Genomic DNA, 72,089 nt, shown 5'->3' on the forward strand with positions numbered 1-72,089 from the left:
AATAAAGCAAGGGCTAGTGTTAAGCAATCAATGAGACTGAAAAATTATATACTGCTCATTTTATGAAATTGTAGAATCACAAAACCAGAAGATAATCTTAGAGATCATCTAATGTAACTACCCTCATTTTTCTAGAAGAAAAACATAATAAAAAAGTAAGGTTCAGAGGAAATAAGTGATTTGCTTATGACCACATGGCTAGTAAATGGATACCAGATTGCTTTGTTCCTGAGATATTTTTACTCTACAAGCTCCCTAATGGAATAAAGATTAAAACAGGAAATCACAAAATAGATGGATAGATAATGGATGGTAGATAGAGAAATAGATAATAGATAGATAAATGGGTATCTAGGACAAACTAAATCAGGAAAGTGTGAAATAAAGGAAAAGTGTCTTAAAATAGCTGGTTTGGTCAGAGTCCCAACAGGAAAGAGATGACACATTCAAACTGGTATAGTTGTGTAATATATAAAGTATTTACCAAGGTGTGGGCAGAGTATAAAGAAATCTTAAAAGATAGGGCCAGAGTCCAGGCTAGAAAATCTGAGCTATTACTATTCCTAGACCAAAACTTAGGAAGGGCGTGTGGTTTGGGTAAGTCAAAACAAGGGTCCTCTATGAAGGACAGGAGCTCTGACCTGTCTGTGGTCAAGGGGCAGAGCCAATGGGAAGTGATTCTGCAGGGGAAAGCAGAGAACCGAACTCACTGACCTCTCTTCCCACCCTCTGATCTGAAGAAATGATGGGCAGATAAAGAACTAAAGAAAACAAAAGATCAATTTTAAAATTAGGAGCAAAAAGGATTTACTCAAGCAAGGACAGAATAATGCAGAATAGGAAAGTTGTACTGGATAATTAATAGATGGTAAATTTGGGTTTCTGGAGAGAGGAAAGGAAGAGTAAATGGAGAGAAAGAGTGAAAGTTGAAAGCTTTCTCTCTTTTCTCAAGAGAGAAAAGGTTGAGGGTGCAATGGGTATAAAAATACTAAAATTTAAAGAACAAAAATCCTTTTTTTCATGTAAACCTGTTCCAATTGGGCCTGGGCTAGAGAGGTTTCTATCGGACTGCTCTGCTGTAACATTTATGCAGTATTAAATATGCAAGCTGCACATGAACACTGAGAATTTCCAAGTTGCCTCAGTCTATGAAATATGTTCAATCTATCCAAAATCCTTTTCCTCTCCTTGCCTGCATAAGACTCCTGCAGCATGTCACTTACCATGAACTTAGCTAACTTTTTTTTTTTTAAGATTTTATTTACTTGAGAGAGAGAAAGTGCCCACACACATACACACATGTGGGCGGTAGGGTAGGAGCAAAAAAGAAGGGGAGGAGGAATCTCAAGCAGACTCTGCGCTGAGCAGAGTCAGACTGGGGACACCTTCTCACAACCCTGAGATCATGACCTGAGCTGAAACCAAGAATCAGATGCTTAACCGACTGAGGCAGCCAGGCTTATCTAACTTTCTGAGCCTTCCCCTGTATGACTATGCTGCCTCCATGCACTACCAGCCCCACACCCTTCCTGAATAGTCATCCATGTGCATTTCCCCAGACTACCCTTTACAGATGCCACGCATGTACTAAACCTATCCCTGGTCCACCATTTTCCTTCTGATATTTAGGACTTGATTTCTTCCACAGGAACCCTCAAGTTATATAGAAAACAAGAAAAATACACTCACTATGTGGGACTTACATGCCAATATTATCAGGAAAGAACAGAACTTATTTCCCTTTACTGGAAGTTTCTGTGTGTTTCTTGGCCCCTACCACATATCCATAGCTCTTCTTTTCCTGTCACCAGCAAATATCATTTCCCACTTTTTTCCATATTTCTTTGCCAATTAAGGATAGACTTTCTTTGCTGAGACATTTACCAAATGTAGAATGAAATATTTTCAGCATACAATTTAATTTAGGTTTATGCTGTCAGTGATGTAGAGTTTTTATGTTCTTTTGAGATTTCATGGGCCCCTGTAAACCTTAGTTCCTGCATCTATAAAGGTAAATAATAATAGCTTCTTCCTCATAAGTTGTTAAGATGATATGAGATAATCCATGTAAAGTGCTGATTAGAGCACTGAAAATAATAAAAGCTCCTTAAATGTTAACTATTATTATTATTGCTCTCTAAATGGCTGTCCATAATGGGCCAATGATTTATTGTGAAGAATGGTAATGAAGCAAGCTAAGGGGTCAACTGCTCTCCCAAGAATGAAGAGGAAAGAGCAAAGCTGCCCCCATTAGAATCCCTTGGTATCAATGATTAAGATCATCTCTAATGACAAACTAGTCTTTTCTCTCAGAAATGGCACATATTTATCTCCATCAATCAGATTAGCCAGTCCAGAATAAAGTTACATATTTTTTTTTCATGGTGACCTTATTTTTCCAGAGCTTGTGTTTAATGAATCATATTTGGGCCATTCAGTTTAATCTTGAAAAAAACTAGTAAAAATATTGCTCAGTACAATTCTAGAGATATTCTGAAAATCTTTGAGAAAGAACTTTGTAAATGGATCATCAAATGCATGATAGTACTAGAGAGACCTTGTGCCATCAGAACACAATCTAAGGAAGAATACAAGCCAGCTGCCTGAAATGAAAAATAGGATGATCTGAGACTGAAATAGAATTAATGGAACCACACAAAGCAACTCAAATTAAAACCACTACCAGATTATTCATGAGATGATGAATATATATGGTGAAATAAAATATGATCCTTTATTTTTCAATTGGTTTATACTTGAAAATGCAGAAAAGTACAAAAAGATAACAAATACCTTGTACCCACTCTCAGATTAAACAAACATGCTTTCACATTTCTTTGAGTAACTGTAGAAAGACATAAATTAGTAAAGGTTTGATCATTCTTTTTTTGTATCCTAATTCGATCTATTCCATGCCATCCCCACTGAATCCTAGACAAATTGAAATGTATCCTTTCCATCCAAGTTTTCATACTTTTTACATACAAATATGATATGTTGTGTCTACATACAATATATATTATTCTTATGTGTTTCAAATTTTAAAATAACAGGCATCGTATTGTAGGAGTTCTTAAGAGTTTGACTTTTTCTCTCAAGATTTCTCTGCTTATTTTCTTTATTTATTTTGACTGCTGAATATAAAATTATCCACTTCTAATAATGGATATTTAGGGGTTTTTCTAGGTTTTTTTTTTCCTATAAACAACAATGTCGCATTGAATACCCTTATGCATATTTTCTTGTGCACATATGCAGCAGTTTTTCTGAAGTAAATACAGCACTTAGAAGTGGAACACTGGATCCTGATCAACTTAACAAGATACTGCCAAATCATTCTCAAAACTTGCTGTATCAATTTATACAGCCACTACCAACATATAAGGGTTCCCTTTATTCCATAACCTCACTAGCTCATGATAATGCCAAAATTTCTTAAATGTTTATTGTTCTGGTGAATGTGAAATCAAGTAACATTGGTTAGATTTTATTTAAAAGCCAAAATTAAAATGAATTTTAAAGTGAATGTCTTTTAAGCAGTCAATTCCTGGGTTATGGATTTGAAGTATCTTACTAAATTTCCATTTAACCTGTTTCATACCTATGTAGACTGTTACCATGTGTGATCTTACAGTGAGCTGCCTGAAGAAGAAATGAAATATCAGATCACTTTCTTTCCAAAGCAAAGGAAAAGATTTGTTCCATCTCATTTTCCTCAGGCCCAAAATTACCTAGACTCTTAAAAGAGCTTACTTAACTATAAATCAGGTCTTTTAAAGTTAATTTATACTTTTGTAAATAGTAATATTCTTAGAAATCCTGTTTTCTTCTTCCTTTCCTCCTTGCCCCTCACCTCCTTTTCCTTTTCCTCCTATTTGACTTTTTTTTTCCTTAAGAAAACCCCATTTAAATATACTCAGTTATAAAGCTGGACTGGTTAGCCACTTCTTAAACGTGGCAAAGATTAAACTTCCCACAGAGATTTTGCATTTGAGTCTTTTCATTAATACAGCCAGCAGGATTGGAGGATTTCATTAACTCTTCATTAGGAGTTTGACAATTATAATAAACTCATCTTTCTTCTATAAGGCTAACTTTATCCAGTAGTTTATGCTATTACAGTAATGTTAAAAAATCTGTTCTCAGTAAAATTTTCTGCAAAAAGTATCTTTCTTTCTAAAGTTAGTCCCTAGAAGATATTCATTTTTTTTAATTAAATGAAACTTTCTTCAAGATGCCATAGGCCTGCAAAAACTACATAAACTATGGACTATTAACAAAGGGGTTACTATTTTCACTGTTATTATTGATATGCAAGTAATCATGTAGGTTATGTATGCATACGGTAATGTTTTTACTTAAATAATGACAGTTTGCTGGAGTCAATCTTATTTTTAAAATTATAAAAAAAGAATTTAATATCTTGTGAAATAAGATATAGTTCTTTAAATATGCAGACTGTATTATTAATTTTATAAGAATACTTTGACTTTTATGATTTATATTTTAATGATTTGTTAAAATGCAAAGTATACTCTATACTTTTTCCTTTCAACTTCTATACCTCTCAAGAATTTTTGATAACTTCCTATTATGATTTTACCATATGAAAAATAATCAAATAAATAAATAGAACTATTTTGCCTAACTTTCAAGGCCCTCAATAATTTAACTCATTTGTACTGATTCATCTTCTGTTATTCCCCTATACACATCCTTCACCTCAGCCAAATTTCTTACCAACTTATCTTTGTTCATCAAAAGCATTTGATATGTTTTCCCTCTGCATCATGGACCTACTGTAACCTTTACATAAACACTTTTACATTAGTTTCCTACTGCCAATACAAAAATTACAACAAACTTAGCACTTAGAACAATATGAATTTCTTATCTTCCAGTTCCATAGGTTAGAAGTCCAACACTGGTCTCACCGGGCTAAAATCAAGATGTCACTGGGCTGTGTTACTTTTCCAGTTTTTAGAAGTCACCCATATTCCTTAGCTTGTGGTCTCCTTCTGTCATGTTCAAGGTCAGCAATGTTACATTTTTCTGACCATTCTTTCACAGTCATATCTCCCCCTTTCTTACAATACCAGGTAGTGTCTCCAATTTTAAGTGCCCATGTAATCAGATTGAGTTCACCTAAATAATCCAGAACAATCACCTCATCTCAAGGTCCTTAGCTTAATCACAACTGCAAAGTCCCTTTTGCTCAATGACACATTCATGGGTTCCAGAGATTAGAACACAGAAATCTTTAGGAACCATTATTCTGCCTGTCACATTTTTACTCTATTCCAACCACCTAAGAGCTTCTATCTTTACCCATAAAATTAGAGCATGCAGTGGGTGGTTCAGACTGAAAAAGTTCATTCAACCCAACTTCCCATTTTACAAGAAAGTCCAAGAGTCTCATTGCTACCAAATGACAGACTTTTAGCAAGTATTTGTTACTTCACTATATGATGTAACTTACCTTTCTAGATCCAGCTCAAATAATAACATTTTTTGAAACATCACTTAATTATATCAGCTTAAATAAATTTCTCACCCAAAGTTACCCTAGCATGTATTATCTGACCACCAATTTGCAATCTATCATTTATTTTTGCAAGGACAAATATTAGTTTTCTACTCAGATACATATTTATTATGCTTCATTTTATATTTCTATTATTTGATGTTTCAGTTTTCCCTTTATTTCATTATCCGATCATTCATTCCATTGTGCATTCTCCTTAATTTATATGTCACATTTTACTAGCCTGGGTCAGTTCTACACCTAAAGGCAAAATCTGCTCCTTGGTTTATTTTCCTTCTCAAATCACTTTTGTAATTCTCCTGCCGAAAGACACACTAGGCCATAGGGAAAGCACAGAGGCAGATTTTCCATTCCTTCCCTACTTTCCCAGCATTTCTGACCTTAACAGGTGTGGAAACTCAGGTTGGATTAGCATCCTTGACCTAGCTGTTTTGAATTGATGAAGTATGAAGCCCCACATCAGTCTCAGCTTATGTGTCAGTTGTATTATTTTTTTCCACCAGGAAGAATAAATTTCAGTCATCACTATAGCCCAATGTCCAGCACATTCCCTGAATACTTTAAGTACTCAATAAACATTTATCAAATGAATAGATGAGAAGAGGAGTGAAAGACTGACATAAAAATTAGATTCTGTATTAATATGTCTGAGCTTTGCATGCAGGAGAGGAATAGGTAGGTAAATTTGGCTACTCTACACAACCCACTATGGATACTTACTCATATAAATCCCTTGCATTAGGGATAATATATTTTTTAGGATACAGATATGATTTTTTTCAAGTGTCAAAGTCAATAAATCATCTTCAAAGATGTTAAGGAAAAGCCCAAGACAACCATTTTGGCCCAAGAATGAAGTAGTAAAATCTTCTGTAACAGAATTTTTCCAAAAGTATTTCAAAAATGCTTTTAGTCTTTATGCTATTTTTAGAGAATGCATCTCTCTAAAATGACTTCATTCAAAAACACCACATATATCAACACTAATGTCCTATCAAGTTAGTACTTTATTATAAATTTTAATATGTTTTTCTTCTCTGACAGATCTTGAACTCTTTGGTGTGTCTAATGAATCTTTGCATCCTTAGAACCTAGGACAGTTTCTATTTCTTTTTTAAAAATGAAAACAAATAAATGAGTATATATTTCACTTGGTATTATACCTTCCTCAGATAGCAAACATTAATACATGCAAAGGATTATGAAAACTACACATATTCCATGCCAAAATGGAATAAGAATGATAACTCCAAATAAAAAATTATCTGTCTCCATACGTAAGACTCTTAGTTACAGACAAATCAAGATATCCTCCCCAGTATCTCAAGAGTTTGTGGTCAGATTAGCTTTCAACTTATAATTATTAAATAAAAACCCCTAGCTCTTGGATCTAATTGCTACAGCTTCATATTCAAAATATGTCTTCCTCTATTTTTAACAGTAAGCCTACCTGCATGGTAAGTGTTGCATTGGGAAAAATGAAACATATATTTTGGCATATACAGCATTTTAAAATGTTTAATCCTATATACCTCTAGTTTATTTTAGAATTAATTTATCTAGCTGATGCTTAGATTTAAATAATTTTTTAATTATTATATTTTTGCATTTATATTAGTAGGGTACACTAGCAGTATCATTCCTTACAACTTTAAGGATTCAAGAACAAAGAAAAGGTGTATTTTTCATTCTACTTCACTGATGATGAAACAGGAGCATGGACTTTTTAAGTATCTTATTCTAAATCATATAATGAGTCCTGATTAAAATCACTGTTGGAAATCAAAGCTTTTTGTTCAATGGGTTCAACAATGAGCCATTCATCTTCCTTGGACATTTTGCATAAGTAATAGCAGCTCAAGTTTAAGAACAATTCCAGTGGCCATAATATCTATATTCATTCTACATTAGAGAATTTAATTTTCTGTTTATGAATTCAGCATATTTCTCTGAATTGGATGAAGTTCAGTATTTTATTATAGGAAATCATATTTTTTCCTATAGGTTGTCAGGAAACAGTTACCCAATTTTACAGAGTTGTAACAATGGTTCTTATCCAAAACTGTTGTAAGTCATGAAAATGAAATCAATTTACTGGCTCAGCTCCCAGATTAAGGACTGCTTTATGAATAAATAATAAATGGCATCTAAAAGGGGAATGGACAATTTATATATTATCAGCCTACTTCTTACTTTTTTATATCTAGCAATGAAATAGTTATTATTTAGAATGGAGATGTCTCAAATTGTGGTGATATTTTCCAAAAAAGAAAAAGAAAAAGGAAGGAAGGAAGGAAGGAAGGAAGGAAGGAAAAGGAAAAAAGAAAGGGAGGAGGGAAAGAAAACCTCACAAAAACCAAACCTAGGTATCATCACTATCATTGTAAATAATTAAAAAGCTAATTTTGCAAAATACAGATCTTCCTCGACTTACGATGAGGTTATGTCCCAATAAACCATCATAAGGTGAAAATAGGAAAAGCTGAAAATGCATTTAATACACTACCCTACCAAACATTGTGATTTAGTCTGGCTATCTTAAACGTGCTCAGAAGATTCACATTAGCCTACTGTCAGCCAAAGTTACCTAAAACAAAGCATATTTTATCATATAGTGTTGAACATCTCATGAAACTGACTGAATACTGTGCTCAAACTGAAAAACAAAATGGTTATATATGTAGAGAATGGTTGTAAGTGTATTAGTTGTTTACCCTCATGACCACATGGCTGAGGAAGATGTAGCTCACTGCCCCGCCCAGCATCACCAAAGAGTGTCATACCTCATATCACTAGCCCAAATTCAAAACTCAAAGTGTGATTTCTACCAAATGTGTACTGCTTTCACACCACTGGAAAGTAAAAAAAAAAATCATAAGTCAAACATTGTCATAAGTAAGGCACCATCTGTACTCATATCTACTTACAATGTAATATTTTATGAATATAGCTACTATAACACATCTCTTCTTCTACTTCATTCTCAATTTTTCTTCCCCAGACTACTCACATTTTATCTTTCTAGTGATCATCTACAGAGCAAATATGGCCAGTTGAGTTTAATTAACAAACCCCCATTATATGGCAATTTTGGGGTATCACATGAGGAATTAGCATTTTGGCAAATTATCTTCTGTCATTATTATTACAGAGAACTTGATAAAATTAGCAAAAGATTAATAATGGTACAAGTTTAATGTCGTAAGTAAACTATACAAATGTAAGACAAAATATAAGAAATTAAAGGAGAAAAACTGACAGAATTGGAAATCTTGGTGGAGAAAAGAATATGAAAAGATCATCTTGACACACTTATAGCTAAAATGTATTTGAATTAGCAAGAAGAACAGGAACAGCGGCCCTATTCCCTTTTCATTCTATAATCCTTACCTAGATAGTTTCATCTTCATGTAAAATTTCAACTGATAGCTCTACTCCTTTGGGCAATAAATGTTTCTCTACTACCTAGACATCTTTTCTGAGCTCCAAACACACATATCAATGATCTACTCATATTCCCTTTTGCTTGTCTTTAAAATGTCATTTAAGGGGTGCCTGGATGGCTCCATCGTTTAAGAGTCTACCTTCAGCTCAGGTCAGGATCCCAGGGTCCTGGGATTGTGCCTGACAACAGGATCCCTGCTCGGGGCAGGGGGAGGGGGGGCTGCTTCTCCCTCTCTCACTACCCCTGCTTGTGTTCCCTCTCTCACTGTGTCTCTCTTTGTCAAATAAATAAAATAAAATCTTTGAAAAAAAAAATGTAATTTGATACATTGATACCATCCTCAATCTTTCCATCTCCCTTACCGGCCATATCCAATTGATCATTAACTTATTATTTGTTTTCTCTGAATTATCTCCTATATTTAATCACTTCTCTCCATTTATAATTCATCATCTATTCCAAACCACCATCTCAGACAATTGTAATATCCACTTAACTCTTCTAATGCCACTGTTGCTCCCCTCTAATCTATTATTCACATGGCAGCCACACTGACCTTTTAAAATGTAATCATAATAATGTTATGTTCCTGCCTAAAACCATTCAGGATAAAGACAAAGATGACTTCCAGATTATGATCTACCACTAAGCTATCTCTCAAGTCAAATCTAATGTCATGGTTCCCCTTATTCTCTTCTAACTAGCATGATCATCCCTCAGTACCATATCCTCACTGTGTTTCCTCCCACCAGACAGTCTTCGCCCATGTTCTTTCTTCTGGTTAGACTCTTCTTCCTCTCCCTTCTTTATTTTGTCAGTTCTTGTTCATTCTTCAGACCTCAATTCCTTTGCACTTTTATAGGCCAAATTATTCTCCTAGTAAAGTCAAACTGCCTCATTGTGTGTCCTAATGGACTAGGCACTCCTCTTTTATTACACTTACTGTGTCACTGTTTTACCAATGTCTGTTTCCTTCACTATGCTTTAACTTAAAAAGGACAAAGAGGACCTATTATTTTACTCATCATGATAATTCTAAGATAAAGCAAAAGAATGCATATAGTACATGCTCAAAAAATATCAGTTTAATATGACTACCAATTAAAAGTAATTAACTGCAATAAACAATAACAGCAAATTTTTTTAAAGATTTTATTTATTCATTTGACAGACAGAGATCACAAGCAGGCAGAGAGGCAGGTAGAGAGAGGAAGGGAAGTAGGCTCCCCGCTGAGCAGAAAACCCAATGTGGGGCTCGATCCCAGGACCCTGGGATCATGACCTGAGCCAAAGGCAGAGGCTTTAACCCACTGAGCTGCCCAGGTGCCCCAATAACCGCAAATTTTAAAGACAATATTATTTAAACAACAAAAATATAAAACATTTACAGATATGTTTGGCAAAGTAAATAATGAACCTGTACACTAAAAACTAGAAAAAATTTCTGAGACAAAGTAAAAAGGAAAGAAAGAAATGGAGATATGCCATTTTAGTGGATCTGAAGACTCAATATTGTTAAAGGTGTTAATTCTCAAATTTATTTGTAGATTCAACTCAATCCCAATCAAAAGTCCAACATGCCCTCTTTTTTTAAGAAATTGACAAACTGACTTTAACATTAATATAGAAATGCAAAGTATTTAGAATAGTAAAATAATTTGAAAAAGTTGGAAGACTTACATTAGCTATAAGTATATCTAGACCAATGCAAGAGAAGAGAAAACACTTAAATAACCAAACACATAAAGTCAACTGATTTCCACAAAGATGCCAAAATATTAAGTGAGGAAAGTTGGTATTTTCAACAAGTGCTGTTAAACAACTAGAAATCCATTATGGAGGGAGAAAACAAATTTTGATATTTCACATATTTCTCAAAAATTAACTTGAGATGGATAATAGATGTAAATATAAATGCTAACATTATTAACTTTTGAAACAAAAACAGAAGAAAATTTCATTATCTTAGGATAAGCAAAGGTGTCTGAGATATGAAACAAAAAGGACAAACCATAAAAAACTGACAAATTGAATTTCACAAAATTTAAAATCTACTCCTTAGAAAACACCATTAAGAAAATGCAAAGACGATTAGGATAAAATTTTATGTATGTGTCTTTATATATGTGTATGTGTGTGAGTATAAGCATATATGACAAAGGACTTCTATCCAGAACACATAAAGAACCATTACAACTCAACAAAAACCTTTTTTTAATCACTATATTGTACACGTGAAATTAATATAACACCATATTGTTAACTAACTGGAATTAAAATGATAATGTTATGGATGAACTAAAGGATATTATGCTGAGCAAAAAAAGTCAATCAGAGAAAGACAATTATATGGCTTTATCCATATGTGGAATGTAAGACACAGCACAGAGGATCATAGGGGAAAGGAGGGAAAACTCAATGGGAAGTCATCAGAGAGGCAGAAAAACCACGAGTTTCTCTTAACTACTGGGAACAAACTGAGAGTTGCTGAAGGGGAGGTGAGTGGGGGGATAGGGTAAATGAGTGATGAGCATTAAGAAGGGCACATGATGTGATGAGCACTGGGTGTTACACACAACTGATAAATTATTGAACACTATATCTGAAAAAAATTAATTAATTAACTAAAGTAAGAACATTAAAAAACCCTTTCTTTTAATTTAAATTTTTTTTTAAAATGGGCAAAAAACTTGAACAGACTTTTCACAAAAGAAGGTAAATGCATCAGAAGATACTCAATATCATTAGCCAATACCACCAGCTACCAATACAGCTAAAATTTTTAAAACACCAAATATTGGTGAAGATATGGATAAAATTAAACTTTTGTAAATTTCTGGTGATAATATAAAATGGTACACCCATTTTGGAACACAGCTTGGCAGGTTTTTATAAAGTAAACATACATATATAGATAGCACCCAAGACAAATGAATGTCTCTACACAAAGACTTATACTCAAATGTCCTATAGTACCTTTATTCATCATAGCTCCAAACTGAGCACAACCCAAATCTGTGTCATGGATGAATAGGTAAATAGATTTTGGTATGCTTATTTTCTTAAAGATTTTATTTATTTATTTGACAGAGACAGACACAGCAAGAGAGGGCACAAGCAGGAGGAGTGGAAGAGGGAGAAGCAGGCTTTCTGCCCAGCAGGGACTCGATCCCCCAAGCCAAAGGCAGCCACTTAACAACTGAACCAGGTGCCCCGATTTTGGTATATTTATACAATGAGTACTACTTATCCACAAAAAGGAGTGAACTATCAAGACACGAAAGGCCATGGATAAATCTCAAAGATGTTATACCGAGCAAAAGAATTCAGATAAAGAGTAAATATTCCAGCATTTCTTTTATAGGAAGTTCTAAAAAAGGTAAAAGTAATTTACACGAACAAATCTACATCAGTTGTTTATTAGGAGAGTGAGTGGGTACATAGACAGCAAAGGGACACAGAGAACATGTGTCTGGGTGAAGGACAAGTTCGATAACAAGTAGAGTGGTGGTAACACTGATAGATACATTTTCAAACTCATAAAATTGTACTTAACCTGGGTGAATTTTATTGTATGTAAATAATACTTCAACAAAATTAAATAAGTGAAAAAACTAATTACTTAAGTACAATGAGCTAAAAAATAAGTAAAAGACTGTAAGAAAAAAAATGCTTTGGCTGACACAACTAACCATGTCTTCTTTCAAAGTGGGAATGTGGGAAATGAGAGGACCTGAAATAATCATCTTCTGTCCCTATTTTCTCTGGTAAGCACCAAAAATTAAGCCCCCACAGTACTATATTCTCTCTCATACTCTTTCCTTGATGATAGTCTATACTTCTTCCCCACCTAAAAAAGTTTGACCATTACCCCATGCAAAAACTTCAAGAGTAGTTCAGGTCATATATATCCCTTGATTCACAAACTCCTGTTTATTTTTAAGATTTTCAGTGTCTTCAACATTCACTGACCTGACGTGTACTCTGTTCTCCTCTGAGAACACCATATTTCTGGTAGTTTCATCAAGTAAAGGCCACACATTAATTCGCACACCACAAGTAGTTATATAGAGTTGTGTCAGTGTCAGTATGTCAGTGTCTCCCCTGTTCTCTCATACTACTTGCAGGCTATAATCCTTGCTCATTTGTGGCTTACATCATTTCAGTTCTTTAATCCTCCTAACCCCCTCTAGTATCTACCAATTTCTCAGTCATTTTTACTTCTTTTTTAATAACCTTGGCAACCAGCTCAACATTGTTACTCTCTGGCCAAACTGTATTATTATTTTTGAATTCCACATTTTCAATATTACATCTGAAATTCTATTACATCTGAAATTATATCTGAATATTACTTCTGAAGTAACATTTTCTTCCATTCCATTTCAACTACACATTTCTTTTACCACAGAATAAACCAAACAATCACATTAAACTACTTCAGAAATCTCACTGACCAAAATCTCTGCAAATTCTGGATATGTCACTCTGCTACTTCAGTTACACTCTAAAAAGAAAATATTCCTGCGTTAAAACCATTGTCCTTTCTATCATTGTATCTATCTTGTCTATACCTATTTATCTATCAATAGCTTTATTTATATTTCTCCCATCTACTCTGATTTGATCCTTGTTATTCACTATACTTTTTCCTAAAATTCCTTTGTCCATAAATAAATGCCAAATCCCTAACCCCAGATGAATCCACTATATACATTCTCCATGCTATAATCTAGGTGAAGGAATATCAATCACACAAGTTGATATAAAAAAAATTTAATATTCTTCAGTTGGGGCTTTCAAATTTTTAAATTTTTTTAAATTTTTTTTTAATTTATTTTTTTTCAGTGTTCCAAGATTCATTGTTTATGCACCATATCCAGTGCTCCGTGCAATATGTGCCCTCCTTAAAACCCACCATCAGGCTCACCCAACCCCCCACCCCCCTCCTCTCCAAAAACCTCAGTTCGTTTCTCAGAATCCATAGTCTCTCATGGTTCATCTCCCCCTTCGATTTCCCCCAAATCACTTCTCTCCTTCTCCTGATGGCCTTCAACAGAAGAATGGATAAAGAAGATATGGTCTATATATACAATGGAATATTAATGCCTCTTTTGGAGGAGGAATATTACTAGTCAACTTCTGTATCAACATGGGCAGGACTAGAGGAAATTATGCTGAGTGAAATAAGTCAAGCAGAGAGAGTCAATTATCATATGATTTCACTTGTGGAGCATAAGGAATAATACGGAGGACATTGAGAGAAGGAGAGAAGTGATCCACAGTTTGGCGATTGTGGCCATTGCTGCAATGAACATTAGGGTACATACGGCGCTTCTTTCCACTACATCTGTATCTTTGGGGTAAATACCCAGTAGCGCAATTGCAGGATAGCTCTACTTTTAATTTCTTAAAGAATCTCCACACTGTTTTCCAAAATGGCTGCACCAACTTGCATTCCCACCAACGGTGTAAGAGGGTTCCCCTTTCTCCACATCCTCTCCAACACTTGTTTACTGTCTTGTTGATTTTGGCCATTCTAACTGGTATAAAGTGGTTCCTCAATGTGGTTTTGATTTGAATCTCTCTCATGACTAATGATGAGGAACATTTTTTCATGTGTCTGTTAGCCATTTGTATGTCTTTTTTGGAGAAGTGTCTGTTCATGTCTTCTGCTCATTTTTTTTTTTTTTAAAGATATCACAAGTAGGCAGAGAGGCAGGCAGAGAGAGGAGGAAGCAGGCTCACTGCCGAGCAGACAGCCCGATGTGGGGCTCGATCCCAGGTCCCTGAGATCATGACCTGAGCTGAAGGCAGAGGCCTAACCCACTGAGCCACCCAGGTGCCCCTTCTGCTCATTTTTTGACATGATTATCTGTTTGGGGGTGTTTTTTTAATAGATTTTGGATATCAACCCTTTGTAGTGTCATTTGCAAATATCTTCTATTTCATGGGTTGCCTCTTTGTTTTGTTGACTGTTTCGTTTGCTGTGCAGAAACTTTTGGTCTTGATGAAGTCCCAAAAAGTCATTTTCACTTTTGTTTCCTTTGCCTTTGGAGACATTTCTTTAAAAAAGATGCTGTGGCCGATGTCAAAGAGGTTACTGCCTATGTTCTCCTCCAGGATTCTGATGGATTCCTGTCTCACGTTGAGGTCTTTTATCCATTTCGAGTTGATCTTTGTGTATGGTGTAAGAGAATGGTTGAGTTTCATTCTTTTATACATAGCTGTCCAATTTTCACAGCACCATTTATTGAAGAGACTATCTTTTTTTCCACTGTATATTTTTTCCTGCTTTGTCAAAGATTATTTGACCATAGAGTTTTGGGTCCATATCTGGGCTCTCTACTCTGTTCCACTGGTCTATGTGTCTGTTTTGTGCCAGTACCATGCTGTCTTGGTGATCACAGCTTTGTAGTAAAGCTTGAAATTAAGCAACGTGATGCCCCCAGCTTCATTTTCTTTTTCAACATTTCCTTAGCAAATCGGGGTCCCTTCTAGTCCCATACAAATTTTAGGATTCTTATTCCAGCTCTTTGAAAAGTGCCGATGGAATTTTGATCGGGATGGCATCGAAAGTATAGATTGCTCCAGGCAGTATAGACATTTTAACAATGTTTAATCCTCCAATTCATGAGCATGGAATGCTTTTCCATCTTTTGTGTCTTCTTCAATTTATTTCACAAGGGTTCTGTAGTTTCTCGAGTACAGATCCTTCCATGACTCTTAGTAAGTTTACCTAAGCTGCTACTTCTGCATTCTCCATAATGTCATTAAAGCTTCCCTAATCTGTTTGAAAATAAAACCCTTCATTTTCCCTCATTTCCTCTGCAGATATGTGAGATATTTCTTCTAATTTTCAACACCAAAGATGTAATCCAAAGTACAATTATACCCTACTTCCTTTCTCCTGATTCAAAGAAAAAATTTGCCCTGCATCCTTTCCAAGGCCAATCTTCTTATTCTCTAGATTCCAGTTCTTTCTCCCTTCTCTGAACCTTGTACAGTTAATCTCTCTCCACTGTATCACAACTATGTTTTTAACCTCTATGTCATCTGCTTTTAAGAATGCCTATATGGCCCCATCTTGAAAAATATATAAAATAAAACAAAAGCATCTTTCCTTTGACTCACTAATACAGTTAGTATTCTGTCTCTCCACACGGCAGCCAAACTGATACAAGGTGTTGCCTATACTTTTCTCCATTTTTTCATACTATTTTTTAGATTCTGGTCCATTCTAATCTGGTTTCAACTTCCACAAATCCACTGAAACTGCTTTTAAAGAGGTCATTAATGTCTTCTCTGCTCCAAAATTCAATCGATAGTGTTTATTCTAACCTTGCCTAAATTTTTGGAAGAATTTGACCTGTTGTTTGATCCTTCCTTTTTAGAATTCTTTTTCCTAAATCTTCCTGTCCCTTTAGGTCTCCTATTTTTTTCTACTTTTTATCTAACTATTCTTCATTTTTGTTTATTGTTCCTTTTCTGTGAACAAGTTTCTCAAAATTTATCCTAAGCTTCCATCTCTTCTCACTCAATACTCTATTCCTAGGGATATCTCACACCTTACACTGGGCTTTAACTATTCTGGGGTGTAACAACAGCTATCTTCAGTCCAAAATTCTCTCCTGAATTCTGAACCACACACCCAACTGCCTACTTGAAATTAACACATCCACAATTCACAGTGCAAAGCAATAGGTGTCATCTTCTACTGTTCTAGGCTGCCCTGCACCACCTTCTCTTTTCCTATTATTTTAAATGGCACCCCAATCTTCTCAGGCAATTCACCCAGAAATATGAAGCTTGTTCTTGGCTATTCTCTCTTTGTCACTCCTTTCCATAACCAAATAACTACAAATTCCTTTGATCATACATCTTAAAAGACATTTTGGTTCTTTTCATTTTCCTCCATTTAAACTATCATGAAGTCATTCATCTCTTGAATGAACTGCTACTATGCTTTGCTTGTTGATCCCACTATAACCACTCTCACTTGCCTTCCTCCGCCCTCACTACTTCAATCTAGAGTAATCTTTTTTTTTAAATGCATGTATGATCATGTTACTCTTGTCATAAATCATCACACTGACTTCCCCTGGCTCTCAGTGTAAAGCAGTAAATTTCCAGGATGGCTTATAGAACTATACACAATTTCATCTTTCCCTACTTCTACAACCTCAGCAATGAAAGTCCCACTTTACTGCTTGTGCTTCAGTGATGATGGACTTATTAGTTTCCTGAAAAAAAATCTTACCTCTGATTCTTGGCCCCTGCTATTCCCTGTCCTTAAAATATTCTTCTTCCCCTGGATATTTCCCATATAATCAAATAGTCTTGTCAAATATAATTTTAAGAAAAACAACAAAAAAACTATTCTAGCTTAGATGTCACCTGCTATATGGACCTTTAAAAATCTATTTATCTCACTTTTCAGGTTTGCATTTGTGTTTTCAGTATTTTAAATATGTTATGCCCTATACTGCAACATCCATGAATTCAAATATCATGTCCATTTGAATCACATGTATAGGCCAAGTGCCTAGCACAATACATAGTATACAGTAGTTCTCAAAACCTGAATGAATAAATGAGTAAATAGTGTAATTCAACAGGGCAAATATCTAAAACTCAGAAGTGGAAAAATTATTCCCAAGAATAATAATAGTTAACTTTTAGTTCTTGTTATGCAATAGGCACTAATATTTGGATGGATAGATGGATGGATAGATAGATCTCGATAGGTAGAGGGATGAATAAATACATGTAGATATAGATCTGTCCTGGCAGATGGCTGTTAAGTTTTATCCTCTTTTTGCCCATGAGGAAACTAGACACACATTGGTTAGGTAATTTGCTCTAATCACAAGCTAGAAAATGAGATCTAGGAATGAACACAGAGAGGTCTGATTCCAGGACCCAAATTCTTAATCATCACACAAGATTTTATCTTCAATAAGCACTGACTGATTTTTACATTTTTACACATTAGGAAGGAGCTATAAAATAACAAAATAATGTTATGAATGCTACTGTTAATTGTCATATTTTCTTAGTATGCTTTCATGTGTAACTCTATCAAAATACATGATACAGAAACCCAAATTTTCCTAGACCTTTAGATAATCCATGGCAAAAACAAATAAACAAACAAACATATATTGTGGCACTAATTATTTCAGGCTGCGCATGAACTCCTTAGTTAACATTTCATGAATTCAGTATTACTTCCACATCCAAATAGAAATAATGTATCCCCAAAGTATGTAACTTTTAACCAGAGAATTAAAGAGACATTAAGAAAAGTCTGTTTAGAGAGAGAGTCAATTATCGTATGGTTTCACTTACTTGTGGAGCATAAGGAATAACATGGATGACACTGGGAGAAGGAGAGGAGAAGTGAGTTGGGGGAAATAAGAGGAGGAGACAAACCATGAGAGACTGTGAACTCTGAGAAACAAACTGATGGTTTTGGGCGGGGAGGCTTGGGGGTGCTGGGTGAGCCTGCTGGTGGGTATTAAGGAGGGCACATATTGCATGGAGCACTGGGTGTGGTGCATAAACAATGAATCTTGGAACACTGAAAAAAAAATTAAATTTTTAAAAAAGTAGTCTGCTTAGGCTCCTTGTTTGGTGGAGAATCTGTTTCTCCTTCTGCCCATGGCACTGCTTGTGCTCTCTCACTCTGCACTCTCTCTCTCAAATAAATAAAAATTTTTAAGGAAAAAAAAAAAGAAAGGAATGGCTCCTTAATTTGGTTATTAATTTTTGTTATAGTTTTATTTCATCAAATATTTGTAGCTGGCATGTCCCTCTGAAAAGACCACTCATTGGATGTAACATATGGTCAACAGCTTGATGAAGTACTACAATGCTTCATGACTAACTCATTTATTTCCTGGTTTATGTAATCGTTTTCTTCCACTACAGGCCACAGTGCCAGGTTAGTGCCGCTGAGTCAGGGAATTCTCTAGTAGTAGTCACTTTCCTGGTTTGAATAAAGGTTTTATTTTCAAATCTCATATCATGATATTTATTCCTTACCATTAGTCCAAATATGCTGCATGTTAACACTGAGTTCACTCCAAGATAGCCCTTAGTTCTTCCTTCCCATTTGCCAGCCTCATTTGGCTCCAGTGAAGTGCATCAGATCTGTTGAATAATTTCAATCTTATCCCATCCAAATGTATCGCCCCACCCTTCACATGTACACAGGTCCCTCCACACCCCTGAAAATTTAAACTCTGGATGGTTTTTACATCCACGGGATGGAGGAAGAGACCTTAAAATCCTATGCAGTTTCAGGATGAGCCTACTCTTGGATTCAGACACACTGTTTCTACATTCTTTCCCTAGAACACTGAGCGAGGTATTTGTTTTATATTTGCATACTGACACAAGCTATTCTGGTGGGTCTCTCAGGAGAAAGGAATCATTCTAGCAATGGTTTTCTTAGTTATAAAAAGAAAAAAATACAAGGTTTTTAGTTTTTCTGCTTTCACCTCTAGGTACTCCAATGCATACTTTTGTACTAGATTTTTACTGCTGGCTCTATCTTCAAAATTTATCCCTAATCCAACTACTACTCATCATCTTCATCCCCTATAATCTGGTATAAACCACCAAAGTCTCCCACCTAGATTATTTCAATATATGCTAACTGTTCTCCCTGCTTTACCCCTGTTCTCCCTACAGTCTAATCTCAACACAGAGGAACGTTTTTAAAACTTATGTCAGATCATCTTATTTCTCCGCTCAGTAACTTCCAGTCTCAATCAGAAGAAAAGTCAACATCTTTATAGTGGTTTTTAAGTCCCCCATGATCTGGCATGTTCTTTCACTCTCATCTTTCCCTACTCTGCTCCAACCACAACAGCTTTCAAGCTGTCCCTCTAGCACAGCCTGATAAGAGCCAACCATTTCCACAACCCTCCTCCCAATAAACACAAACCTCATTTTTTCATGTCCATGCATTTTTTAATCAAATGTTCCCTTCTTGGTATCAGAGGCCTTTCTGAGCAATATTTGGAACTGTACCTTTACCCTGGTACTGCCAATTCCCATTTGTTGTCTTTTTTTTTTTTCCTATAGAACACAAATTACCATCTCATATACCCATACAATGTTTTTTTTTTATTTTAGTATATAACTCATCCACTAGAATGTAAGCTGATGAGGGCAGAGTGTCTTAGTTTGTTTTTTGTTTATTTATTTCACTGATGTATGCACAACTCCCAGAACAGTGCAAGCAATAGTATAGATAGTTAATAAATATCTGTTAAATGGATGAATCGGTATTACTTGGTATTAAATTGGGCAGAGGGAAAAATACACACCCTCCACAGAAGACTCTTTCCATAGCTAAACAAAACAACCTTAATCTGACAGATAGTCAACTGACCAAAATTAATAATGAAGACAACTTGACTAAATAGAAAATGTTTTTGTCTATATCTTATAAGGGCATAAATATTTTCCAGAATAACAAAATGCAATAAATAAGCAACAAACTGGATAGCCAATCTTATATCTGGTTACTATTAATAAACCAAATTTTTCTGCTTCCTGATTTGGATACATTTATATTCTCCATACTAATACTGAATTACAGACTTGCATTTAATTAGACAATAAATTCTGTACATTTACACTTCCTGTAAAATAAAGGACCATTATTTTGACCTTTTTAATTGACTTTATCTGCCAAGATTCTGACCAAAGACTGTAACATTTTGACACTACATTTTGCAAAAAGCTTTTATATATTGAAGCTTGATCAAGTTGAATAATATATGTGCAGAGACTGGAAATATGTACTTTGCTCAATATACTCTAATTAACATAATTGGCCTAGCACCAAAAGGACTAGAAGAGCTACATTTTTTAAAACATAGACATTAAACAGACCATTCTTTCATGTAAGACATTAATAGTATGTGTGAATTTGTGTATGTTTATTTAGTCAGGAATTTATATTGGAAAAAAAGTAATCAGGAGAGAAATAATGGGAATTGTTAGAGCCTAACACAGGACTAGCAAAAGAGGAAGTCTAATAGTACAACTACCTTCAGGGGGAAAATTAAGTACTGTGTTGAAATAAATAGGAAAGAATTAATGCAAAATTGAAAGGAGGGTTATAATAAGGCTTATGGATTATCTCAAGGCAGTGCTACAAGTGGGAGAAAATGAAAAATAAAATCACATACCAATGCCATCCTATAGATTAAGGGGAGCAACAATAGGCTACACACAAAATTCCAGTGCACACTCATGAAAAAATAAAGGTTTAGGAGATAAGGGGAATCATGAGAGCTATAGCTAGTATCCACAGTGAGATACACACAGTTAACCTTCTAAATAGAAAGGGGATAGTTAAGTAAAAGCATGTGTTTTCTGTCAATTATATTTAAAGAATAGTGGTTGTTGCAATGCTAAAATCAAAACCAAAGTTATGAAATTACTAGATTAAGAAAAAGTTTCCAGGTTTCTTGCTCATTTTCATCTCCACGTGACTTCTCACCCACTATTTATTGGTGGACGATAATAGCCTCAATTTCACTCTATTTCCATCCAAGATCTTCCATCTGTCTTAGTGCCTGGTTTTATTACTAGTGACATCATTATCCATGTAGATGATCCACCTAAAAACTGACCTCTGTTTCTTGACTTCCTCATCTTGGGCCATCTTTGCCTTTCTCCACATCAGCCACCTGGTCACATGGCCAACCCTGGACTTCATCATCACTAGTAACTACCCTACACTAAACATTTCATTTGTTGACTACCATATCCTTCTTCCTCCATTTCATTTGCAACTGTACCTCCACTGACACGTCTAACCTTTTTATGATTAACCCTACTGATTTTTTCTTGATTATGTTATGTCATTCTTCCTCACTTCCCATCTTCATACCATCTTAATTCAGTTTAGAATATATGTGTGGTAATTATAACTGCTGTCTAAAAATAGTCTCAATTAGTTTGTCCTCTCTCTGTCATGCTTGCTTGACCAAACCTCAAACCTGAATTAACCAAATTATACTTTCTCTGTACTTTCTATATAAGACATTGAATACTATTGCAAAAATATTTCACAAATGGACTGCATATTTCATTTCCCATTCATAAATTTCAAACTGAACTGAATTCTCTGTATTTCTCTCAGTCTTACTACATCTGCCAAGTTAATCTATTTTCCTACTCTCTAGCTCATATTTCACACCTTTTCCAATGTTCACAAACAAACTCATGTTCTATCTTCCTCCATTTTCAGTAAATGATCTCATACTTTATTAAGAAAGTAGAAACCATGAAAAGTAACTCCCTCATTCCTTTGCCTCCATATCTACAAAATCATCTTCCTATATGCCCATCTTTTCTTTTATTCTTCCTGTTAGAATGGACTAAGTGACATGACCATGTCAGTGATGACTCTGACGGACTATGTTCAAGCCAGCTTGAGATACAGATTCCAAATGCTCTCATTTTCTCAAGGATTTTATTCTATAGTTACATTCTACTGTAACAATTTCTCTCTCCCTTTTTAACTACTCTTAGTCAGCCCACTAATATACTCTAGGAGCATCCATATTTTAAAAACAAACTTTCTTGACCCCACATTCTCTTCTAGGGGAATATCTCATATCATTTTCAGCTTATTTAAATAAGAAAAATAATAAAATCTTAAAAGATTATCTCATGTGTTGTTCACTACTGCTATCTCCAGTTCCTCATATTCCAATTACCTCTTCAACTTCCTTCAGTATGATTTCTAACCACTAAACACGTTTGATAATCTTCCTCTCAAGTCACCAAAGACCTATCACATTCCCTCAATTCAATGAAATCTCTCTATTCTATTCTAATGATGGCTCACAAAATTGAAGGTAGTTTCTAACCCCTCCTTCTTAAACACCTCTTTTCTCTTGGCTTCTATATCACTACACATTTTGAGTTTTCCTTCATCCCCATCAATGCCTCTTTTTCAGCCTCCTTTGCTAACTATTCCTCCCGACTCCAACATGAAATTGGACTCTCTTGGGATACTACTAACTTGAATCACATTTTCTCTTTGTCATTTATTTTCTCCCAAGATAATCTTTAGTATGAAATAACTTCATGCTATTCCAATTCTGCATCTCCATCTAACAACTTCTCCAGTTCCAAATTCCTATTCCTAACTGCCTAAATCTAAACTCCTATATCTAACTGTCCATTTTATATCTTCACTTAAGGTGGCTTAAGCTAGGCTTCTCCAATATATCTCACCTCAAAAACAATTTTTGCTTTCTTTTTCACCAAAACTCTTCCCCAATCTTTTGCAACAGAAACTGACACGCCTTCTCTTATTTCCTTATAAGGCCAACTTCATTCTTACATTTTCCTCACAGCCTTCCTCAAATCTATCACATCACTTTGATTCTACCTCCTGTCCATTTTTCTACATTTCTGTTGTCTCCACCCTAGTTAAGTCATCAGTATTTTATCTAACCTGAACAACTGCAGTTCTCCCTGCTTCCATTCTTTTTTTTTTTTTTTTAAGATTTTATTTGTTTATTTGACAGAGAGATTGCAAGTAGGGAGACAGGAAGAGAGAGAGGGGGAAGCAGGCTCCCTGCCGATTAGAGAGTCTGATGTGGTGCTCTATCCCAGGACCCTGAGATCATGACCTGAGCTGAAGGCAGAGGCTCAAGCCACTGAGCCACCCAGGCATCCCCTCCCTGCTTCCATTCTTATCTCACTAGAGGCCATTTTTCATAGCTACAAAAATGATTCATTTTAAATTGTAAATTGAATCATGTCATTTCCTTGTATGAAATGGTTCCAGGAGTTCCTACTGTTCTTTTGGGGGGGGATTACTCCCGTTACATCTCATATCTCATAGTATATAACTCTATCCCTCTATCCCATCTCACTATGCTACAGCCACACAGGCTTTCTTTACTCTTCTCATTCCTGACAAGTTCTTTCCAGCCTCTGAGCCTTCCAGTTACTTATGCTAAGGCTTGCAATTCTCTTCCCCTGGCTCTTGACTTCGCTAGTTTTCTTTAGAACTTCAGGTCTCAGTAAAACAGAGAGAAAGGGAAGGAGGGAGGGAAAAGGAAGGAGAGAGGGAAGAAGGGAGGGAGGCAAAAAGGAAAAAAATTTCCTTCACCATCCAATCAAAAATGGACCTCTATTTCCAGTTACTTTAATTGAATATACTATTTCCTTTTTATCATTTTTCACAATCAGTAATCACCTACTCCATGTATTTTCTCCTATTTTGTTGTCCATCTCAGGCTACTAAAATGTAATTTTTTAAAAATATTTTATTTGTTTATTTGACAGAGAGAGATCACAAGTAGACAGAGAGGCAGGCAGAGAGACAGAGAGAGGGAAGCAGGCTCCCCGCTGAGCAGAGAGCCCGATGCGGGACTCAATCCCAGGACCCTGAGATCATGACCTGAGCCGAAGGCAGAGGCTTAACCCACTGAGCCACCCAGGCGCCCCACTAAAATGTAATTTTTATAAGGGCATTTATCTATCTTATTCATCATAGTATTCCCAGTCTGGGAAGAGCACAAAATAGCCACTCTAGGAAATATTTCTGAACAAAATGAAATAATGAATGAATCTGAGCTTATCATGTAAAGGTTTATTTGAGAAACTTATTATTTTCTATTTCTGCATTAATATCTACACAGTCAATGCGAAGTTATAGCATGAGAAGACCTGGGTTTCCACAGGCTATTCGAAATGATGAGTAACTCCCAGGATAAGGCCTGTGACTAAGCAAGCACAAGAAATACCATTTAGGCCATATGCTGATGAGTAAACAGTGAAGTGACTCCCTGAGTGTCCATCTGGAATGGAGCAAACAATAATGGAGAATTAACTGTGTACCAAACATTGTGCTGAGTATTTTGTTTTTATTACCTCTGTAGTACAACACTCTGACATGTACATAGTCATCACCATTTTAGTGATAAAAATTCTGACAACAGAAAGACAAGATATTGCCTAAGATTTCATAAATAATGAATGATGGATCTTAGATTAGAAATTATGTCTGCCCAGCTCCAAAACCTATATTCTTTCTACAATATCACATAACCTCTTTTGTTTTCTATTTCATTAGTTTCAAAGGTAGTATCCTCTGACTCTAAGAATTAAGTTATAGGCCCAAAAGAGACTTACAGGATCCCTATTTTTAATATCTTAAAGTACCTCCAAAAAAAGTCTCCTGAGAGGAGAAAGAAGGGGGAGAAAAATACTTGAGGTTAATTTTTGCTCCACAAAGGTAAGCTGTCACTGTGAAGCCATGAAGTTAGTTAACAGGGAAATGTGAGAGTAGAAACAAGCTTCTACATCTAATCTAGTACACTCATCCAAATAACTCAATAATATAAACTAGAAATATATACCTAAATAATAATGAAAACTGAAAGACTAGGTTTTCATTGGGCACAAGGGAACCAAATCAGCAACAGAATCTATTACTTAAAAATTAAATAAATAAGTGACTTATATCAGACCCCTTAGATATGAACCTTCAAAGTCCAGAACTCCTTTAACAATAGGGACAAAAAGGCTCAGAGCATTGATGAGTGCATGACTTATTTCTACTGAATCTTCCATCTTCAAGCCTTCACAGCTGAGCCCAGGACCCCCTTTCACCTACCCAACAATGGGTTCAGACTCATTCAGGATTATTTTGTCAATGGACAGACTAAGAAGCTTCCAAAATTTCCTATAAGGTAGAAGCCACAACGACAAAAAGAATAGCAAAAAAATTAAGAAACAAAGAAGCTTAATAGGAAAAATCAGAACTGTTTTAGACTTTTTTATGTATTCTGTAAGTTAATATATTTTGATTACACATTTAGAAGTACCATAATAGGGATGCCTGGGCGGCTCAGTCAGTTAAGCACCTGCCTTTAGCTCAGATCATGATCCCAGGGTCCTGGGATTGAGCCCCACATTGGGCTCCCTGCTCAGCTGGGAGCCTGCTTCTCCTTCTTCCTCTGTCTGCCACTCCCCCTGCTTGTGATCGATCTCTCTCTCTCTCTCTCTCTCTCTGTCAAATAAATAAATAATCTCAATTAAAAAAAAAAAAAAGAAGTGCCATAATATTCTCAGTGCTCAGGGGCTCTGGAAGTCTTAATGAAGCCCACTCTATCAGGAGCTTCTGCCTAGCTATCCCCAATCTGGTAGGGCTATAGTAGCATCATCCTTCTGTCAATTCTGGGGGACAAGATTGCCCTTCAGTTTTTCAATCCTGATATCCTGACTACACAGGATTGTATCAAGGATCAGTTCCTATGTCAATGGCAGCCATCCTTCATGTAAGAAGCTAACTCTGATATTGCTTAGCACAAGAACCATATCCAATAGAAATGTGCTATACTGAATAGTAACTAAACAAGTTAGATTCTCTCCCACAAAGTATCTGAATGAAAAGGGATACAGAGAAAGTCCTCATTTGGCAGGAAAATTGGGCAAAGAAGCAGGTGGAAAGAGAAACAGAGGACCAGAGTAAAGGAACTGTGATCACTTTTCTCAGAATGAGCAGAAAGCACTTACAATTGATCCTTGGCTAGTACATGTTATCTTTTTAGTTCTAATTGATTGATAGTTATTTCTAACATAACACCTGAACTGTTAAGAATTGCCACATATAATCAGATCTCCTTTTATTTTTCTAACTCATTGTTTGAACCCCTATATATCTTATCAGAAGGAAGTCGAATTTCTTCCAACATGACCCACTTTTGCGCAGGAATCCTAAGGGCCAAACCCAAAGAATGAAAGTCAACCCTCTTCTGAAATCAGGCTTATAGGTGTCTCACATTTAATCCTTCCATTACCACCATTGTTCGTTTTTTAAATTGTGCTCCTACTGAAGTTTACTTTTGCCCAGTCTTGTGGATGTTTATTTTCCCTGTCAACACAGCCACAGAGGGTCTCCATGCTGGAGTCTGAAGATACACCTCTCTTAGGAACCACTCACATATTCTAGCAATTGTTCCCCACACGATAGAACCGAGGCTTGGCTTATGAGGGGTACCAGCTCCATGTTGTATCCTAACCAGTAAAACCTCACCCCTCCCATAATGGCAACATGAATATTAGGTCACTGTATACCATCTAAAGTATCAGCACATACTACTCCTGTCCTATAGGAAATTTTATTGCAGGGGTCTCACTGCCTTCCTCCTAACCACCAGGTCTTGGCCAGGGCCATTCAGATCCATTCAACTTAGTCTCCTATACTAAGAGTTCCAAGTAAGATTATTTAGAACACTTACAGGCATCTTCCCTTTCAGAAGGCCTCAGATCTTCATTTACAAACAGATATACCTTTCCCTCAAGGAACATACTTCCTCACCACGGACATTTGAGAGTGGTAGCCTCAAGTTTCTGCCACACCCTGACTTGTTGGTGACTGGACCCTAGCCCTACCCTGACACAACTGCAGCACCACTGAGGTGTCTTTCCTCTGTATTAGAGGCTTTTTGTCTCTACCTGAACAAGCAAGAGCCCATCATTTTAAGTATCCTCTTCCATGGGGAACTTATTTAATCTCTACTTTGACTGACACCCTGTTTACACATCTATAAAGGAGATACTTTAAGCCCAAACTTTCGAATATGTAAGCTTCTTGGCAGGAATAAATTAAACACTAGCAGGAAGACATTAATTCTTAATGGCTGAACATGTGAAAGGAATAAAAATAAATCTGTGAATATGTTACCTTCAAAAAACTTTAGTGAGTCTATACCTAATTCATTTTCTTTTCCTAGCATAAAGCTCTTATTTATTTTTCTTCTATTTCTTATAGTTATTGTGTTCCTTTCTTGCCTTAATTCTGAATCTATTTTAGAAATATTGACTTCGGGGCACCTGGGTGGCTCAGTTGGCTAAGCATCTGCCTTTGGCTCAGGTCAAGATCCTAGGGTCCTGGGATCAAGTCCTGCATCAGGCTCCCTGCTCAGCGGGAAGCCTGCTTCTCCCTCTCCCACTCCTCCTTGCTTGTGTTCCTTCTCTCCCTGTCTCTCTGTCAAATAAATAAATAAATCTTTAAAAAAAATATTTCTTTATAAAACATAAAAAAAGAAATATTGACCCCTTCATTCCCTTTTACATGAGCATTGTCAGTCAATAAAAATGTAACTTAATAGCCTTATTTTTAAGCAATCTATTTAAAAATAGTTACTATTTTTCCAAAGTGAATTTTATAGTTTTTACTAGTGGTATTTAGCTTCCTAAATAGTGCTATTGTCCCTTATGATCTTAGTATGCGATATAAAAATTAAATGCAACACTTAAGAAAGACTTAAAATGTAACCTGATGCCTTTGCTACCAAATTCTTTTTGTAAGCTGCTAGTATTTACTGACATAATAGAATATTCTTTTTGGGTAGTTCTTTTGTCTCTTACAAGATTGCAAACATTTGTTTTTTAGCATTACTAATTTAGTTGCCTTAGGCTACTATATTCAGAGTTTAATCTAAATAGAATTGTTTACATTTTTTAAGTTGAAAATTATTTTTGCTTTCCTTTTAAATACATTTTTCTAATCTCCAATTTATTTGTATAGTCTTCTCTCAATAAATATTAACAACACCTATAATATTTATAATAATAATTTCATTAGTTTCCAAAGCATATATGTTTTCAAAATCCCTTGCACAAACTGATATCCTAAAAATGTACTAATACATTTTAGATTCATTGAAATGTTTTACAGACTAAAATGAAATACTACAAATGTAAAATGTTTAAATAGCAGCTATAATAAATGAATACCTAACATTAAATTGGATGATGAGAATCACTAATGAAGATGTTAGATATCTACATGAGATAACCTTAGCACGCTAACATAAAAAAATAAAAAAAAAAAATCTCCCTGGGAAATAAAAAAAAATCATAGTCTGCATTTCTATCAATAACAACAAATACAATTAGATGTTGAGGAACTTTTGAATATGCGCGTGTGTGCAAGCACTCGGGCACACACACACATACACACACAGACTCAAATTTTCTTAAGATCTGCCTAACAATACCAGGGAATGCCCTCACAAATTTAGGGACAATAATTAAGGTGATCTCAAATCCAACCCTCTATCCCTATTCTCTTTGAACAGAACGAGACTGCATACCATTTTTGTATTTTTCAACAACTATTAATTTACAGGACTGAAGGGGGGAAGACCTAGAGGATGAACTTAAAGATGATCCAAACAATTCAAACCCTAGAAAGAAAAGTTTATCTGTCAATTTGAAAGAACTTTAACGACATTGTGATATGAAGCAGCATTATCACTACTACTAATTGCACAGCCACATTAAAAGGACCTCAGAAAGTGACCTCCCCTAAAACACAGAATGTATGTAGAAAATGTCTTAATCTTCTATTCTATACTTAGATAAATGTCAAGTATATCTATCACCTCAATTAACCAGAGGAAAAAAAGCTGTCAAGATCTAATTCTTTTTTTTTTTTTTTTTTTTTTTTTTTTTGACAAGGCGTTTATTCTGAACCAGCAGAGGGAGAAGCAGGCACTTGCATTAGAAAGAGATGAGTGTCACAGGGGTCTAAGCCACATGGGGAGCATTCCATGTGCAAAAGGCTGATTAGAACCATAGTGAATCTAGGTGGACATATTCCAGGGTTTGTTGACTGAGCTATAGTAAATCTGGGGATTTGCAGTCTGGCTGACTTGAAATTGAGCTTGTAAACAAAATAGATGTTTTCATTTCTAGCAATGTCAGGAAAAAATAAGGATGAACTGATGAAATGAAAGCACTTTTTATTAAAGAATCGAATCATATAAGCAATTGCAAAGATGAAAGCCAGTTGTTTATTTTATAAGCATTTATTTTACCAGTTATATTGAAAAAAATTAAATTATGGAACAACTTTTGATATCACTGGTACTAACACAATTAAGCAAAGTTAACAGATAGTCATCCATTCATTTAGTCACAGAACAAATATCTATTGTGTTCTTTGACATACGAAGAAATGTGCTAGATGCATTAGAATACACACACAAAAATAAAATGAAGATTCTTCCTTCCAGGAAACTATAAACAATAAAATATATTTATATGCTACAGTAACAATTTTTTAAAATATATTGGTCATTCAGTTGTACTACCTACTACAGGAGCCATTAGCCATCTGTGGCTTTTTAAATTTTAACTTTGATTAATTAAAGTTAAATAAAACCAAAAATTTAATTCCTCAGTCTCACTAGCCATATTTCAGGTGCTCCTCAGCCATATGTGTTTAATAGTCTCTGTACTGGAAGTCTATTTCCATCATTGTGAAGAGGCTCACTGGAAAGCACTGGTTTAGGATACAGAAATATCCTATCCAGTTAAGGAATCTATTAAAACCACTTAGCTGAATCTGCATAAGTGGAAAGAATGGAAATAATTTTGACATTCAGGGGCATCCCGTTGACTAGTTAGAAGAACATGCAACTCTTGATCTTGGGATCTTAAGTTTGAGCCCCATGTTGGATGTAGAAATTACTAAAAAATAAAATAAACTTAGCACTACATGTGAAAGTTCACTTAATAGAGTACTAAAGATAAGGTTTTGTTTGCATGAACAAAAATCAAGAACCCAGAAGAAGTGGGATATATAGAGGAAGAATGGCATTTATTTATTTACTTATTTTTACCTGTGGGAGAATAAAGGGTAGAAGTAGGAAATAATATTACATATTTAAGTAGCAATTATCATTAAAAAATGAGTGGTGAAAAATATCTGCATAACAGCATAATGATTTTAACTTTGTTTTGCAGATAGGTATGTCCTAAAGTATGGCATGTGGTATGATTTTAAGTGATACACTGATGTAATTTTTTATTTTAACCGCTTTATATGTATTTTATGAGTATGGAAAAAATATTACTAGCACATAAATTCTGTTATATCACTGACAGTATTGCTTAAGATAAGAGTAAATTCTTTTCAATTAAAATAGAGTCAATTGAATCAAATTCACAGACAGTCCTGTGTAGACAAAGAGTCTTCAGGCTTTATTGCTAAGGCGGTACATAGTGTGCTGGCTAAAATCATCAAATACTAGCCTTAACACAGTGTCACTATGGGCATATTACTTCTTCCTGTGTTTCAGTTTCCTCTTCTGAAGAAAGATATTAAGAATGAGGACATTAAGAGTATCTGTGTTGCAATATTTGTGTAAGAGATCATTGAAAAACATTTAAAGAAGTGGCCTAGCAAGCAGTAAGCACTTAATAAGTTTTTGCTATTATTACTATTAATGGTGAAATTTGCAACATTATTAGATTTGTGTTTTAGTAAAGTTAATCCATCTGCTAACTGCAACATGGATGAGAGAAGAAGACAATTCATCTGGAAATAACAGAATACAGTCAATCATTCAAAGTCCAAAGGAAGTGTTGTGCCTAAACAGAGTAGTACCAATGAAAATGTAGAGAAGGGAGAAGTTTATAGATCTAACAGAGCTAGAATAAACAGGACTTGATAAATAGTTTAACAGGAAGATGAATAAAGAGAGAGATCAAAGGAAATACCACAGTTCCAAAGACTAGGTAGAGGAGTACCAATGCATAGTGAGAAGCACGTGTTTGGGAAGAATGATGATAGGTTTCATTTGAGAAATACTGACTTTGAAGTTATGGCAAGAACTTCAGGTCAAAGCACCCCATAAAAACAGTGGAAATAAGAATCTGGATCTCTGCAATAAAACCTCAAACTGTAGATCAATAACTATTGGCACATTGTTAATTATCAAAACCATGACCCAAAATGAAGTTGCCAGTGGAAGAAGGTGGAGGAGAGGATCCTTAAAGAACATCTTCTCTTTGCAGGTAAAATAAGGAAACTCAGACAATGACTGAGATTGGGATGAAAATTCAGAGATGAGGATGAGAACCAAAGGACAAAGGAGCTGCAAAAATGAAAGGATAAACAAGAGTATCAAGTGCTGCTGAGTGTCTGAGGTAGGGACGTTAAGAGAGATCATTGAGTTTAGGAACTAGGAATTATTGGCAATCTTAGAATAAAAACATTGGTACATAGGTCAGAATCAGTACTTGAGCTTGACTTTAAGGTCCAATGGTGATACTCTTTCAATAAGTTTAGCCACAAAAGTAATGAAGGAAAGTATGTTAGCTTGAGAAAATGGCAAGAACAAAGGAAAGTCCTTGATTGTTACTGTTTTGAATCTATGAGAAGGCTGAAAAAAGTAGTGAATGTAAATAAAGGGTAACTGAAAACTAAAACAGATTATAATTCAAAGAACTAGCACCTGAAGGTAGTGAAATAGGGGATCAAGAAAACATCAAAAGAGCTCAGTCTTGGAGAGGATGAAGAAATTTCTCACTGGGGGAAAAAAGACAGATGAAGATGGGTGAAAATGTATGGTAAGTCAAACTGAAATTAGTCATTTTAGGTAACTAAGATCAAAAGTCCTCATATTCACTCACATTTTCATTCAAATTCAAAACACGTTTGCTGAGCACCTATGATGTGCCAGATAGACACTGTTCTAGAAGCTGCTGATACAGAAATGAATAACACAGGTGGCATACTAAAGAGTTAATACATTCTAAAGTGAGAAGAAATATAATGTAAAATATAAGAAGGTTGAAGTCAGATCCTGGAGAACACAAATATTTAGAATGAGGGAAAACAAGAAAAAAGAGGGAATAAAATGCTAATTAATAATAAAAATTTTTAAAATAATGAAATGGTTTTGGTGCAAATTAAATCAGATAATAGGATAGAATGAAAGAGTAGCTTTGGCGGGGAAGGGAAGCAGGGAGGCCTCTCTGAGTTTGGAATAACGTGAACTGAATTCTGAATGTGATCAAATCTACTGTAGGGAGACCAGTGGAAGGAATGCTCCAGAAAGAGAAAAATAGCAATTATAGAGATCCAAAATGGGAATGATTTTAGCCTGGAGAGAGAGGAAAAGCAAAGGGTGGCCACTGCATAGTCAAAGTGAAGGGAAAAAAATCACGGTGTCTTGAGTGAATATGGCTGTCAGAAGTAAGTTTTGAATGTGAAATAGAATTTAGGAAGAGACATAAAGAAACAAAGACTATTGAAGAGTCACACTATTTGCTGTCTTCTCTCGCTCACATGAGCTTCTAAAAGACTAGTAGACCTTAGCAATCTGTTCACCTCCATCTACATTCATTGCCTAGATGATCTCATCCAGTTCATTAGCAAAATTTTCTAAATGCTGATGATTCCTAAATTCATGTCTTCATCCACAATCTCTCCACTAAACACAAGACCATTCCATCAATTATTCCTTTGGAAATCTCAAGAAGCATCTTGAACAAAACACATACAAACTAAAATTCTTTGTTACTCCCTCACCCTCAAATATACTTTTTTCAAATCTCTTGTATTGTAGTTAATAGCTCTCTCATGGATTTTATTGCTTGGGACAAAGATTAAGGAGGCATATTGATTGTTCTCCCATATCCCACATCTGTCAAAACTCAGTAAGTTCTGCCTTTTCTTAAATATATCCCCTTACACCACTCTTTCCAACTCCACTGCCACAACTCAAATTTGATTCATCATCAATTTAATGCATACTTTATAAACAAACTCCTACCAGTCTCCCTGTTTCAACTCTTGCTTCTTTATAGTCCATTTTCCACCAAGTAGCCTATAAGGTAATGATTTCTTAAAAGAATCTGTAAAAATTGGTAGTATGTATTTCTTAAATACTTGCTAGAATTTGCCAGAGAAGCCATAAGGGCCCAGAATTCCTTAATGGAAATATTCTAAATTACAAATTTCAATGATCTATATTCACTGATATGAAGTCATTCCAATTCTTTAATTCATCTTGAAATTTTTTGGAATTTTTATTTTTCAAGAATTCTGTCCACTTCATTAAATTTGTGAAATTGGCATTAAGTTGTTGATAATCATCTCATTTTTTATTCTTGATATCAGTAATCTATTTTCTAATTTTTGTTCAATTAGCTGAGTTAGTATCAAATTTTTTCTCTTTCAAAAATCGACTTTTGCATTCATTAAGCTTCTTTGTTTCATTCCTCTTTTTTTCTATTTAATTACAGTAACTTCCATTCTTATGCTTACTAGTTCCTTCTTTTGACTTACATTAGAGTTCATTTCCTCCTGTTTTCTGAGTCTCTTACTTAAGGTGGCAACTTAAATAATTAACTCTCATCCTGTCTTCTTTTGTAAGAAAACATTTACTGTTACATTTCCCCTCAAGCACCATGTTAGCAGCCACCCACAAATTTTGATATGCTGTGTCTTAAATTTTATTCATTTCAAGATATTTTCTCATTTCCTTTTCCTTTTTAACCCATAAGTTATTTAAAAGTATATTATTTAGGTTCTGCCGTGCACGCCGCCTCGCCTTAACGGCTCGCCGTCTGCCCCTCCCCCGCCCGCTGCCGTCACCGGGGAAACGGCCGCGATAGCCAGCTGACCTGAAGCTGGTTTCATGGCAGCCGCGAAGAAAGCAGTTTTGGGGCCACTGGTGGGGGCAGTGGACCAGGGCACCAGCTCAACGCGCTTTTTGGTTTTCAATTCAAAAACAGCCGAACTACTTAGTCATCATCAAGTGGAAATAAAACAAGAGTTTCCAAGAGAAGGATGGGTGGAACAAGATCCTAAGGAAATTCTGCAGTCTGTCTATGAGTGTATAGAGAAAACATGTGAGAAACTTGGACAGCTCAATATTGATATTTCCAACATAAAAGCTATTGGTGTCAGTAACCAGAGGGAAACCACTGTAGTCTGGGACAAGTTAACCGGAGAGCCTCTCTACAATGCTGTGGTGTGGCTTGACCTAAGAACCCAGTCTACCGTTGAGAATCTTAGTAAAAGAATTCCAGGAAATAATAACTTTGTCAAGTCCAAGACAGGCCTTCCACTTAGCACTTACTTCAGTGCGGTGAAACTTCGGTGGCTCCTTGACAATGTGAGAAAAGTTCAAAGGGCTGTTGAAGAAGATAGAGCTCTTTTTGGGACCATTGATTCATGGCTTATTTGGAGTTTGACAGGAGGGGCCAATGGAGGTGTCCACTGTACGGATGTAACAAATGCAAGTAGGACAATGCTTTTCAACATTCACTCTCTGGCATGGGATAAAGAGCTCTGCGAATTTTTTGAAATTCCGATGAAGATTCTTCCAAATGTCCGGAGTTCTTCTGAGATCTATGGCCTAATGAAAATCTCTCATAGCCTGAAAGCTGGGGCCTTGGAAGGTGTGCCAATATCTGGGTGTTTGGGGGACCAGTCTGCTGCATTGGTGGGACAAATGTGCTTCCAGGATGGTCAAGCCAAAAATACGTATGGAACAGGCTGTTTCTTACTATGTAATACAGGCCGCAAGTGTGTGTTTTCTGAGCATGGCCTTCTGACCACAGTGGCTTATAAGTTTGGCAGAGACAAACCAGTATATTATGCCTTGGAAGGTTCTGTAGCTATAGCTGGTGCTGTTATTCGCTGGCTAAGAGACAATCTTGGAATTATAAAGACCTCAGAGGAAATCGAAAAACTTGCTAAAGTAGTAGGTACCTCTTACGGCTGCTACTTCGTCCCCGCGTTTTCGGGGTTGTATGCACCTTACTGGGAGCCCAGTGCAAGAGGGATCATCTGTGGGCTTACTCAGTTCACCAATAAATGCCATATTGCTTTTGCTGCATTAGAAGCTGTTTGTTTCCAAACCCGGGAGATTTTGGATGCCATGAACCGCGACTGTGGAATTCCACTCAGTCATTTGCAGGTAGACGGAGGAATGACCAACAACAAAATTCTTATGCAGCTTCAGGCAGACATTCTGTATATCCCAGTAGTGAAGCCTTCAATGCCAGAAACAACTGCCCTGGGAGCGGCCATGGCGGCGGGGGCCGCGGAAGGAGTTGGCGTTTGGAGTCTCGAACCCGAGGATCTGTCAGCGGTCACAATGGAGCGGTTTGAACCACAGATCAATGCTGAAGAAAGTGAAATTCGTTACTCTACATGGAAGAAAGCTGTGATGAAGTCAGTGGGCTGGGTTACAACTCAGTCTTCAGAAAGTGGTGACCCTAGTATCTTCTGTAGTCTACCCTTGGGCTTTTTTATAGTGAGTAGCATGGTAATGTTAATCGGAGCAAGGTACATCTCAGGTATCCCATAAATGATACCAACTCACGGATTCCAAAGATGCGAGTTCTTTGCCTAATGAGAGAATCCAGCGATTGTCTCTTAATGTGATGACACTATTCATAGACTCTGATTTTATTTATAAGCCACTTGCTGCATGACCCTCCACGTAGACCTGTGTCTTGAAATAAAGAAAATGCAGCAGAAAGAATGCTATAGAAACATTTGGTGTGTTTTTTAACATCAAGAGTTAAGATTGGACCAGCCACCTTGAGGGCTGACCCCTCCTTTGCCATCGTGTCCTGTCCCATTCCCTATGAGATCTAGGAAGAATTCAGGTCCTTCATTTCATTGGAATCTTTCATCAAACACACTCAAATGCTGATGATGGTCTAGGATTTGGTTCTCTGCACTACACACACTTGACTAAGGGGTGATTACTAACCAGCTAAAAATGAGTGGCTTTTTGTTCCATTTCTTTTTAACAGTCCCTAAAAGTCCTCTTTTCTGCATATTAAGGAAGCCACAACATCTTCCCCAAATGGTTAAATGGACACCTCTATGGAATTCTTAAAATGCAAATTGAGTACTCTCATAGCTTAGACATTTTCCAGAAAAGTATTTGCCAAAACTGAAATTCTTCAGATACTTTACGTGGTCTCACACATTCACTGAATTGCTGTCTGGATCTTCTAGGGAAGGACACTTTTTCCTTTCTTTTTTCATCTCTCCTTTTTATATTTTTCACTTTGTATGTATAACATACATGCCTATATATATTTTATATAGTGAGGGCAGCCCATTTATAAATCAAGAGTACATTTTACATGATCTCACTAATACACTGAATATCTGTCTGGATCTTACAGGGAAGAACACTTTTTCTTTTCATCTCTCCTTTTTATATTTCTTACTTGTATGTCTAACATACATGCCTACATATTTTATATACAGAGGGTAGCCCATATATAAATTCAGAGCACATTGTATTCAGTAGGTTATAATGGGGCTGGTCTTAAGTGGACCACTGTGTGTATAAATATTTTGGGGAAATCACTGTATACATTTTTGGGCTACGGTTATGCATATTTACATGGAGAAACTTTTTCTTAAGAGAGCGAGCATTTAAAGTTTAAGTATATGCTCTTAGTCAATAAAAGAAAATGTACTTTATCGTGACTTCAGCTATATTTCTTATACCTTACCTTTTTATTTAATTGTTTTAGCTGGATATGTCTTTAAAAAAAAAGGAAAAAGACAAAACTATGGAATACTACGGTAAATACTGTTTTCAAACAAGCAGTAGTCCATATAAAGTTATCTTCCTTTGACATAATTTTAGAAATATTTGGGATTGTTTAGAGGGGATAGCAAAAAAGGTTAAACACTGAAGTAGAAGAAAACCTTAGGAATAAAGCCAAAAATCTCTTTATATCCAAATATGTTATTAGTTGCTTGTAAGCAAGTATAATTTCTATTTGGGATCACAGAGACTTATCACCATTACTGTCCTAATACAACTGAAGAAAGGTTTGCAATTAGAAATGGCTTCCAGTGAAACCAAGAATTTCTCAAAATAGTATTACATGTTATAAAAACCCACCTAATCCAGCATCTTAATGTCAATTTTTTAAAATCCTAAAATTAATTTCTGTTTACTACAAATAAAATACTATCTCCTAATATTTTCTTCAACCAGTGCTGAAAATGGGGAAATATTTATATATAAGTATAGAAGGTCTTGTTTTGTTTGGCGTTAATGGTGGCTTGCATTTGCAGTTCTGATTATGCTGTTTCTAAATTATTCAATCTACTTGGGTTTCATTGCTGCAGCTGCCACTTGAGTGACAAAAATATTATAGAAGGTACTGTGAAATGATTACTTTGTGATGAGGGTACTTTTCAACATAATTATGTTTCTACAAAATCAGTTAATTGTAAATAATTGTTAAATCACTGTTCAGATAATTTTAAGATTCCATTAATTTTCTATAAATTGAAATATTTATAAATGTTTGAAAAAAATATATATTATTTAATTTCCAACTATATGGGGATTTTCCACATATCTTTAATACTGATTTCTAATTTAGTTATATCATAGTCAGAGAATGTACTTTTAATGACATTTAAAGGTTCTTTTAGAAGTATTGATACTGTGTTTTATTGCCCAGGATATGATCTACATTGCTAAATACTTCATAAAATTTTGAAAAGAAATATTCTTTATATTTTATAATATTTTATAAATATCAATTAGGTCGAATTAGCTAAGGGTATTGTTTAATTCTTATGTATCTTTATGGGATTCCTATCAAGTTAGTATATCAATCACTGAGTGATAATATCATCTCCAACTGTAATTGTTAATTTACCTATTTTTCCTTGCAGTTAAGATTTTCTTTAAGTTTTGGAATTCTGTTATTCGATGCATTCACATTTATAACTGTTATATCTTCCCACTGTATTGACCCTTTATCATCATGAAATCTCTACCTTTGTCTCTAGTAATAATCCTTGTAATAAGTCTACCAAATCATATTAATATAGCTACTTTAGCTTTCATGTTTATCTTTGCATGTTACATTTTTTTCTATTATTTTATTTTCAAAACATACTTATATAAAAATATGAGGGTTGCTTTTTTTTTTTAAAGATTTTATTTATTTATTTGTCAGAGAGAGAGAGAGAGGGAGAGAGAGCAAGCACAGGCAGACAGAGGCAGAGGGAGAAGCAGGCTCCCCAATGAGCAAGGAGCCCGATGTGGGACTCGATCCCAGGATGCTGGGATCATGACCTGAGCCAAAGGCAGCCACTTAACCAACTGAGCCACCCAGGTGTCCCGAGGGTTGCTTTTTTATTTGGTATAGTAATCTTTATTGACTGAAGTCGACTTACATTGAATGTAATTATCAGTGTGACTGGATATCTTTCTGATATTTTGCTATTCTTCTTTTGTTTGCTTCACTTCCTCTGTTCATCTTTCCCACTTCCTTTTTCTTTTCTTAATTTAAATTTTCTTTTACTTCTTTAGCTATAATTCTTCACATTTTTAAATGGTCATTTTAGGAATTAAAACATTAAACTTTAAATTATTTCAATCTACTTAAATATTGACATTCTTTGATGATATATGGGAAACTTGCAACAGTGTAGTTTTTATTTAGCACCCTCCATCCTTTGTGTTATCACTGTTATGCATAATACATCATCTATGTTACAAGCCAAATAATATAGTGTTAAAAATTTCCTTTACATAGTCACAGGTATTTTAGAAAAATTAGGAAATAAAACTATAAATAAATATTTTCTTACTTAAAGTTATTTACAATTTATAGTCTCCCTTATTCCTTTTGTATAGCTGATTACCTTTCAACTTGAAGGTCTTCCTTTAGTGGTATAGGTCTTCCTTTAGTGGTGTGACAAATTCTCTCAATTTGTCTATTGGAAAATCTCCTTCACTTTTGAAGGACAACTTGACTGAAAATAGAAATCTTGGCTGACTTTTTGGTGGTGGTGGTTGTTCTTTCAGCACTTTGAATATTTCATTCTAATGTCTCCTTGTGTCCACTATTTCTAATTAGAAGTCAACTTATAATTGTATCATAACTATAAGTGATGAGTCATTTCCTCTCTTGTGATCTTCAAGATTTTCTCTTTTATCTTTGATTTCTAACATCTTAAACATGAGGGGTGTAGGTACAGCTTTTCTTTATTTTCCAAATGAGGGTCATTGAGTCTCTTTTATCTGTAAGTTAATACTTGTAATCAAATTTCAGAAGCATTCTGTTTATTTCTGGAAATACATTTTGTGTCCCTTTCTCTTTCTTTTTGACTCTTGACTCCAATTACACATATGTTGGACCCCATGATACGCTCCAGTGTTCTCTAAAGAAGCTCTGTTCATTTTTCTTTGATCTATTTTTATTTCTGCCCTTTGGAATGTATAGTTTCCAGTAAACTATATTAAGTTAACTGAGTCTTTCTTATGCTATTTTCAGTCTGTTTTTGAGCTCACCTAGGCACTTTTTATTTTCAGTTATTATAATTTTTAGCTTTAGAATTTCCATTGGCTTATTTTTCTAGTTCCCATTTGTCTGTTAAAAAAATCAGTAATTCAATGTACAATAAACTTTTTCCAACCTTTGAATATATTTTTAATTCATTGAATATAACAGCTACTTTGATATTTGTGCTAATTTAATATCTTGACCCACTTGCAATCAGTTGGTATTGGTGTATTTTTTTTTCCTGCATATGAGTTACATTTTCCAATTTATTTCCACAGCTAGTAATTTTTTGTTCCAAACTTGTCATGATAGATAATATGTTAGTTAGCTCAGTAGCTCAGGCTGTCGTAACAAAATACCTTAATCGGCTGGCTTAGAAAACAGAAATTTACTTTCCAGGTTTCATAGTTCTGGAGGCTAGAAATCCAAGCTCAAGGTTCAGTTGATGAGTATTCTCTTCCTGGCTTGCAGCAGCCATCTTCTCACTATGTCACCATATGGCCTTTCCTAGTGTGTATGTGGCAGGGTGGGGGGAAATAAAGTTTTCTAGTCTCTCTTATAAGAACACCAAGCCTTTTGGATCAGTTTCCCACCCTTATGACCTCATCTAACCTCAACTACTTCCTCAGAGACCCTATTTCCAAATACAGCTAAAGTAGGGGTTAGGCCTTACATATGAATTTGGGGGAGATACATTCTGTCCATAAGAGAGTATGTTGTAGTGAATCTAAGATCTCTTTTCTTCTTAGGATTATTGGTTTTTGGTTCTAGTAAGTCATTAACTTGCCTAGATCCAAACTAAAATTTGTCTTCCCCGTGGTCTGGAGAAGATAACTCCGGCCAAGTTTTCTTGGCTTCCAGATGCTGCTTTTAAGTCTAGCCTCCATGTTGGTCTCCTCTGTCCCTATTAGTTTAGATGTCTGCCAAGAAATTTAGCTGAGTCGATGCTTAGATTTGGGGGTTCACTCTTTTGGTGGTTTCTTGCCTTCAGGCCCTCCTAGTAAATTTCCAGTCACTTTTCCATCCCAGAATTCTGTCTTCTGACAGGTCAATCTAATAAGATTTCTATTCTCTGCCATCCAAGCTCTCTGTGGACTAGGAAATGCACTCAATAAAAGGCATAACTACAATATTTCCCCAGAAGCAATTCTTTCATTCAAAAGCAAACCCATCTTTATTTTCTCCCTGCTTTTTCACCAGCCTTCCTGGGGTCATATTTTATTGATCATCCAGGAATTTGCAAAAATATTATACTCACACTTTTGGATTTCAGACCTTTGTGCTGCTCTTGCTTCTAGAATTTTCCCTGAAGTTGAGTCATTTAAGCTAAGGCTTTCTAAAAAAGCCACAACACACAACATTGTACTTTCTACCCAATATAGCAGCAGTCTTTCAGTAGTAAACTTGTCAAGTTTCTACCTGCCTTTGGTCATTTTCCAGTATCTTCAAATTTCTGTTTTGATTATTTTCCAGTTACTATAATTGTTTTCTGTGGGAAGAATTGCCTGAACTTGTCACACCACCCTATTATCAATGATCAATCTAACATATATCAGATCATATCTCACACAAACACACACACACACACACACACACACACACACAACCAGCCTAAAAATCCAGAAATTGCTCTTCAACTGGAGTAGAATGAAAACTCAGTATCAAACTCTGCATAATCCACCCTCTCCTTAAAGGCCTGGAATGTTTCTTCACCAAGAGATCAAGAGTCCTCACAGTCTCTGCTGGGCTTATCACCTTGTGTGGGAATATATTTCCCAATTTCTGCTTAAGCATGTGCATCATACAGCACCTGACAACCCCACTGTTGTATCTGCCTTTTGCAGGCTACAGCACAAGACGGGCATATGTAGGTAAGTATCTCTCTATCAGCTGCCAAAAGGGACCAATGAGGACCAATGCCACCAGAGAAACTGTCTTACACTGTGTCTCCAATAAAGCCAGTCCAGTGCTTGAATGCATTGTGTTTCTGATGATTCCATACCAAGATGCGGGCACAGAAATGTTTGAACTTCTACTCCTGATAAAATAGGCAACAGGTGCTACATGGTTGACAAGATCAAACAATCCTAAAACTACCTGATCTTTGTACTTCTACCTGTAAGAGGCAAAACATGTCCTAATCATTTTTAACTACTGGAATTTTTTTTCTCTCTCTTGTGAAAGAAAGCATATTGGTCTTCCTTCCACTCCACAAAAATGCCAAACGTGTTCCTGTATTCATGCTATTTTAATCATTATTCTTTTTTAGGCCCCTTCCCCAGATTTTAATTTAATTGCATCTTTTTAATCATTCAGATCTGAATTCAAGTACAAACTTTTCAGACAGTCTTTCCCCAACAGCCTACCTAAAGTAGCCACTCAATCACTACGTAGCTAAAGTCCCTATTTTAATTTCTCTTTTAAAATATCAAATTATTTGATATCATACTGTTATATTTTTCTTTTTATTATCAATTTTTCCCAGAAAGTATATCAATCTAGGAAAGGAAACATTATCTTGTTCACTACTATATTTTTGGTGCCTAGAAGAGGATTTGGCAGCTAATAGACCCTCAACAAATGGTTATTGACTGAAAAATAGCAGAAATGAGTCAATTTAGCTGGAAACAGCTAACAATGAAACTCATTCATTAGAACAGAAACCTTTCAAATTTACATTATAAAACTGGTATACTCATAAAAGAAAAATGTCAGTAATATCAACTCAAGTCCATATGGTTTATCTCGTAATTTTTTGCTCCCCATAATTCCTTGGAGATTTGTATTCTCCAAAATATTTGTGTGTGAATTTTCACAATATAACAGTTTCTTCCACTTGAAAAATAGGTTTAAAGGTCATTTTTCCATCGTTCAAATTCCAGGAAACCAATCTGTTTACTTGGGAGAAGAACCAAATACTATAATCTTACTATTAGTCAAAAGACTTGCATTTTTTATTAAATGCTATCCAAGTGAGTTTTTTTTTTCAACCAGCCTTTGCAAATTTGCATTAGTTCATTAGCCCAGAGAACAAAACAAATAATTTAGATAACACCAAAATCCTTCATTACTTTAATATTCAACAGCATCAGAAGAACTATTCTGGTGTGTTGGAAAGGAAAGTATGCATTTTGTTGGTATGAAGGGTTTGCATTGACCATTTCAAACTCAGGAATCTGTTTTCCAGAGCGCTGTCTGCAACAAAGTTAAAGTGCAGTTTTGAAAACACAGATTACTAACTGATAGGAAAATGTTAAGTATAAAATATGGGGTTCCCTTAGAACTTCTTGTTTTTAATCTCTAAAATCTTTGGAATTCTTTTTTTATCTTAATTATAAACACTACAGGGTAACAATGCATGAAATATAAAACTCAGCATGTGCTAAGCCACTGTGCTTAATTAAATACTATCTTCCATGTAGCCTTTCCTGACTCCCTGGCTGTATCCTTACTTGACGCTTTCTCTACCTCGACCTTAAACATCTAGTGCCCCATGACTGATTAAGACTCACTCTAAGTTCAACTTTCACAAATGAAGCCTCAGTGTACTCAGCAACTATCTGACTCTTATTTCACTTTGGTTTCCCTTTCTATTCCCTCCTGTGAATTAGAAAGCTTCTCTTGAGAATAGTAAGAGATCAGGCTGAAACACAAGCCATTTTTTTTTGTTTTTTCTAAAAGGACACTTAAACTTACAATATTAATTATATTTAAGAAATATTCCTTTGTCCCCTGCATTGGCTCCAATTATGCATTTCACCCTTAACTTGGCCCCTCTTTCTCTCCCTTCAATTTAACTACTACCTATTTCCTTTTTTAATCCTAAAAAATAGTGATAACTTTAACACTCTATTTAAATTATCCTATACCTACCCATTCTCTAATAAAATATAAACATGATGGGGACACAGAATTATTGCTTGAGGAAATAAAATACTTTGTTTTCAACTTTAAGACTCATTTACAAACCAAACTTTAAGACTTGTTGACATGAAAACTTCAAATCTCTCAGAAAAACAAATTTCTCTTTCCTGATTTGCCTTATAGGTTGGTTTTATGCCTTCCCTGCCCCATTTGGTTTTTGGTCAACTCACTCTAGAACATGATGACAACATGATACCCACATATATCTGTGGCTTAACCATTACACAAACCGACGGCACTGAATGCCAACACTGCCTTGTCACTGATATGCTCTGAAGCATTTTAATCATAGAACTGGCCACAAATGGAAACCCATGACCTGGCACAGGTCTGTGGGTCTGTGCGACCTCAAAGTGCTAGAGCTTAAAATCCACTGAGGACCAAATTTCTGCAGAGCAGGAAACCCATGCTAAACAAAATCAGGGAAAGAGAGTACTGCCAAAATGCAGTTACTGTTGGGCTAATTTTCATATTATAATCTCATCAAGTATAGTATAGAATCCAGAATGGTCTCCCTTCTTAGGCTGAAGTGGGCACCATCTTTTCCTTCTCTCCAAGGAGGATTTACATAAAAAAAATAAGCCTGGTAAAAGAGTTTTTTTTTAAAATATTAACAACAATAATGTTATAGTAAAATAATACTAAGGGACACCTGGGTGGCTCAGTAGGTTAAGCATTTGCCTTCAGCTCAGGTCATGATCTCAGGGTCCAGGGATCGAGCCGCGCATAGGGCTCTCTGCTCAGCAGGGAGCCTGCTTCCCCCTCTCTCTCTGCCTGCCTGTCTGCCTACTTGTGCTCTCTCTCTGTGTCAAATAAATAAATAAAATCTTTAAAAAAATAAAATAAAATAATACTAGGAGTTAAGATGACATTGAAGAGCTAATACTCCATGAGATTACCTGACAAATATTAAATAACCAGCCAAGAAACTTAGGCATTCTACAAGCTTTGGTCCTTCAATATATACTTATTCTGGTGAATTCCCCTATCTGAAGCAGGAAAATTCAGTTGACCCTAACTCCTAGTATATGCTGAAATTCCTCTCTGGCACTGATGAAGTACCTGAACAAGGGAGCCAAAAAGGCCATAGAGATTAAGTGCCAAACAATGACATTAAAACCTTTCCTTGTCTGAGGCTCAGATAACTTCAGGAGTTATAACAAGTAGTGGACACCAGTAAAGCAAGTATACCTATTTATTAGATTGTTTGCTGGCAGGTTGAAGACCTGGGATTCTTACCCTGACTGATTAAATAAGGTGTCTGATGTTAAAATTCCTCAACTTCTTGAATTTTCCTAAAGGTTTAGAGAAAGCCAGTCAGTATGACAAAATAGGAATATAAAATTTCATTAGTCTTACTTTCTACCTCAAATTCAGCCAGTATCATGGATGATTTTAATATCCATGAACATGCATTACCCTGCCTAAACATTCTTAAATTACCTTAATTCTAATTACATTAACTTCAACCCTATTCCAGCCACCCACCTTAGATCCAACATCACCCAAAGCAGCTCTGTCTCTGACATCTTTAACATTAATATCCTGCTTTCTGACCACAACCTTCAATCCTTCCAGCTCTCTTGTGTATTTTAATTCATTTCCATTTTAACCTCATTGGCAATATACTCAGTGGTTTAAGTGTGTGGGCTCTTAAATCAATCTACTTGGATTCTACTTGGATCCACATCCTGGATCAGTTGCTTCCTAGCTCTGTACACTTAGGCCTCAATCTCCTCATCTAAAGAAAATGGAATTATGTTTAATCTAGCAGATACTCATGCCCACCTAATATAGTTTTTATGAAGATAAAATGAGATAATCTGGAACATTTAGCATAATGCAGGTGAGGAACATAGTAGGTGATAAATAAACATTAGTTCTTTTTTACACATTTATTCCTAAGTTTATTTTTCACTTATTTTTTTTCATATCTGGCCTAAAATCTGTACTTCATTATTTATTTTCTCCAAATAAGATAAGCTAGTTGGCAAATTTAGCCAACTAGCTGCTCCACACCAAGACTGCTAAAAACTGATGGGAAAATATGTAACTGGGTTTTAGGTATCGAAACTCTAAGACTACCAAAAGCAACTGTGTTATTGCTACATGTCAACAAACAGTAACATCTCTGAATGTTTAACAGACATTTTATAAATCACATTCTTCAAATACCCCATATTACCTATTTTCTATAAAATTTTAGGAAAAATACTTCCTTCCCTTTTGAAACTTTGTTATTACATCAATTATCCCTCTTTTTCCCATCTACTTTAATTCTTTTTCCCATATACACCATTATATTTGCTGAGTCCAGGGCAATGGTACAACTGGAGGCCCACATACAGTATTTTTAAATATTTCAAAGCTACAAATCAAAATAACAGAGCCTTCTAATTCTACCCAAGGTGGAAGAGCAGCAACTAGATTTACTATCCCACCTAAAACCATCTTTCCTCTTAACAACTATAACAACAAACAAACAAAATATGTAAAACAATTTTTAAATACATAAAACAGTTTTTTAAGACTTTGGACTTAAATGGACTTAAATTTGGACAACAAATGACAGTGATCATTATGAGATGGAGAACAAATGAAGTGAGCTCTATAGTTTTTTTTAACTTACTGTTTGGGAGAGTTCTCAGGTGATGATATGGAGAGGGAGAAGCCAGGAGACCCAGCGGACCCCTTGAATTGAGATGACAGCAAGAATAAGACAGGAAGAATAAGGCTGCTGCAGTTCACTGGACAGAGTCCTAGAGAGGAGAGAACTTCATAGAGACAGAACCCTGGATGTCTGTAGAGGGTGCCCTTAAGTATTCAGCAGAGAAATTATCAGGGCATACACATGAGGAAATTACCCAAAACTAGGGAGAAAAAAATCAGGAACAATGCTGGGATAACACAGGGTCAGAAAGAGGCCTTTTCACATCATTCAGTCTAAGAAATCTCATCACTTCCAGGTAATGAGGTGGACCACCCAGAAAGGTCTTGCTTCAATGGTGAAGAAAAAATTAACCTTAACTTAACTGCAGCAAACAAGTATAAAAAGGAAAACCAGAGAGTATCAAACTATTTCAAAGTAATTTGACTGTTTGCTGGAATAAAGTTCAAGAATATTTATAGGATACAAAAGACACCTAACACTCAAAAAGATAAAATTCACAATGGATGTCAAAGATTACCAGGCTTGCAAATAAGCAAAAATGCATGACACATAGAGAGGAAGAGAATCAACAAAATGAAACTAACCTAGAACACAGGTGTGTTAGAATTAGTAGAGAAGGACAACAAAATGACTTTAGTAACTGTGTTCAATACATTATAAATTCAGTAGAAACATGAAAGATATGAAAAAGACCCAGATCTACTTTCTAGATAGAAATACTAAAATGACTGTGATGAAAAATACACAGAACAGAAATAAAGGCAGATTAAGCAATGTAAAAGAAAAGACTAGTAAAATTGAGAACATAACAGAAATATTAAAAATGAAACATAGGAAAACATAACATTAAAAAAATAAAAATCAATTTACTGTGGAACAACTTCAAGGAACCTAATAACAAACTTAAAAGATACGAAACACTCCATTCAACCTCAGGATACACATTCTTTTCAACAGCAAACCATTTGCAAGGAAAAATCATAAAACAAGTCTTGATAAATTCAAAGCATTCAAGCCATAAAAATCTTCCCTGACCATAACTGAATTAAATCATAAATCAATAAAGAACAATCTCTGGAAATCATTAAATATTTTAAGAATAATAATATAATTCTTATAACCCATGGATCAAAGAAGAAACTTAAAGAAAAATTAGAAAATATTTTAAACTAAGTAAATTAACCAAATAAATAAATAAGCAGTACTAATGGGAAAATTCATAGCACCACATGCTTACATTAGAAGTCAAATCAGGGGCATTTTGGTGGCTCAGATGGTTAAGCAACTGCCTTCAGCTCAAGTCATGATCCTGGCATCCCAGGATCAAGTCCTACATCGGGGGTCCCTGCTCGGCGGGGAGTCTGCTTCCCCCTCTGACCTCTCCCCTCTCATGCTCTCTCTCTCTCAAATAAATAAAGTAAAGTAAAATAATAAAAAAAAAGAGGTCAAGTCAACGACTTCAGTTTCCATCTCAAGGAAACTAGAAAAAGAAAAGAAAAAAAAAGTCCAAAATAAGTAGAAGGAGTAATAAAGACCAATAGTCTTCATGAACATAGGGTAAAAAGTATAAACAAAGTATTAAATAATAGAATATAGGATATAAATATTAATGTGTCATGACTAAATAAGGATTAATCCTAAAAAGGTAGGTTGTTTTAACATTTGAAAATCAATGTAACTCATCATATTACCAAAATTTAAAAAAATATATAATCTCAGTAGTAATAGTAAAAACTTTTGACAAAATCTAATATTCATTCCTGATTTTTAAAAAGTACAGCTAACATAAATCCTGCACAAAAACTAAATACTTTTCAAGTTCAGTAACAAAACAACATGTCCACTCTTAACACATCTATTCAATATTATACTGGAGTTTTTAGCTAATGTAATCATTCACCTGAGAAAGGCATCTTTATGTAGAGAAAGAAATAAACTGTCTATTTGTAGTTGATATTACTGTCTGGAAGAGAGTCTGATGGAATTTACCAAAAAGCAACAAGTCATGATAAATTACTTACCAAATTACCAGATACGAGATCAATATATAAAAAAATCAACTGTATCTCTAAATACTAGTAATAAACAACAGAAAACAAATTTAAAAGTTATTTACAGTATTATCAAATGAAATTGATAAATCTGACAAAAGATGTGAAATGTACAATGAGAAAGCAAAATGGTGCTGAGTAAATTATTAAAAGATCTAAAGAAATGGAGACATAAAATTGTTCATGGATCAGAAGACTCAATACTGTTAAGATATCAATTCTCCCCCAACTGATCTATAGACTCAATGCAATCACAATCAAAATTCCATCAGGCTTTTAGGTAGAAACTGAAAAGTCAATTCTAAAGTTTATATAGAGATACAAAAGACCTATAATATCCAAAACAATTCTGAAATGCCAAAATAAATTTAGAAAGCTAATACTAACTCATCTCAAGACTTATAAAGCTATAGTATTCAAGATAGTGTGGTACTGGCTTAAAGACAGCTACACAGAACAACGAAACAGAAAAGATCTCTACACATATTTAAAAAAAAAAAAAAGACTTTTTTCTTCTTCTTTTTTCTTAATTTCTTTTCAGCATAACAGAATTCATTGTTTATGCACCACACCCAGTGCTCCGTGCAATATGTGCCCTCCATAATACCCACCACCTGGCTCCCCCAACCTCCCACCCCCCACTCGTTCAAAACCCCCAGATTGTTTTTCAAAGTCCATAGTCTCTCATGGTTCATCTCCCCTTCCAACTTCCCTCAACTCCCTTCTCCTTTTTTTTCTTTTTTTGAGAAAAGTGTAATAGCAATTCAGTGGGAAAGGACTATGTTTTCAACAAATGGTACCAAAAATTTGAACCATTCCTTGTATCAGAAAAAACAAAAACAAAAATAAACCTAAAAATGGGTCATAAAGGTTTATTTAGGTTATGGGTCATTTAGGTTTAGGCTCATAAATCTAAAACCATAAAATTTCTAGGAGAAAACCTATTTGTGACTTTGGGTTAGGCCAATATTTTGTGGATAGGCATCAAAAGCACCATTTCTTTTAAAAAAGTAACTATTAAGAAGATGAGGACATGCCACAGACTGGGAGAAAACATTTGCATAGCACATATCTAATAAAAGACTTTCAGCCACAATATTGAAAAGAAACTCTCAAAACTCAATTAGAAAACAAACCATCCCATTAGATTATAAACAAAAGATTTGAATAGGCACTACCAAAGAAGATGTATGTATGCCAAATAGTGCATGAAAAAAGAAATGCCCACATCATTAGGCATTAAGGAAATGCAAATTAAAACTATAGTGAGATACCGTTACACACCTGTTATAATGCCTAAGATTAATGACTAGTTATACCAAATGTTTTTGAGCATGTGGAGAAATTGGATTTCTCCTGTACTGCTGGTCAGAATATCAAATTTCCACTTTGGAAAGCAGTTCAATAGCTTCTTAAAAAAATAATCCACCCCTTTTCTTGCTAGTATTTACCTAAGAAAAGGAAAGCATACATCTAGACAAAACCTTGTATGAGAATGTTCAGAGCAGCTTTATTTTTTACAAGCAAATACTGAGAACAAGTACCCATCTGCAGGTTAATAGCTAAACAAATTTTAGCATACCCATATAATAAAATACTACTCAGCAATAAAAAAGATAAACCATTAAAAAAATCAACATGAATGAATCTTAGAATAGTTATGCTGAGTAAAACTAGCTAAACCAAAAGCAAACAAGCAAAAAGGAATGTGTGGTATATGAAACCCAAGAAAATGCAAACTAATTCAGAGTGACAGCAAGCAAATAAGTACTTATCTGGGGGCATGGCAAGCAGGCAGACCTGGACATTATTAGGGGCACAGGGAAAGTTTTGGAGATAATGGATATGTTTACTATCTCGATTATGGTAATGTTTCATGGGTATTTAGATAAATCAAAACAAATTGTGTTTCACAGATGTATACTTCAAACTTACTAGGTTGTATACATTAAATATATACAGCTTTCTGTTTATCAATCATATCAATAAAGTGGTTAAAAAAAGCAATCTAAAAGTTATAAATTGAAATAAAGACAGAACACAAATATAGTAAATAGAAATTTGGGGGGGAAAAGATGCCAAAAATGAGCCCTCATGCCACAGAACTCATAATATATATTGTAGAAGGGTGAAGATTAAAATAATTGATATTCAGACTTTCATTTTGAATAATAATTATGTCTGGTAAGAGACACTACAAAAAGCAAAAAAAGTTCAATACAACATTAGGAAAAGAAAAAGCATACTAAGCATACAGGATGTAAAAGAAAGCTAGGTGGTGATGTTAAGACCTGAGAAAATGGAATTCCCGATAAAGATATTTTAAAAGGGCAAATAAAGATGTGTGAGATAGTTACACTGTTCTTGGAGCAAGAGGATACAACCATGACTAATGTATGTTTACCCTGTAGCATAGCCTCAAACATGTAAACTGAAAACGACAAACTGCTCAGATAGATATCTGGAGATTTTTTAATCCCTCTTTTGAACAAGTAAAGAAGGAAAAATAAGCCAATACATAGAGGATCTGGGTAACATATATTAATTACTATGCACACTATATTAGATAAATTTGTACCAAACTGAACATAAAAATATGTATGAAATATTTAAAAAATTGATCATATACTATGGAAAAAATAAACTTCTGTGTGCTTATCTTTTATGTAAAAAACAAACATTAAACTGTACAATTTGAGTATGTGCAGAGATTATTTTATGTTAACTATACCTCAAAGCCGTTAAAATACGAATCAATCCAGCTAACAAACCATTAGGATATATTTTCTTATCTTGACAACTATAGGTCTATAATGACCTGAAAGGCCAGGTTTGAATTTGGAATTCCTAAACTCCTTGGAGTTCCCATCCGCCCACCTGTCCACTTTCCCAGCATCTATTCCATAGTCACCCCCACCCTCAGACCTAGCAGCTTATAACTGCAGGAGTACAAATTAAGAGGTCTATGTAGTTTCTAGAAGCATAATCAGAAACATTTGGGCCCAGAATTCTCAGTAGGGTGTGCCCTTCAGACTGAAGATTCTTTGCCCTGGGTAAAGATGTGGCCAATAGGGCAGAGGGGTCTTTTGAAATTGAACACCCTGGGCCGGAGCTCCATTTGCTGGGTTTAAGAGGGATAGTCCACAGCAAACATTTGTTCAAGTCTCTTCATTTAAAAGGGAAAAACAAAAAAACAAAAAAAACCTTTCTTCACTCTGTAGGACCACTCCCCCTATCATACACAGCCAAATTTCTTGAATTATATAGTCTATACTTCCCCACTCTACTTCTACATTTAGCATCACTGGAGCAGTGTCACCCATTCTATGCCAAATACAGATTTAGAAAATTATAATAATAATAGGAGCTACCTTTTTTTGAGTTTCATACAAAAGTCTTCATTTCAATATAGTATTGAGTAAGAACAATAAACTGTCTGGAGACCTGCCTGATTTAAAGTTCCCTATAAGTCTATGGAACTCGGGAATGCCATGTATCCTCTTAGTCCCACTATTTCTTTATTTACAAAATAGGAGGACTATGTCAAATATCTACAAAATCAACTCCAGATTCAGTGTTCTTTAAAAAATAAAAATAAAAAATTTAAAAAATTTAAAAAATCTCTCATTGCCTACTTGGAGAGTATAAAGTTTTTATAAAGTTTTAAAAAAAAACCCTCAAAGACATATTTCCTATACTCCCCTGCCATCCCCTTTCCTTCAACCTACACGCTCAAATGTAAGATAAACTTCTTTCCCTCAAAATGATCCCTGAAAAAAAAATGAGGGGCACCTGATTGGCTCAGTTGGTTAAGCATCCAACTCTTAATTTGGGCTCAGGTCACGATCTCAGGGTCATGAGATCGAGCCCCAAGTCAGGCTCCACACTGGGCATCCAGCCTGCTTAAGATCCTCTCTATCCCCCTCCTTCTGCCCTGCCCCAAAAATGAGTTAGCTTAAAATCAGTATTTCCAAATGGTGCTTCCTTAATTTGTCTTGAATAGCATTGTGGGAATTGGGAGAAGCCATTAGCCCAAAATAGCCTTCATTAAAGTTAGCTGGTTTATGCATATATTTAAATAGATGATGATAGATGGATAGATAGACATAGAGAGACAGATATGACACGGAGTTAACATGACTGAAATCAAAAAATGGAATTATAGAAAATTAAAATATTTAATAGTTATTCCGAGAGTCCGACCACACAATTCCACATGTTGATATTGTGGTAAATAAGATCACTTTTAAAAGCAATAAGACAAATGATTATATTGTGGAGATTAACAAAAATACTATAAGCCTTAATGTTATGTAAATGAATACTTATATCATGGTATGAAATTTCCAGTAACTGCATCATAAACAGATACAAAGTATAGATGATGGGCTCTAAAAAGCTGGTGACTCCAAAGAATGTCTCCAATGATGAAAAATTAGTGGCATTTCATGAAACATAAGATTTTTAAAAATTGACATTTTAAAATGAATTTAGTATTTGCTAAAATATGTGATTTTAAGAGTCTTTATAACTAAATAAATTGGGCTTCTAGTAGGGCAAATGGGAACTACCTTACATTCAGTGTTAAATTGGACACTGAAACTCTAGTATAGTATTAATCTGACATAAAAATGACTATATATTAAATAAAAAATTTTACTAAACAGCATAATTGTGATATAATTTTTTAATAAAAAATGTCTGTCTATACAAAGCTACCTCTTGGTAAGATTATCACCAATATATTGACTGGAGTTCTCACTTGGTGGTAAAATGAGAGTAAGGGCAAATTTCTTATTTTGTGTTTTTCTCCCTGTCCAAAAGTTTTATAATAAACATTGTGATAATATATTAGAAAAATAAAAGACAAGAAGTCAACATCTCTGAAGCCATGTGCACTTTGCACTCATTTATTTGAAATCATATTATCCATTTGTAGCATCTCACTTTCGTGTATTACTTTTAATTTACTCTGCTCCATACTTTTTAATATACTATATTTGTGTTGCTTCAAATTGGTTATTAAGGGATAAGAAAAACCCTGTACTGTATATGTTCAGGTCACAAAGACACGCTTAGTGAATGATCAACTAATGATCAACATTTGTTGATCAACATTTGTTTTCTAATATTAGATAACTAACTCAGTTGTAGCTCTTACCTTATTTTTTAATTCATCAAAGTTAAAGGTGTTGTTAGTCCTTAAATGAGAATCCAGAGTTTTGTGTTGAGGTTTACAGGAGAAAGTATCAAACTGCATCAGCTATCCTGATGCCCTGATTGACCCAAATATTAAGCTTTGTTTCCTTCCTTGGATCCTGAAAATGTGAGTGGGCATGTCTACTGAGGGAAGGAGGGGTAAGAAAAGGACAGAGACCAGAAGACCTTACCGGAGCAGGATATGCAGCAGCAGCTTTGAGTTGAGAAGGGACACCTTAACAATAGCTCCCTGGGTATGTCTTCTATTTTGAAATCTATTGCTCTGCATTCTGACTTAATGTTCTATTGTTTTAATTTGTCTCTTTGTTGTAACTTGTCTCTAAGAGATGAAAGATGAATATGGCTAGTCTGTCAAGATCCTCTTTCAATATCTGGTGTTTACTAAAATTCTGTAAAGTTTACTCATTGATTTTTAAGATTTTATTTATGTAATTGACAGAGACACAGAGAGAGAGAATACAAGGAGGGGGAGCAGCGAGGGAGAGGGAGAAGCAGGCTCCCCTCCAAGCACGGAGCACAATGTGGGGCTCAATACCAGGACCCAGGGATTATGACCTCAGCTGAGGGCAGACGCTTAACTGACTTAGCCACACAGGCATCCCCCAGCTCTTACTAAATCCCAAACTTCATCTATCCTAACTCAGTATCTTGTTTTATACAATTTCCAATAGGCAACATCTGCAACTCAGGGGCAATTATTTGAAAGTAGAGGGAACAGGGCCTGGCGCTCTCGCAGAAGAAATGATACCTAATTAGGAGACAAATCAGTCATCTGAAAATAACTCAGAGCTGGCACAGATGTGAGAACCGGTAGAAAAGGACATGAAAACATTTATTATAACAGTTTTCCATCACTTGAAACTGAAAAATAGATAAATGGAAAATATGAATAAGACCCTATCTTTTTTTTCCATGTTTTCTCTTTGAATTTAGTGCATTTGCTTCCTTAAGACTAACAATTTTATAGACACTGCAATAAAATAAAATATTCATTTCCCAATTTTTTTCTTTTACCCAACTTTTTGCCCCCCTATCCATCCCAATAAATACAGTCTTAGCAATGACTCTCTCAAAGAAGGCTTGTCAACTCATCAACTAAGGTATACTTTTCATTGAGTCCCTTTGTGAATCAGACCTTATTTCACAGGATTAAGATTTTTATGAAAACTCAAAACAAGTTTAGAAAATAGGGTATGAATCAAAACTGAACTGTCAACTCAGATAGGGAAAAGTGAGAAAAGAAAAGGAAAAGATAAAACGACTACATCATGATGAATCTCACCTTTCAAGAAAGGTCAAGTGTTTAGTGAAAAAGCCACCAGAGCATCCTAGGCTGAAGAAAGAGCATACAGGTGATGATAAAGGTGTATATTTTGGCATGAAATGAATAATCCTGCCATGTGGAAGCTGGGTTCAGTTACTGAAAGACATTATGAAAGCAAGATCATATCACTAGCTTTATTGAGGAATAGTGAGAAGAAGGTGCTTAGAGATTATGGGTGATCCTGAAGACCAGACCTAAAAATATGGCTTTGTATAATAGACAATTTAGATCTATCACAATATTTTAGGAAATAGTGTGTCATAATATTAAAGAGTAGCAATGAATTGAAGAAGATAGTGGAAAGGGGAGAGAAAAGTCAAGAAAATGTATTAGAAAACAATTGCAATAATCTGGGTATGCGGTAATGGAGCCTGGATTCCAGTGGACACAAGGGAGCAGAGAGAGTGTGTAAAGAAAAAAAGTCAAAAATAAAATTAATAATTGGTGACAGACTGGGTTAGGGGAATAGAAAAATGTAAGGAGTTGAAAATGTCCTAAAGCATAAAAGGATGTGGTACTAATGACAGAAATGGAAACACTGGGATGGGACTTGCATCACAGGATTGGTGTTTACCCATATTCTTCTTGAAAATTTTTGGTTCTCTAAGTAGATGCACGCTAGTTCTAAAAAGGGCTTTATTGTACTGACTTAGAAGTGGTCCACCCTCAAAAAAAAAAAAAAAAAATCCTGGCTACTCATTCATAAGAGAGTATCTACACAAAAGAATACAAAAGAGCCTTCAGGAAACCTAAAAATTACATTTTCTAATGCAGAGTTGCATATTCCCCCACTACACTTTAGATATATCTGTCATGCCAAATGTTACCTTTCTGGTCTTACTTAGATGACATTAAAATTCTTATGTTTCTAACAATTGTTTTCACTTAACTTGAAATAACAAATTATGCCTATTTTCTATAGTTTCTTCTGGTTCTATATGCAGAGCCTCTGAATTTTAACTGTCCTTTTGAAGTCCAAGTAAAATAGGCAGTACACTGTGTTCACCGATATCATTTTGAAACTGACTGACCCATTATTACATAAAGATGAGCGTTTCACTTAATAAAACCTTAAAGTAACACAATTTGTTACACCATAATTAAAGATGGACACATCTGTTCCATTTTAATTCAAACCCCTTTGAACATAATTACATAAAGCTGCAAGAACAGAAATTCTCAGTCTTAGAAATTTACTATCAAAAAAAATCATTCTGTCTACAGAAACTACATGGTCAAAGGACAATTTGTAAAATGAAGTCAAATAGATGTCTCTCACTCTGTATCAAAGCACGAAATAAAGCTAAGACCCCAGATTAAAGTACTGTCCCCAAATGAAAGCCATAATTAGTTAAGGAAACCCAGGTGAAGGACAATCTTTATAGTAAGTCCTAGCGTTCGATTCCTGTGGAGTGGTACTATATTTTATTCTCTGAAACCATAGATAAATAACAAAGGAAGAAACAAACAGGAAAGATAGTTAAAAGGAAAAAAAAATGGAGATATTCAACACTTATGCATCACCTTTAAGCTGCCTACTAACTTCTAAATTTCCAGTCATATTAATCTCATAAACCTTACTTAAAATATAGTGTATCTTTTCTATAAAGTCATAGTCATCATGACCAAAATAGTTCTTCGGTTAATAATAATCATATGTATAAATAGAGGAAGCAGAGGTAAAGGAAACCCTGTAATTTCAGAATGAATTCTGAGAATTTAATAACATGAGTTAAATGGTAAGCCATGCACACAAATATCCCTGAAATGTAGGCTGTTAGTCTGTTTTATTTATGTTTCCATATCCTGAAGATGGTTTAATGAGGAGATGCAATCAGGATTAGCTAAGCAGTGAGAACTTGGAGGGAGCAGGGTGGCAGTAAGATTTATATAAATATTTGCAGAGACTGGGAAGAGCAGATGCTCATATAATCCAGACAATGTGTGTGCACTTCATTTTAAAATAAAACAGTTGAAAGCCAAAATATAATTAATCAGAGGAAACGCTTTAATCAACATCTTCCAAATCCTTCAGCACTGCTAAAAAGATTAAAGAAACATAAAAGAAATTAAAATATGATATTCAGAAGGAAACGAGAATTAATCTATTCCTGACATTCTCCTTTTATTTCAGATGTGGGATGGAGAATGCAATTAATATGCATTTCCAACTGCTGACAACTAGTGAAATTTCCTAGGTGTTTAAGCTACTAAATGAATCACCTAAGACTTACTGTATAATTTACAATGTAGTAATGATAGCTCTTGAGCGCCTGGGTGGCTCAGTTGGTTAAGCAACTGCCTTCGGCTCAGGTCATGATCCTAGAGTCCAGGGATTGAGTCCCACATCGGGCTCCCTGCTCGGTGGGGAGTCTGCGTCTCCAGCTGACCTCTCTCCTCTCATGCTCTCTCTCATTCTCTCTCTCTCTCAAATAAATAAATAAAATCTTTTTAAAAAAATGATGGCTCTCTCTTCATTATTAATTTATTAGGAGTAAAGCGTATGCTTGTCCTTATATCCTGTAGTTCTAAACAGGGATCTTTCCAATAGAATACGAACAGCAAATTTAAATGAGTGTCAGTCAGTTTTATATTCATAGGTTACTACAAAGATAAAAAAGAAGTTGCATATCAAGAAAGGAATTAGTATATCAAATCCACGTAGATATCCAAATTGGACATTTTATTTAACTTTAAACTCAGTTTTGGGCTCAGTTCTCCCAAACTCAGAAACTCTCTTGCTATTATTTCTGTCCTGTTCTGCCCAACATTTGATGAGCTGCTCTATATGAACCTATAATTATTACTAAAGCTCAAAGAAGAACATTTTTAAACAGAGGATTTTAAAACAATATCTCAAGGAAATAAAAAGCACATGCCTCCATGGCAAGTTCAAAATATATAAACATTTAAAACTCAGAGCATTTTCCCTTTCCACAAACAAAATTTTATTGGTATCAAGAATTATCTCATATATATCACCAGAATATTATAAACTGTTTTTAACACAAGATGGGCCCACCCCTACAGATAGTTAACAGTTTACAACTATTAATTTCAAGAATACCTTTTCAATAGAACTTGAGCCTAGTTCCAATTTCTAGCAGAAACGTTATTAGTATCTACTAAAATTCTACCAAAAAGTCTTTAGCATTTGGGACTAGAAGCCATAAAATCTTAAAGATTTAATCCTGCAAAACACTGCCAAAATTATTCTTATTGAAATGCCAAGGATCAGAATTTCTTATTATGGGTCCTCCCATAAATAAACTTAATAATAGAGAAGAATGATTGATTGACCAGGGAGATCCATTGTGAAATCAAAACTGGGAAAATGAAAACAACCATGTAGCTATATCTTCTGTGTTCCATCACAGTTAAGGTAACTTTGAAGTTCACATTGCCGTTATTTGCTCCCTAGATGCTAGCTGCTTGATGTTCTGTTCTAGCACAAGAACAAAATACAAAGCAGCTAGTATATAACTGAAAAGAGGACATAAAGATTTTTGTCTCAGTGTCTAGATGGCTTTTGGCATTTGTTTAGTAATTTATGTGCAATGGCCCTTTGATCCCCAAATTACTGACCCTGTCTACTTCATTATAACATGAATTCACTACTATTAAAATAGTCTACACTTTATTATCAGAAAATACTGAAAAGTTGCCCACTTTGATTTATACATCAATGTCATTCTTTATCAAATAGGATTGTGTTACTCAAATTAGTGACTTTCACATAATGAATTCAGCTAATGATTTCTAACCAAGCCCAGGGATAATGCTTATTAGGAATATGGCCATTTCTGTCAACAGACTCACTAGAAAGATAAGAAGCAGAGTCTAGTTATAAAAATGTTCTCTTTATTCTGTATCCTTTTTCTCATTTCTTATCAGTACGCCACAGAATGGCACATAGAGTTTAAATATTGTGGTTGTTGAAGATCATTATCGCCATCTACCAAGTTTATCACTTGTCATAGGAAATCAGAAATTAAGTTCTGTTGGGGATTCTGCTGCTTTATAAACTTCTGCATGGGCCATGTCTATAAAATGAGGAGATAGGTTTAGGGATATGCCATCCCGAAGCACTTTGTACCCTGGGCATTGTCAACAGCAAGCCATGGCATAAATGTAACCATATATGAAAACTACTCATAAATCTGGAACTCTGTCCCCTAGCCACATGTGGCTGTTTAAATATAAATATAAATAAATAGCAAATAAAATTTATAATTCTATTTCTAAGTCACACAAGCAAAACTTCAAATGTTCATAGTTCCATGTGACTAGTGGCTACCAGTAGAAAAGGAAATTTCACATAAATGGCTATACTATATCCATCAACTCTTGGAACTGGGAATAATACATGCCAAAATTATCAACTTGCAAAATTAATCAACCTGTATCCAAGAACTAGTGGATGTAGCAGAGTTATTTATATACAGTTTGGTTTTTTCCTAAACCACGACTCTTACTCTTTTTATTTTCTAACACTGGGGGAAGATACATTCAAATGACTCTATTTCCTTTTTAATAAAAAAATTATTTTTAATAAAAAAATTTTGAGTATAATATATGCTTCCCAATGCTAAAGTATTTCTTACTAAGTCATGCAGAACCCTCAAATCATATATCTACACTGTAGCAAAGATTTATTTCAAAGATTTTTTACTGTGGTATATTAGTTGTTAATGCTCAAAAAAAAAGACATACATATAAATATACACACACCCCCCCACATGTTTTCAAATAAAAACTATCAAAAAATACTAACACCAAAACTTATTTGGCTAGCAATATAAGCAGGCAATCTGAGATTGATCTAAGTTTGGTGACTCAGATTTAATAATACCTATTTAATGACATAATATTTTACATCTACTTATTAAGAGGCAGAATACAATGAATAAAAATATGCAATATAGAACTAATTATAGAATATCCATTGTTTTCAAACATTCCAAATATATACATTCAAAAATGGTACCTGCTTCAAGGAATTATTTTCAGAAAAATGAATTGCCTTCAGATTTTCTGAAATATTCTTGTAAATAACATTAATGGTATCATATCTTAATGCTTCAGGAACTTACTTTGTTTTTGGAACTAATTCAAGATCATCTTAAGCCAAATCTGGATCATAATTTATGGTTATAATCAAGATGAAATTAAAAATAAGGTATTTCTTATGATAATGATAATAATAGTTATGTTAATGATAATAAGGTAGCATTTATTGACTGTCCATGAAATATCAAGAGATGTTGAGTATTTGAGATAATTATTGTAGTCTTCATAATTTTTCCCATCTTACAGATAAGCAAACAGTTTTCATAAACGTATCATAACTTGCCAAATGTCACATGACAGTCACACTGCAGAACAAGGACTCAGACTCAGACATTTCTAGATGCAAATCTAGGATGCTAAGGTTAATTCTTAAAGAGAAATTTAAAAAAATGTTTTCTTACTTAATAATGCTTTTTACTTCCACAGTTTCTGTTCTAATGATTTACATTATATCCTGATTCTGATCAATATATACTGTACATTTTAAGATGTGATTTTTTTAAAGGAAAATAAGCTATGAACCGAATTATTCCCCCAAATACATCTTGATTATTTTTAATGTAGAAAATCAATAAAACCCTTCAATGAAAATTAAGAGTCTTCAAATAATTGTTCATTATAATTAGATATTGGGTCATTTGGTATGGTTTTCATAAGTTAACATGGTTACTTTTATTTTAACATAAACGTGTCCATATAAATCTGCAATGTGAAAAAAAAATAGGAAAAATCATTTGTGTAAGTTTTAGTATGTTTACAAAAGACTAACAAAATTTGATATGAAATAGTAAATTTGCTGATCTAGCATACAAACTCTGAATCCAGAGTTTTAGTTTTTGAAGTTGTACACAGTTTTAAAATATAACTTAGAATGATTATCTCATATAAAGTTCAATACGCCAAAGGCTCACATAAATATCATGTACCACTGAACACTATCAATTAAGTATATAAACCTAAGATAAAGCTGTTCAGGTGGCATACTAGACAAAGTGGAATTATTACAGACAGTTTGTATCAATTAAGAAAGTTCAAGCAGTTATTTAAATACTTGAGGCTATCCATTAGCCTTCAAAGCTCAAAGAAATCATCAAAATGTAATTATCCAGCCTGGTGATTGGCACTTAAGTTTATAAGAGGTTATGAAAACCCCACAGGTCATGATTGAACAAATAACTCCTGATCACAGGACCAGTGATATCTTAGAAGAACAAGATTACAGAGAAGAGATCTTGGTATTTAAGTATATGCAGTTTTTGAAAAGAAAGATCTGAAATAGCAACTGTTATTTTAGAAACAATGCCAATGAATCAGCATAAAATATATCTTTGTGAACAATTCAGTTTCTAACAATATGTACACAAACCATATACTACTTTTTTTAAAAAAAATGGGAAATGCTATAAATCTTAAATTCAATCTCAGAAGGAGCATTAACCAGTAGTACATCGCCTCTTACTTAGAGGTTTCCTTTCTACAGATGTCTTAACCCATTTAATCATGCTCCTAAATACTACCCCGTAGCAGGCAATTAAGACTCTCTAAGTATTCAGAATATACATCTGTGTACCCATTTCTTTTGAAACAAGAAAAGAAAATTACTTAGCTATAATTCTTACTCTCAGTGAATCATAATTACAATGACTCTAAACCTTCTGAACTCGAGTGCTCCTCTTGGGCATCTGAGATGTGTGTGTGTGTGTTTGTGTGTGTGTGCACGCGTGTGTGTGTATATCACAACCAGCAAGTTTCAAGTGATTCGTTGTCCTCATAAATAGGCAAACACACCTCCAATTCTTCAAGTCCAAAGTATATCTAAAACTATCAGCTTTACATTTCAAGACAGACAGAAAATAGTTAATGGAGCCAGTTATGATGATGACCCAGAAGATCAAGAAGAAAAGTTAAAAAAAAAATTACTTCAATAGGTCTAAATAAGGTGTCTCTCCACTTAAGGACACAACCTTAAGTTTTCACCCCTGTAGTTGGGAGCTATTCTAGTTAATACTCATTTTACCCAAGAATTATATGATTTATCAATGTTCTAAGATTTGTAAGAGTACTGAATCTGAAAATAGTTTAACTATGGGTGATTCAGAATTCCCTTCAGGATATTTTCCCCTGCCCTGAGCATCATCTTTAAAACATATATCATCATCAATGCTAATCTTATAGGTGCAGAATGCACAGGAAAAGGAGTTTTCCTGTATATACTTCCAAATATGTGTGGGAATAAATCTGCTTTTAGTTTACTTAATGGACATTGCTCCCTTAATCATAAAAGCAAAGATGGGAACAAAAGTTTATTCATTGGCATTTTTTACATGTTAGGTTTTCAGGTCAACAGGACTTCAGTATACACAGAACAACAGTATACACATGTATGTGTGTGCGTGCACACACACACACAGAAAGACTTTAACACACCCTTATATATGGTATAAACAGCCATGTAACGAAGAACTCACCAAAACACTCTAGCTGCTGAAACTTCTTCTCATCACTATTGCTGCAGTAACTCTTGGGTCTTCATTAATTTTCCCTGGTGAGAAAATAAATGTCCAGGAGCTCCATTACCCCATTGCTTGAATCCTTGGTGCCATGAGAACTTTGATGGTTTACCCTCACTGCTGGAAGATGAGGGTGGGGAGTGTGACTAGGAGGCTGTGTTTCCACTCCCACCTTTAAGTCCACTTCACAATGGAAGATGTGTTCCAGAATCTTGGATTGAAAACTAGAATAAGTTTTCCATAGAAATAAAAATCTGAATAACTGAGACTTCTCAGATAATGAGTATTACAACTCAGCTACTTTACAGAATTTTGTAGACTGGTCAGAATAAATTACCTCATATAACATCAATGTTATTAGAAAAATATATTCAGAGTTTTAAAATCTTTAAAAAACAATTTTTTAAATGTATACTGCTCATATGTTGGAGAATGTCCATAATTAAAAATACAAAGAAATCAAAGTTACTATTTTATAAAATCATAGAATTTTACATAATTTTTAGTGGACATACTTTTCAAATATTTGCACTGATAAATGATTAAATTATAAATAGTAAAGGCTGGGGAGAAACAAGCTTTGCCCAAGATAGAGAGGATAAGATAATGAAATAATATATTTATGTGCATGATTTTTATTCTAACTCAACTGGCTATTTTGGGCTTTTTTTTCTTCTATAGATGTGATAACACTGCACAATTCTTTCCCTTTTTATCAAAATTATCACTTTTTTTTTTGCTTTTTTTGCTAATCAGCATGTAACAAAACAAAACAAAACCTTCTATTGACCCCAGTCTCCACACTACCTACTACTCCACTTCTTTTTTATGCAGAAATCTTCGAAAGTTGCCTTTAATTATATTTTCAATTCCTTTCCTCTCATTCTCTTAAACCCACTCCAAATCAAGCCTTAAGCCCACTGTTCTATCAACACTATTCCTGTCAAAATTATTACTGACATCCTTGTTGTTCAATCCAACAGTCATTCTCTGCCCTTGACACAATAGAGCATTTGACACAGTTGACCATAGGCTCTTTCTCAAATCATTTTCCAGGATACTTCCCACTCTGTTTTCCATCTTTCTTACCACTTCACCTATTCTTGCTTCCTCTTCTCTACTTCCTTAGTGATCCCACGTAGTTCTAGGACTTTATGTTAGTACTTTAAGGACATTGTTCCATCACTTTATGAAGTTTGTGGTTTTTCAAATCATTATTACCCTGTAGGTAATGAGTCATTTTTCTATTGCTCTTTTCAAGATAATCTCTTTACCTTTGGTTTTCAGATGTTTGACAATGATGATCTTAGTTTGATTTATATTTGCCTTCTTCTGGTTAGCTTTTTGAATCTGTAGTATTGTATATTTCATCAAACTGGAGAAACTTTCAGCCATATTTTCTTCAAATACATTTTTCAGGCCCATTCTCTTTCCTCTCTTCTGGGCTCCAATTACAACTGTGTTAGACTTCTTGCTATTGCCCACAGATGCTTAAATATCTGTTAAAATTTCTGATCTTTATTATTCTGCTTTTTCAGAATGAATAATTTCTACTAAACTTTCTTCAAGTTCATGGACTCTTTCCTTTGTCATCTCCATTCTGCTGTTAAGCTCATCCAGGGAATTCTTTAATTCAGAAACACTTTTTCTGTTCTAGAATTTTCGATTCTCTCTTCATGTTTTTTGTCTTTCTACTAAAATTCCCTGTATTTTCATTCATTATAAGCATCTTTACCTCACTGAGCACAGTTAAAACAGCTACTTTAAAATACCTGCTTGATAATTCCAGCATCTTCATTATCTGAGTTGATATTTCTCTTTAAAATAGTCACATTTTCTGATTCTTCATATGTTCAATAATTTCAGATCACATTTAGGGTACTGTAAACGTTATTTTGGAGAAACTCTATATTGTATTCCTCTAAAAAGTAGAAAAAATTTTCAATAGAGAGTTAATTAAATCAAATTCAAACTACAAACTATCTCACCAAAGTAGCTCAAATGTCCTTTCATTTCTTTTGTCTTTAACTAAAATTTTTTTCAATCATGTATGGTTCAAGGATCAGCCAGAGATTTCATAGAGTTTGTACATAGGAAGTAGGGCTCCCCTTTTCTGGCTCTGTATCCTCATTCACTCTTTATTCTCCGTGGTTGCCCCAGACTCTGTCTTCTGATTCTTCAGGATAGAAAAACAAGCTTTCCTACTGCAGTTTAAAACAGGCCTTTCAGAAACCACTGAGACAATACTCAAGCTAAAAGCTATAAAAATGAAGAAATTCACCCAGTACTATTACTTCTTACAAGTTTCAATTTTCCTTCATAACCTGCCTAGTTTGTCAACTCCTCAGAGCCTTTGTAGTAGTTGTTTTTGGTATTTTATTTAGAATTTATAGTTGTTATTTGCAAGACGATCTGTTAGAAGTATTAAACATATTATTGGCGAACTAGCCTTCAATTCAGCCTCAGAGAGGCTGATAAATATTATCTCTATGCTGAAAACTCCTTAATTAACTACTTCTCTACTCAAGGTCTTCCAGACTCATGTAGCTAACTGTATGCTCAAATTCCAATTGGCCGATAAACACTTCAAATTTAATATATCATATCAAAGATTGATATCCTGAACTCTCCTCCAATCCCATCTGAGTAGGTTGCAACTTCATCCTTCCAGTACCTCAAGACAGACATTGTTTTCAGCCAACTTTGTAGTTCTCTTGACTCCTTCCTTTCTCTCATATCCTTCTTCTGGTCCATTAGGAAATCCTATTGGTTCCATCTAAAAAATACACTCGGAATCTAATCACTTGAGTTGAACTATCTTCCCTTGCCTGGATTAAGGAATAGCCTAACTGCTCTTATTGTGATTATCTTTGCCCCCTCAGTCTATATTTACCGTAGTTGGCAGAATGATCCTTTGAAAAGGCTAAGGACTGCATTACTCCTCAACATTTTTACAGCATCTTGTTTAACTCAAAGTAAAAGACAAATTCTACAGATGAGTTGTAAGCCCCAGCTTACTATCTTGCTTCCTCTGTTTTATTCCCTTCTACAGTTCAGAGGAGCTCTGACAGGAGTTCAGGGACTTCTGAACTAGATAACAAGTATTCTTCTTAAATATTTACTTCTTATATAGGAAGTGAAGATTTTAAGTTTAAAAGCCAAGGATCTGCTGCCTTTTTTTCTTCCAGTCCTACAATGATAACAATGATAACAATCCTACAATGATAACATGCAATCCTACAATGATAACATCCTACAATTTCTGGATGCCTCTGCTGGAATGAAGGGTCCCAAGGCCCAAGAAAAGAAAATCAAAGAAGTTTAAGTGTAGGGGAATGAAGTCAGGCAGAGAAGGAAATAAGTGATGGTAAGGAGGATATTTCGGTCAACACCTCAAAATATTCACAAATATTAGCTTTAATCTTTACCACCTGAAGAACTTACTATACCTGACTTAACCTTTTGTTTAAAAAAAAAAAATGTAGCAAAAAGAATAAAGGAAGATGAGAAAATGCAAGTAATCTTTTTTCACAAGGTAGATTTCCACTGTAATGCTGAACTTACCCAGGATTTTCATGAAACCAAAGATCATATACTAGTTCTGAGGCTTGATGAATTAAGAAAAATCGAATTGGGTAAGAGTGTGAATGTTTTGCTGTCTGAGCCTAAGTATAGTTTAGAGATTCAGGAACACATAAATGGAGAAAGAAAAAGAATTATCCTCCTTTGACATAAAGTAATGAGAAACAACCTGACATAACATATTAGCATCAAATAAAGCCAAAATCAAAATGAAGAAATTCTTAGCCTTAATGGAGGTCATATGTAAACATACAGAGAATTCCACACTAGCTTTAAAAGGAAACTTGGGAAATTAACTTCCACACATGATTAACTTTGAGGTTTTTAGAGGAAAGTAACAGCCTATATCCCAAGTAATATTTAAAATTTAGTTTCTTTTATAATTAATGAAGCAATTGAAAGTGATTACCTTCTTATTGCAAGGGAGTAAAAAATTTTGTGGGAGTAAAAAAATTTTTTTAAGTTAACTCTTCGGGATACTTGCATAGTCTCTTCCCCTTGCCAGGCACAATCTTCCCAGCCTGGTCTCTGTCTCGGCTGAAACAGCACTTCCTCAGAGACCTTGCTGGACGTCCTGCTTAAAAAGGTCAATGCCATCGCATTTCTATTATTCACTAACTCTACAGTCTGTTTATTTAATTTTGTAATTATATGCTCACTTTTATATTTACTCCTTTATCACCTGCATTCTACATCAGATTATAAATGACACAAAACAAGCTGTGTCTTTATTTAATTCCTTAAAGTGTATCAGTCACTTAGCATAATGCTTTAGTACAGGGCACATAATCAATTAAATATTTGCTAAATGAATAAAAGAAAAAAGCAATAAAATTTGCAGCTAACTACTCTGAGGAGTTTTTAAGTGATTCATAGTTTTCTGAATGACAAACACACTCTATGTCATTAAGTACTTATTAAATGTAATGATCTTTTCTGTTTCTATCTTAGTCTAATACTCCACTGCCTCTAAAACTGCTATACAGGGCTATTCTGGGAAATGCTTTAAAATGTGCTCTCTACACAAAAAATAATGTGCATATATATACACACATAACTTTATTTTAAGTCTTAACTTTATTTTAAGTCTTACTGACATAAAAAATATATAGGATACAATTTATAAATAATAATAAAACATACAATATTCCTCATTGAAAATTCCAACAAGCCAATTATCACAGACGGATTTTGTTGATTTTTGCCAAACTCCTGTATCCATAGCCAATCTATATTGACTGACAAATGAGTATAATTCCAATGTGGGTATTGTTTGGCATTTTTGTTAATGTTTTTGAGTACAATAAAAATGACAAAATAGAGACATTCATCAGAACTTCACACATTTGTCAATGGTGTTAGCAACTTTTCTGCTGACTCAGATAATAGTTTACAAATACTAGAAGAATATTTTCTCAGATTCTTGTGGTCTTCACACTAACACCTATACACACAACACACTTTTAAATTTAATCTGCATTATGCATATGTTCTTCATCACTTTCTTATGTGTAGACCAGCAATAGAAAATTTTCTCTGTAAGGGTCAGATATTAAATATGTTAGAATATATGGGCCTTATACTCTGTGATAATTATTCCTATTTGCTATTTTAACACAAAAGCAGCCACAGACAGTATGTAAACAAAAGGGGGTGCTTGTATTCCAATAAAACTTAGACTATGCACACTAGTCTATGTACAAATAGTCGAACTATGTACAAAAACAAGCAATGGGCTGAATATGGCCCAGGGATATAGTTTGCAATCCTTTGCCTAGATAATTAACAGAACTATAAACTGGGCTTAAATTTAAGCACTTGCTATTTTAATGGTTCACATACTCCCTCATTGCTGATTTCAAGTTACCAATGTGATATCACTGCATGCTGAGTTGAAAAGAAATGGAAATAGAACACAATTATATAGTATTTCCACCATACGGTTACCTATAATATATATAGATAACCTAAAGAGTATGGATAACAGTGAAAGATAGTAAAATAATTAGAAAGTGAGAAGTTATATTTATTAACTTTGCTTTTAATATATTTCGCTTAACTGAAGTTGATGTAATTTAATTTTTTTGAATGGCTGAGTTTAAAAACTGACCCATAAAATTCCCCCAAATTTAACAATCTACTTTCCTGAGCTGATAGGAATAGGCTTCTGCACGCTATAGCTCTATCTCCTTCCTTGAAATTCTCTCTACACTTTGCATCTCCTACTTCAACATGGTTCTCTTCTTTCTTCTCCGACTCTATTTATTTTCAGGTAGCTCCTTCTTCTACTCTCATTTCCAATTTATAGTGTTCAGCGTGACTCTGTCCTTCCATCTCTTCATAATCCTGTATCATGCTCTGTTACCATAACTTCAACCACTCCTTCATTATTGATTATGCTCAGAAATATATATTTTGCTCTGTATTATCATTCACATTTCTAAATGCACTGCTGTTTTATTTATATATATAATATATATTTATATATTAAATATATTTTAATATATTTTAATATATATTAAATTTATTTATTTATATTTTTATATATTTAATATATATTAAATATATATTATATATTTACTTATTTATTTATTTCCTTGTGGATGCTTTGATGCCCTATAGTCATTTCAAATTTAATGAGCCTAAAATCAGTCATCAAATTTTCTGGTCCCCTCTCCCTCATGCCTTAGTTGTTGAAGGTATTTTTGTCAGTGAGACCAGCTTGAAATTTCTAGTTCACCTTCTCCTTGGGTTAGATTCCTTCTTTAAAAATAAAAAAAAAGACTTTACTGATTATTTATTTAGCAGAGAATGAGGAGGGGGGAGAGGTAAAGGGACAAGTAGACTCCTTACAGAGCAAGGACCCTGGGATCATGACCCAAGCCAAAGTCAGATACTTAACCTACTGATCCACCCAGACACTCAGGCCTATATTCCTTCTTATCAGTATTTCCTGCTAGATATAGTCTGTCACATCCGTCTCTATGCACATTTCCACCATACAGCTCACACAAGAATTATAGTCTCTTGGTTGATCTCTGGATCTTCAACCTTATCACCCATTTAAGGTTTCTTTTTGTGCAATGAGGCCCATTTATTCTAAATCCTGAGTTTATCATACTTAAACCCTTGATTAAGGCCTAAAATGTATTTGATTGTCTACATCAATGATTTAAGTCTAAATTTCATGCCTCTCAATTTCAAGAGTTTCATTATTTTCAACCAAGTTTATCTTTACTAAGCAATGCCATTATTCAGTATTTCCCCATGTAGACAAAATGCTTAGATATTGTAATTTACATTTCATTTTCATATGGGTAGGCAATAAATAACTTCTTGATTTGTTATCTATTAATGCATTTTTAAATGAGTGGAGCTGCATCAGGAAACTCAAAAGATATGCTCCTATTGAAACAATAAATATACAATATATTGAGGAAGATACAGATATCCTAAAGATATTTCATAAAGAAAAACTTGCCATTCATCTATATTCAATAGACTGAATAAAAAAGCCAAGTCTTATGAATTGTGCTGTGCTAAGGACACTAGGATAAATAAGATACTTTTTTTGATTTCAGAAAGCTACAGTCTACTCAAGTAACAGTATGATCAACATATTTTTAAAAGAACATTGCCTCAGAAAGTCTGCATAGTCTTGGTGAAAAAGGAATTAAAAGCTAAAAAATCCACGTGTCATTTCAAGGGCTAAATATTAGGCTTATTGAAGAATATCCCTTCATTGGGGCACCTGGGTGGCTCAGTGGGTTAAGCCGCTGCCTTCAGCTCAGGTCATGATCTCAGGGTCCTGGGATCGAGCCCCACATCGGGCTCTCTGCTTGACAGGGAGCCTGCTTCCCTCTCTCTCTCTGTCTCTGCCTGCCTCTCTGTCTACTTATGATCTCTCTCTGTCAAATAAATAAATAAAATCTTAAAAAAAAAAAAAAAAGAATATCCCTTCATTAAATAAATTAGAGAAACTATTTAACAAGGTATTTTTAAAATTAACTTTTAAAATATACATTGAATTCCAGGCAATATTAAATATCATGTAAATATTTAAAAATATTTTATCTCGTTTCAAATTTTAATAGAGATTTTTATGACCTAAACATTTAATTAATCCATATTTTTATGAGAATTTTTATTTTTAAAAAAATATTTTATTTATTTATTTGAAAAAGAGAGTGAAAGCGAGAGAGCATGAGCAGGGAAGAGGCAGGAGGAGAGCCAAAACAGATTACCCACTGAGCAGGGAGCCCGATGTGGGGCTGGATCCCAGGACCCTGAGATCATTACCTGAGCTGAAGGCAGACACTTAACCAGCTGAGCCATCCAGGCCCCAGAGAATTTTTACATTTCTGTAAATTTTTGGATGCTTTGGAAAGCACAAGCAATTTTGGATTATAATGTGTTCTACCTAGCAAATTAATAATGTTCCATCCACGATAACATACATTTCTACCTGTGGTGAAAAACAATCTTTTGTTAATGACCAGATACTCCAGAAAAGGAAATTGAAGAGACGCCTGAATGGCTCAGTCAGTTAACCATCTACCTGCAGCTCAGGTCATGATCCCAAAGTTCTGAGATCAAGCCCCTAGTCAGGCTTCTTGCTCTGCAGGGAACCTGCTCCTCCCTCTGCCTGTCACTCCCCTTGCTTGTACATTCTCTCTGTCTCTGGCAAGTAAATAAATAAAATCTTAAAAAAAAAAAAAAAAAGGAAATCGAATATGTTTAAAAGCACTTCTTAAGCACCTCAAAGTAATCTCTCGTGCAATTATAAATATTACACAGAATGTTCTAGATATAAAAAATACTGTAACATTTAAAGATTATTACTTAGTTGGCTTATCTAAATAAAAGTATTTGGTACTTCCCTTCTCATTAATAAAATGGGACAACTGTATAGTTTTGAGAGTTTTTTTCCTAATATAAATTCACCAAAAATTTCTTAGTCATAAGAAAAGTGAAATTCTATTTTTTCCATTATAAATGACTTCCAAAATCTTAGAAGTGACTGCCCATTAAAAAGATATTAAACAATACAAACATATTTAACTCAGCCATCAGAAAGCATAAAACATACAATCTTTCTGCATCATAAAAATAGTAATGAATAATGATCAAAATCCAGAGTATTTAAGTCCTCACTTATATTTTAAAGTGAAATTAAAACACACTTAAGAAAAGGAATGAAAAATACATAATATAGCTATTGTTTGCCCATCTGGATTTCATGAAATTCTTAATCTTCATTGTTATATGAAGCCTTATAAATTAGCTTTCCTTGGTTCAAGGGGATTAAGCAGAAATCTGTCTTCACTGTTCCATTAACTCTAGTGGTGGACATTAAATCTCCTTCTTGGAATTAAATGTCTTAAAAATGTGTAAAGACAGAAAATGAATCTTTGTGGTGAACATTTTCTTGAATAACTTTGTGTTTCTAATGTGATAATCTGTATGTTACCTTTAAACCACACTTAAACCACTTAAAAGTAACTCTGAGCTGAGTAAGAAAGTTGGACAAAGATCTGTTTCAGCTCCAAAATGCTATGATCTCACACTATAAGCCTTTTTTAATGGCCTCAAGAGCTT

The 72,089-nt window shown here is 34.6% G+C and overlaps 1 protein-coding gene across 2 annotated transcripts; it reads left to right on the top strand.

Moving 5' to 3' along the window:
- Positions 1-34,391: 34,391 nt before the first annotated feature.
- On the top strand, positions 34,392-36,551 carry LOC111149656 (glycerol kinase-like). Of its 2 annotated transcripts, XM_022506869.1 has the most exons (2): positions 34,392-36,065; positions 36,153-36,551. In XM_022506869.1, exons 1-2 carry the CDS (start codon positions 34,484-34,486, stop codon positions 36,161-36,163), a joined length of 1,593 nt encoding a protein of 530 aa, XP_022362577.1. In that variant the 5' UTR covers positions 34,392-34,483; the 3' UTR covers positions 36,164-36,551. The 2 variants fall into 2 exon arrangements, with proteins under 2 accessions (XP_022362577.1, XP_022362567.1); XM_022506859.1 differs by having other exon boundaries at positions 34,392-36,334.
- The last annotated feature ends 35,538 nt before the right edge of the window (positions 36,552-72,089 follow it).

The sequence above is a fragment of the Enhydra lutris genome, unplaced genomic scaffold, assembly GCF_002288905.1.
Source record: "Enhydra lutris kenyoni isolate GAN:26980312 unplaced genomic scaffold, ASM228890v2 scaffoldscaffold2, whole genome shotgun sequence".
Classification (NCBI taxonomy): Eukaryota; Metazoa; Chordata; class Mammalia; order Carnivora; family Mustelidae; genus Enhydra; species Enhydra lutris.

Excerpts from the sequence above, each read along its gene's own strand:
- LOC111149656 (XM_022506859.1), top strand. The coding sequence starts at position 34,484 with ATGGCAGCCGCGAAGAAAGCAGTTTTGGGGCCACTGGTGGGGGCAGTG.